Here is a 72,089-nt window from a genome sequence, read left to right on the forward strand (position 1 = left end):
GATGCAATATTTGTTCTGAATCGGTGAGTTCTCTAAACAATAGGACGGTTAAGATATTATAATATTATAAATATTATACAAAAAAAAAGAAGAAGAAGAAAAAGAAGAAGAAATTGGAAAGAAATTCATTGAAGTAAAACAAAACGTTTTTTTTTTCCCCGCCTTTCTTTCTTTTCAAAACTGTTTTATATAAAAGAAGCTGCAATAGATAACACAAGTCTAGATCAACTTTGATGTTGGAAGTAATTCTTCAGTCTTCTTAAAGTAAAATTTGTTCTTACGGAGTGGTAAACACAGCTCATCAGTATGACTACCAGCCTGTTTCTCGCCGCATTAGCTCTGGGAGTATTCCCTTCTGTGTTATCTGAATGTAAGTTTTACTTTTATTTTGGTTTCCTCAAAAATGTGTTCGTGTGTTAGGCAGATGATTTTGTTCAGTGGCGCAAGGCCGGGGTGGGGGTTCGGGGTGGGGGTTCGCGGTGGGGGTTTCGGGGTGGGCATCGGCCTCACCTAACGTCGTCAGTCGAGGGGAAATGGTACAGTCGGGGGATTATTTTGGCATTCAGACGGGGGGTGTGGGGGGGGGGGAATAGTCCATCTCTGCCGATGCATTACACACCCAACTCCTTAATCTTGGGGGAGGGGCGGACCCAGGGAGGGTGCCTAGTGCCCCCCTCCCCGATCTCTACCACTTCTGGACTTTTTTTTTTCATTTTGGGGGGCAAAGATAACCTACAAATATAATTTATTTGTCAAAACCAAGGTACGTGCGTGTGTGTCTGTGTATATGTTAATGGATATTTATATATATATATATATATATATATACATATATCATCCTCAAAACATGCCCGAACAAACTAGAATCTTCCGTAAGTTTGTAGGTCTTGTAAATGAAACGACAAGTGGTTCTGAGAAAACTGATTTCAGAAGTTCGGTGCTTTGAAGTAAATGAAAATTTCTTCTGAATGATATCGGCCAGTGGTGCAGGGAGACCAGTTTGGAATGCAGCAACCAATGGTGCCGTTTTGGAATTGGTTTTATACGTCAATGTTTTCAGTGCGGGGTTTGCTTTTTGGCCTTTTTTGATGGCATTTAAATAGAACCCCGAAAATACTGTCTGTTGAGGATTCAGGTGTTGTGACAGTTCTTTTGTGCGAGAATCAGAATCGACGCTATCGAGGAACATGCGTCGAATGCGCAACGCTTGACTGTATATGGAATGTTTCTGGTACAATATGAAGTGGGATGGCAGTTATGCTCGTTCGTGGGTTTATTTGAACTAGTCTCTTCTGAGTGAGCCATTTTGTATAGGATCACAGTGAACGTCAGTGTCTACAAATATCTGCAGTGAATTTGATTTTTTGATGAAACGAGTTGGTGGAGAGATATTTAGGCTATAAATAACGCCAGTATAGGTCCACCGTCACCGCAATGTTATTCTAATAACTACTTTTAGGTGTTTTCTATGGTTGACACGTAGGGGATGGGTAGTGTACACCCCCACCCCACCCCCAACACACATCCCATGAATCCGCCATTGTATAATAGCTCTTGTTTGTAACCTCATGATCAAATTCGGGTTATATATTTATTCATTTCTATTTAAACACAGCATCATCATCATCATCGTATTCTAGCTACAGCTTTGATGTCTTCCAAATGAGGCCATGTGCCTATAACGGCAAATTTTACATGCATGGCCAAACATGGGAACCGTTACCATGTGCGTCTTGTACCTGTAGGAACCTCATCAGCTACTGCACCATAGACACTTGTCCAGCTTGCGACGGATCACTGACGGAACCCGTAGGAGACCAGTGCTGTGGTACATGCGATGGCGAGACAGTTGGTAAGTTTATACTATACTTACACCCAGGGGCGGACTGGTTCTTAAAACCGGCCCGGGCATTTTTCCACCTAGACCGGCCCATTATTCATTGATATGCTACTTACATAGTGATCGCCGTCCTGTGGAAGGGGTCTAAGGGGAGGGGTGCCCCCCCCTTGAGATTTTTTTTTGGAAGTTAAGGACTGCCTAGATGCAAAATGGTGCTATATTTCTTCATTTTGTAGGTTACAATAATCCTTGAAAAATGACCCAAAAATAATTTTCCAGAAGCAACATTTGATTAATCTGAGGAAAGTTAAAAACGTAAACAAAAGTAGACAAAAATATATGTTTTACATTGGAGTTTATGTAGTTTTTCAAGCATTTTGTGACAACATGCTGTAAAAATGAATTCTGATTCCCACAGTTAAACATATATTTCTACACAGCCCGTCTGTATTCTATTAACTACTGTGAAAATGGGCTGTAATATTTACCAGGCTCCCCAGCCCACCGGGCCACCGGCCCACCGGGCATTGCCCAAATTCCCGTATGGCCAATCCGCCACTGCTTACACCGTAACGTTGTACGCGCGATCTGGAATTTATAACCTCTGTGTAATAGTAACACAAGTGACCTGGTTCATTTTGGCGGGGTTAATCACAAAATAAGCCAACCGGGGGGGGGGTGGATGGGAAGGGGGGGGGGTTCGGTACAGTAAGAGAAAACTAGAAGGGTTCGACGTGAAACTGGTATATATATATATATATATATATATTGCCGATTCTTTGGTAACAAAGTTTGTAGGATCGCAGAAATAAAAACCATGAATCCAGACTAACTATTGGGTATCCAACCATATGTTACTTAAGATCCATAGATAGCCATGCCTTTAACTTGTAACACACGGTACCTTTACCAACTGACACTGTACTACGTGAGTGTCACGGTTTACCGTGAGATTCGCGGTTCAGTTGCGCAAAAATCATTATAACCAGCAAAACAAAGTCAAGCAGATTAAAAACGATGCGTTTTATTTCATTATTTTTAGAACGTCTTGTGAAATTTTCCAGGTTTCGGACATCAATCTCCAGTTCTTCAGGGTGTGTGTGTGTGTGTGTGTGTGTGGAGGGGATGAGTGGGGGGGGGGGGTTGAAGCAGTTTGCGCCTGATGGTCTTTAATACATTATTTCAAATGGAGTCTGGATTTCTATATTGATCAATAATAAGATATTCAAAAACAAAGATTTTGTTCAGTGTTTCTCAAACAGTACCAACTTTGTTCAACGTTTATACTTCTCTCTCCTCCCCCCTCCCACCCCTCCCAATCCCCAGAGCCAAATGAGGAGGATTTCTGTGTCTGGAGAGGCGTAACGTACCAGAATGGAGACAGCTTTACACTAAACCCCTGCACTGATTGTACTTGTGAAGCTGGCAAAGGTAAATGCGAGGTGCGTTCTTGTGGACCTCCAGAGTGTGATGATCCTGTCGAAGTTGAGGGTGAATGCTGTCTAGTCTGCCCATAGTGTAAGTATATATACAATACAGTATTGCTTTCATGTACACCATTAACCCCACCTAACCCACCCACCCACCCCAACCACCCCTCCATGGCCTGCCTTCCACCAACTTGAAACTATCAACCAGATGATTCATTTACACCATTCACCCCACCCACCCCTGGCCTTCCTTCCACCAACTTGAAACTATCCACCCGAGGATTCATTTACACCATTCACCCCACCCCACCGACCCACCCCTGGCCTTCCTTCCACCAACTTGAAACTATCAACCAGATGATTCATTTACACCATTCACCCCACCCCACCCGACCCAACCCTGGCTTTCCTTCCACCAGCTTGAAACTATTCACCCGAGGTTTCATTTACACCATTAACCCCACCCAACCCACCCCACCCCTCCATTGCCTGCCTTCCACCAGCTTGAAACTATCCACCCCATGATTCATTTACACCATTCACCTCACCCCACCCGACCCACCCCTGGCCTTCCTTCCACCAACTTGAAGCTATCCACCAGTTGATTCATTTCTTCAAACATATCGTTTACGTGCAGTGGCGTGCACACGATTTCAAAGGTGGGGGTGGATGGGTGGTTGGTTGGGGCCGGGAGGATGAAATTCCAGGCCTATTATGGTCAGGGCATGATCGAGCCTTTATGAACGGGCTGTAGGCGAACCATAAATGTTTGCAGAGGGGTATGGCTGTGTGGTCGTTGAATGCGACTCCCACGTTGGGGGGGGGGTCTATGGGTCCACAGGGCAAACAAAAACAAGGACAAAAAACAACTTAGGTCTATAATTTAGGCCTAAAGGCAAGGTTCTACTTATTAATACTGTTGAGTTTGAATAAAAGAGAAACAACAGACGATGTATATGGGTGGCATGACCACCCCTCCCCCTCCCCTCCCATCCCCCCCAGTCTTTCATTGATGATATGTCGGTACTTCTACTTAAAAGCTTTCCAATCTTTATTTGGTACATAAAGTTAGACTGATACAGAGAAATGCAACTTGTGTATTATTGTGTGTTCGCTTTTCATTTCCACTTTTGCAGCAACTGTTGGTTTCGACGTGATATTGAAATAACCCGGACCAGACCCATGATGGATTCCTCGACGAAGGGATGTAGCATAATAAAAGTAAAATATGATATTCGTTAGTTTGCTGTTTAATCCAGAAATATTAATTATAATAAATACTAATAAAATACTACTACTAATAATAATGCCATTGTGTTTTTAGTGAATTAATTAATACATTAATACATTTATTAATACATTTGTTTTGTTTAAAACACAATTCGGCGGTTTCAATAGTATTAACAAGATTTAGTGGTTGAAAAAAAAAAGCAATCTTATTTTGGTATATCTCCAGAGCAGAGTTTGATATGTTCACTTAGTGAAAAGAAGGTTTGTTACAACACAGCAAGAACAAGGAGGTAAAATTGGAAGTAGCTTATAGGAGAGAGGAAACAACTCAAAATATCAGTCATTTGAAAGATATTTGTGATCGGAGTTATATCTTAATATTTTTGAGCGTTTATGATTATTGTGTTAAATCTGTTTGTTCAATTATGACTATCTTAAACTACAGTTTTCATTCTTGTATTTCGTTTTAAAATATATTTGGTTCAAGTACAAGCTGAGCAGGGGTGGGGGGGGGGTGGGGTGGTATGTGAGAGAGAGAGAGAGGTGGAGAGAGAGACAGACAGACATACATATACATAGAGAGAAACACGGATTCCGTTTGGAGTTTAAATGGCTGATCATATAATGTTTTGAATGTGCATAGCTAAAATGTTACGACTTTTTTTTGGATATAAACACCCAGATAGTGAGTTAGACGTTATTGTTCAGCCGTTTTCTCCGACAGCTCAATGGACTTCATCCCAAAGTCAAGATGATAACATTTTCTTTACTGTCTTAGTCTAGTTGATTGACTCTGCACAACAATGCATGAGGACAAGAAAATCCCAAGTCTTCCTTTATTAAGGGACGGGGGAGGGGATGGGTGGGTGGGTGGGTGGGTGGGGATAGAGTTTTTTAAGACTAGTTTTCCCAGGTACTTAATTAGAACGAAAAAACAAAAGATTAACGGATACAAAACCCAATTGTTTTCTAACTTTCGAGCAACATTTCCTTCTGAAAGTTTGATTCAAATCTTAGTAGTGTGTCGCTGATATTGTTTCACAATGTCTCGAGCTTATTGCACTTACACACCGCTATTGATTGCTACTTAAATAAATTAAAGTTGTCATTTTACTTACAATTTCAATGTGCATATACGTATCTTAAGTTAAAGAGTACGATTTACCAACTATATTAAAAGTTCAATGCAATCAGAAAATTGCTTGAGTTTGTTCTTTGCTAACACTGCAGTTCGCTGTTCGCTATACAGACTGAAAGATATATAGGGAACACATTCAATAGTCCAATCTGCTACTTAAAAAAAACTACCCCCCCCCCAATACCCTCTTCCCTCTCCAATCTTAATACCATGTTCCTTGGGCCTACTCTGCCTTTCGTATATGTCTGGTTATGGATGTCTTAAGAAAGGTGGATTATTTCTGCTAAGTGAATCTTTCGTTAATATCTGCAAATAGAAAAATGGAACAAAGTAGTTTGTGACGTCATCATGTATTTGGCTGATCTCTGTTTCAAAGATGTGACTTTTCTTATATTATCTTCTGTTTGTTGACTTCTCGTTGTTGAAAGCTCCTGTATAAGACAAACTGTTAAAGATGACGTAACCCCTCCCGCCCCACCCCCCCCTCGCGTTACGTCCTTACTGTAGACCGCCGTGCTCGAGATTCAGTGTTAGTAGCCTATAGGTTATCGGCCGCTGATTCCTTGTCGACGGTACTAACATTCTTAGCAACAGATTGTCTAGTTTCGCGGACTATAGACAGAAACCGATATTGATACTGTTCCAGGCAACGAATGTAAAATGACCAACCATGATGAAGGGTCATGTGACGTGCCCTCAAGTGCTACTAACATATTATTTAGCCCCTTGTCAGTTCAAAGAGATAAGCGTTCTGTAGATAACCGAACGCCACTTTAACGGGCATTATGGTAAATTTGAGAATAATTGCTATAGGTTTGGAGGTTAACGTTGTTTAGATATGCTTTGCGTCACGTAAAATGGTTGATCTGCATGTACCGTGGCTACTATTCGAACATCTACTGTCAGGGTCCTTTAGATTGCTACGGCGGTCACTTCTGTCATGTCATACGCACTTGTGTACGTGCAAACACGGCAAGGAATGCGATAGCCACGATATCATGACTTTAGTTGTTGTAGAATATACAGTACACGCGCGCAGAGAGGGAAAAAAAGTTACAGCGCGGTTTCATTTTCAGTAAGAAGTCAAGAATCAAGCGCCTATCTAAGGCGCTGTAACATAGCTCTACTTTCTACAAGAATTTAAGTAACCTTTTCTAGCGCCAAGGCGCTGTAACAGATCTCTGCATCAAATATCAATTGTGGTGATGAAATCGTGTTCGAAATGCACAGGGTGTATAGCCTCTTCAGGTATAGTTAGGCGATACATAGCAAGCCAATGAATATACGCAGTCGCTTTACCATGTTTACGCACAAGCGCGTTCATGAGATATTACACAAATAATGAATGGTTATGAGTCGCAATTTAAGGACATTAATATTAACAATTTCGAGGAAGCAATAAACCTTGCGCAAGATCGTGATACGTGGCGGAGGTTAATCACTGAGCATGTCGGATAGACGAGACTCAACTTACTACTACTACTACTACTATGAGTGCAATAGTGCAAATATTTCATGAGTTGAAAGATGGAATGTTCCATTCAACGAGGCGCAGCCGAGTTGAATAGAGCGGATTTTGCATGCAATCAACGAGCAATTGACCAATCAAATGACCAGAATACAATTAGGTGTTGTATAAATAGGGTTCATTCATACTTGTTAAAAATTGTCGAATCTGATTTTGGCCTATTGTCGTCAGGCTGATCGTGCATTAAACATGTTGATAATGCAATGTCAACTCACCGGCGGATGAACATAAGTTGAAAAAAACGACAATCTTGGCAGGCTTTAAACCCAATCCCAGAGCTATAGCTGGCTAAGTTAATTCAAAACAAAAGGATCAGATCAAGACGTATGGTATGGCAACGAGCTCTCGACTCATTGAGAACTACATAGCTAAGCACTGTGTATACTGTACTATATGACGTATTCATAGTACACGTAAATGACCGTTATGTCGACTAACGCTTTCGCTGTACGGCTCGGTCCATGTTGTTATGTTAACTGGACGCACGCGCAGTAGACCTATGCCCTTACATCAGATCGTTATGCTGCACATGTTTTTTTTTCAATGTATACATAAATACTGTCATTTTCTTGTCTTTTTATTTGCTGATTTTACATTGATCTGAGACTTTTAGCTATAATAAAAATGAAGAAAAACGGGTACCTTTTTGTGACAATCATTGGGGTTTTTTTTCTCTCAAGGTTTTTATTAAATTGTAACGTCCTGAGATTAAACTTAACGTGTATTTAGTGCCATGTGTGAATGAACAGTTCGTGCATTATCCCGAGATTAACAAACGGTAGACCGTTGATTAACCCCTAATTATTGTTATAGCGCCAAAAACCCTCTCTGCGTAATTTATGGCTCTGTACTCTAATAACGCGCCGACAAGTTTTACACGCATTGGTGCTTTGCGTCAAAGCCATTATATCTAATGCGCGCGTACAACAAACATAATCCACGGATCATTGTGACAAAACAGATATTATAGCAAGACTACATGAGTGAAATAAGCTTTTAACTTAATGTTTTATTGTGAAAGCAGTCGTAGCTGGAGTTTATATATAGTTTATATAGCGATATTTTCACTGTCGAATTGTGCATATAGTTAATATCATGGGTTCAGCAGCAATCGCATCCAAGCACCAATCTCAGTTAGCTGGAAACTCATTTGAGCATGTGTTCCCAGCAAAGACTATTCCTAAGAGAAGGAATAAACCATCCACGGAAAATGGAACAACTTCGAACCCGACAGGAAGTTTAGCAAAGAGTTCCGTCGATGGAGAAATGATCAATTTCGACAAACATCTGGAAGACATTTTTGGTCCGTTTACGAAAACCAAGCCGGATATCGATAGACAAACGGCGAGCAATTCGGATGACAGTAAGTCGGATGATTCAAAATTCGATCTGGTCGTTTTACTGTCGGCTGAGGATCTCCATAGCAACCATAAAGGGATGTCGACATCCATTCCGAGCTTTGATGATCAACTTGACAGTCTAGCCGATGACATCGACGATGCCTTAACCGGTCACGATGACGTCATGAAAGCAATACGAGGGCATTCTTTAACCAGGGTCGATTCGAGTGTAGGAATAATGGACCCTGGCGGTGAATTGAGGAAGAAAGGAAGCGCAATAGAACCCCTACCAGGTGTCATCCCTATCAGGGTGAACTGGTCCGATCCAGAAAAAATAATGAGGTAAAAGTTGGTTGGTTTGAAAAAAAGCAAGAGAAAATGTTACCATAAAGATATAAAAAATATAGTAACCGCCGATATAGGCCTATATAGCTGATTTTAATGGTAGTTTGTAGTAAATACGTTTTTGGGGTTAATTTTGCTTAAGTTTTATTTTATACCAGGATCCGATAAATAATGCATTTTTAAAAAGTTTGTGTTAATCGTTTTGTTTCAAAAAGTAACGGGGAATTAAGAACAGAAGAAATTGGGTTGTCGAATTCATTTCATATAAAGATAACGATATGACTGTGTTAGCCATTACTTTATGTTTGACAAAGAGGTGCATAAAATATCAATATATTGCTAATGTTCGTATGTTTATTATAAATTGTGCTGCAGCTGATCAAATTTATATTGAACAAGTTAATTTAAATAAAGCAAGAAGTTTGGTTTGTGATAGCACGTGTTTGCGTATCTGGTAAAATTAATAAAAGCTTAAAAAATAATAAAAATACAAGACCGTATCTAAACTTAAAGTTTACTAAAATTGTATGTCATTTCATTTTATCCAGTTTTCTATGTGTGTATGTGTGTGTTTGTTAGTGCATTTAATTTATCAGTTTAAAGCCTTCTTTAGTTTTTCTTTCATTTTATTGAACACAGACAAGAAAGGCTCCTTCACAAGACATTTGAAGCTAAGATCAAATCCCTTCAAGATGTCACAATCAACATAGTTCAAGAACCGCATGCGGAGGTAAAGTAAACACAATTTAAGTCCCAAGAAAGGAAACAATGGAAGCTATACAAACCTCTACCCCCCCCCCATACTGTCACCCTTTACCCACACTCAAACCACATTCTGGAGCAAGAAAGGGAAAGCTTCGATGAATATATATATATATCATATATATATATATATAAAAATATATAAATATATTTGATATATATATATATATATCATATATATTTATAAATATATATATATATAAATATATATATATATTTATATATATACATATATATATATATAAATAAATAAATATATATATATTTATATATATATATAAATATATATATATATATTTATATATAAATAAATATATATATATATATATTTATATATATATAAATATATATTAATATATATATATATAAATATATATATATATATACAAATATATAAATATATTTGATATATATATATATATATATATCATATATATTTATAAATATATATATATAAATATATATATATATATATAAATATATATATATTTATATATATATACATATATATATATATATATATATAAATATATATATATTTATATATATATAAATATATATATATATATATTTATATATAAATAAATAAATATATATATATATTTATATATATATATATATATATATATATATATATATATATATATATATATATATTTATATATCAGGCAACACCAGGCAACAGTTGATAGATAGACGCCAATCAACCAAACATATAGTTTTAGGATCAGTTCATCGTATTTGTCGTAATTAACCTCTTTTGGATTCTAAATGTTTTTCTCTTCTTTGTTCTAAGTTCCCTTCTTGCTAGTTTCTGAAATTTCAATTTTCTCACTTTTATATATTCGCTAACTTTTGTGATTTAAATTCAAATCGTTTCATATAATAAAAATAATTATAAGGAATACGGTACATAAAACGGTTTGTTCCCTTTGTTTTTATTGAGCAGGTAGATGTAAAGAACACGCAAACATCAACCGGGTCGGGTGACTCCCATGATTCCATTACGCCTAATGAACCAGTGTAAGTTTCAATTTTTAATTTCTATTATACCATATCTCCAATATACACCTGATGAAATGTATAATGTAAACACGGTCAGTACCTTTAAGTCACAGCGGATATATCCGTGAATAAGTACATGAAAATAACGTTCTTTTTTATCTTACATTTTTGGACAGATTATTCTGTAGAAAGTAAAAAATAAAAATAAAAAAATAAAAATTATGTTTCCGAAATATTTTGTTCATTTCAGGACAAAACCAAAACCAATTATCATTCAGTTTGAGTACTCGAACGAAGAGCTGGAGTTGATGCGGAGTATAGAAAAGGAGTATGGATGGCAGCACTAACAGCCTGACAGATATAAGACGAGAAATATTAAAAATAATAAAAACCTTCTTATTATGTTATTTTCATAATTATTCTGCGCAATCAAAAATGAAAAGTACAGCAAAGAATGAGATTTTTTTACTTGTTTCAATGTGTAGTTTTGTGCCCTATCTTTGTACGACGTATGTTGACTAACGGGACAAATTTCGTCACAGTATCGCAAATACATTCAGTATCACCGTGTAAAGGATACCTGGTTTTAATGTTACGCGTTATTTATTATATGTTACAATAAATCATTTAGGTGGAACTGATTTGGGCTTTTCTTGAACATTAAAAAAAAAACTAAAAAAACATCAAGGTGTCGAAATATGCAGTCAATTTCGACACGGTGATTTTTTTGTACAGTTTTTTAATGTATATGTTTTATCTCATTGCGAGGGCCAATGGAATCCAGTACCAGATCGGTCCCCGTGGGTGGGGAGGGGGTAGGGTTGGTCAATTCCTAGAAGCTAATTCATTCAATATTTTGAGTTTGATGCTACCATCGAGTTTTCCATTTTAATTGTATCTGATGCTGCGCAGATTCTTGATCCTGGGCGGCGATCTATTTTTTCTCATGCAAGTTTGTTGTTCACGCGAACAGCAGCGAGGAAGTTTTGTCCGTTTGGTGTTCTACACTTGTTAAGCTCGTTATATATATATATATATATATATATATATATATATATATATATATATATATATATATATATATATATATATATATATATATATATATATATATATAGGAATAACGGAAAAACTGTTAAACAACTATGCTGCATTTAGAGAAAGGCTGGATCTCGAGTGAGATACAATAATTGAATTAGGTAAGTGATTGGAAGTAAAACAGCCAATGTTTGGTTTTTGCAGAGCTTTCGAGCAAAACTAGCTCTTCTTCAGTGCATGATCACCGAAAGTGACAAGGAGTAGCAGGAATTGAAAAAGTTTCAATTCCTGCTACTCCTTGTCACTTTCGGTGATCATGCACTGAAGAAGAGCTAGTTTTGCTCGAAAGCTCTGCAAAAACCAAACATTGGCTGTTTTACTTCCAATCACTTATATATATATATATATATATATATATATATATATATATATATATATATATATATATATATATATGTATATAAGAATTGCACGGTACGTAGTAGTAATTAATCAACATTAGTATATATGTAGATAGACCTATATATATCCATATATCCAGAGAGAAGTACTAATCAAACAATTTGCATACTTTCGAATGTCAAAATTTGCGGGGACAGAAAATTAATGGTTGGTTGTAATAAATAGATAGACCTATATACTCATATATCAAGAGAGTAATACTAATCAAACAATATGCTACTTTCGAATGTCAAAATTTGCGGGGACAGAAAATTAATGGTTGGTTATAATAAATATATACATGAATGCACCACAGAGTACGGTAGTTTACCATCTGTCCGCGTTCCATGGTATTGTGACTCTACTTTTGTAAACGACGAACTGGTAACAAAGTGTTGCACGTCAAGCGTAAATTGCAAAACTATCACTGACTTCACGATCTGGTTGTTACTCATGGACTGAGTGCTAAAATCAGAGAGAGACATTACTGAATGGTTCCAGGCGATTCACAGGTCTGCAGGCAGATGCGGAGCTAGGGGTATTGGTCAGGGGGGGGGGCGAGAATGGTCTGTAGGGGCGCTTTCGACACTATCTAAGCGGAGCGCCACCACGGGTTGGCGCGTAGCGTACAGAATTTTTTTGATTAAAGATACTCCCTAGATCGCCGGAAATGACCCTTTTCGGGCCTGGCTAATTTGCAGATAAACGAAGAATAAATAGGTGTCATCGCCAAATTACACCAACAAAATGTGACAAATGTCAATAGGTAGATGAGAGCGCAATAAAAAGTCAATAATCGCGAATAAGTAAAAAGTGTTAAAGAGCTGAAAAGGGCGCCAGCAGTCCATTTGAGTCCGTCAGGGGGGCATCCGCCCCCTGACTGTATGGACGCTCCGCCACTGTCTGCAGGGTGTGCGAGGAACATGAACAAAAAGTTACTTTTTGAAGCAGAATGCAAACATTCATACTGGTTGTGATGATACTATACAATCACTATTTTGTAATGAGTCGGACATGCTGTACATTGAGAGGTTTGAATATATTTGATGTAGGAAGTACAGCAAGACGCATCTAAAGGTGACATGAATGTCATCACAGTGATAGATGTTGACCACCAACTTCCACTGATATGTTTCTTCAGTGGCGGAGCGTCCATACATTCAGGGAGCGGATGCCCCCCCCCCCCCCCTGACGGACTCAAATGGACTGCTGGCGCCCTTTTCAGCTCTTTACCACTTTTTACTTATTCGCGATTATTGACTTTTTTATTGCGCTCTAATCTACCTATTGACATTTGTCACATTTTGTTGGTGTAATTTGGCGATGACACCTATTTATTCTTCGTTTATCTGCAAATTAGCCAGGCCCGGAAAGGGTCATTTCCGGCGATCTAGGGAGTACCTTTACTCAAAAAATCTCTGTACGCTACGCGCCAACCTGTGGTGGCGCTCCGCTAGATAGTGTCGAAAGCGCCCCTAGAGACCATTTTCGCCCCTCCAGACCAATACCCTTAGCTCCGCCACTGTGTTTCTTGTACTCAATGTTTTACATGTGCATACTAAACAGCAGATCTGTCCAACTTCCACAACTTGAGATTTATTTACGATAATTGTCACTATTTGATCATTGTTGACTCTAACTGACTTCCAGTCAACAAAAAAACAATAGTGTTCTGACGCACTAATTTTGGTTCACCTATAGAAACCTAATCTGAGGTGAATTCAAGCTTTCCTTCTTGAGATATCATGTTTACATACTTTTGACATATGGACCGCAGCTGAATCCAAATTATATGTGACTTTCACATCGAATACAGATAAAAAAGAACTTTAGAAGCATCATCCCCTCTTGAGTTAATCATGTTTACAAGTTGTGTGGACTTTGCGTCTGCCAATCCATTATTACCTCTACTCAAAGCAATAGAGCACATCTACAAATCATATATGCATCAATATGTAACTATATGAAAGAAGTACAAGCTTCCCTCCAATTGAATTATTGTGTTTACAAAGTATAGGTGTCACCACCACACATACACATATGGGGCACATATACATAGCTATAACCACAACTGTCAGTTTCATGTGAACCATGTGGTTCGCCTTCCATCGTGAGATATCTTGCCAACAAAGTTTCCCTATTTGGCTACTATACTGACTATAGAAGTGTACTCAAAATGGTATTCCAGCAAACCTAATACAAGGATTGCGTATAAGGTTTCCTTGAGCTAACCTGTTTATCATTTTCCTTTTCTTCATTTGCACCCGAAATGATATTCAGATTTACCAGAATAGCCTTCTTGTATTCAACGTGCAATACCAATATACCAAGTATGAGACGTCACTTCTCAGTGTAACATATTTTCTTTCCACATACTGGTTTACATGTGAAACATAATATGCACACACCCTATAGCATGACTAGATAGGTAATGATTTCATAAAAAAAAAATGAAAGAAATAAATACTTTCTAGATAGATAGAAACAGTTTTTATTGAGCACAGTGACACTTTCAATACAGATATGGATTATTGCATTAATATTGCAGCCTTGCAGGCCCTAAACGAATTTTAATTTGCTGATTCGGCCTAGTGCTTATAGTACATACAGGTTACAACGTTAATGCTCATGTCGTTCTACTCTTCAGGGACTAGCCTAGGCCTAAGTTACTCTACCACGAACGTTAGACAATCGAACGCATTACTTTTTTTCCACACAAGCAAAACAAGCACAGACTTTACAACCCCATCAGCAGAAAAGAATGGATAGGGACTGAATACTTATTAATGGTACAGGAATACCTGGTCATTGCATGCTAAAAGTTCATGGTAACCAGGAATGAATCTCGGAATTTTATGAAAGAGGGGGCGTGGCTCTTGGCCCGTCGTCGAAGTTGATTCCCCGGTAGGGTTTCTATGGCATCCCCGCCCCCTCCTCCCCTAAAAAAAAAAAATAGGCGTCAATGTAATGGTGCATTCCGAAACAAAGAGAAAATTGATAGGTAAAATTAGATATTTAATAACGCCCAAACGCAAGGTTGTGCTAATGAGTACTTTTGAAGTTTGGTGTGATGTTGGCAAGAAAAGAAGGGGTGAGGGTTGTGCAAGGCAGCACATTGCACCGGTGAGGGTTGTATACCACTCTGCACCGGTGAGGGTTGTACACCACACTGCATCGGTGAGGCTTGTATACCACACTGCACCGGTGAGGGTTGTACACCACACTGCATCGGTGAGGCTTGTATACCACACTGCACCGGTGAGGGTTGTACACCGCACTGCACCAGTGAAGGTTGCACACCACACTTCACCAGTGAGGGTTGTACACCACACTGCACCGGCCAGGCTAGTTTACTACTCTGCACCGGTGAGGGTTGTACACCACACTGCACCGGTGAGGCTTGTACATCACACTGCACCGGTGAGGGTTGTACACCACGTTGCAACGGTGAGGGTTGTACAGCATTCTGCACCGATGAGGATGGTACACCACACTGCAACGGTTTGGGTCCATGCCTGGAATATACGACATCTATGATATGACAATGTTTCATTGCCGGTGTGTCTGAAATCATGCAACAATAAACAGATATGATCCACTTTATGGTTATTATATTACATATATGATGACGTCACAAAGCAGCAGAGATAAAGAATTGTTTGGAGGAGATTTATCGGAAAATGTTTTGTCTTATTTTTGATAACATTTTGCGAAACGTTTCTAAAACCCTTTCGTGTGTGTTTGTGTGTTATTGTTGTTGTTCAAGCGACTCAATATTTAATATTATTAACAGCTTTATCAGAAACTCAGAAAAGATTTGGTGAAATGATAAGAATGATTTTAGCAATGATTCAGAAAAGTTTCCCTGTTATCCTAGCAAGGAATTCAGCTTTAATACTTTCAAAATGTAGTAAACAACAATTTGATATGTGTAGCTTTACAACATAAAATAAATAAATTATGAATTAAATAATGGATTAAATAACTAAATAAGAAAAAAGAGACGTTTTCTTGGAGCTATTTATAGGCCTAATAAGATCTTGATAAACGTTGCATTACGACCTTTTTTCTTCATTTTTATCAAGTTTCTAACCAATATTATCATTACTGTATAGAGGAAACGATTTGGTGATATAAATTTACAGGTAATTCACTTTTGTCATTAAAACAATCTGATCCAAAATGAAATAAAAATTACAATAATGGAAGCGACACTGGTGTATAGACGGTTGCTTTATTCTATTATATTCCACTTACGTTTTCAGAGATAAAGATTCTTGTACGATTATATACATTGGAAACGTAATTCCCAGAAGGAAAAAAATATATTAGACTGCTGAATGGGGAACATAATTATTGTAAGCAATCCTATTGAAATTTCCATCCAATTCCTACATGGTGTTCTCGAGATATATATATGATAGTTGAAATTGTGACAGTTCGTACCACAAGTGAACTTAAAAGCAAACAATTTTAAATGCCATAGTTGCACACTCAAAATTATATATTTGTCTTTATATATTTGTTTTTATATTTTTTTCAAATATTTGATGTTCTTCACCTTGGACTGGGTATCAGGCTCTTGAACTATACCCTAGCCCCAACGAGATGTGAAGCTAACAATAAACCTATGACAGTAGCGCAATCATCATCCATACTGAGATGCATCCTGCAATTATGATATAGAAAATGGTCATTTTTTAACGTTTGAAGCAATGGTGGAGCTAGGGGTATTGGTCAGGGAGGGCTGGCGGCGAGAATGGTCTGTAGGGCGCTTTCGACACGGCGCGGAGCGTATATAATTTTTTTGAGTAAAGATACTCCTTAGATCGCCGGAAATGACCCATTCCGGGCCAAGTTGTTAATTTGCAGGTAAACGAAGAATAAATAGGTGTCATCGCCATTTGTCATCGCCATTTAATTAAAGACCGCCGTTAGAGCATTTTGTCAGAAAATTACACCAACAAAATGTGACAAAAGTCAATAGGTAGATGAGAGCGCAATAAAAAAGTCAATGATCGCGAATAAGTAAAAATTGGTAAAAAACTGAAAAGGGGGCCAGCAGTCAATTTGAGTCCGTCAAGGGGGGAGGGGCATCCGCCCCTGACTGTATGGACGCTCCGCCACTGGTTTGAAGGGATTATCAAACAAATTTGAGAGTGTGCTGTTATGACATCATACTTGTTTGCTTCAAAGTTCACTTCTGCCACAAAACGTGTCAACTTCATAATACGCACATGTTATCTCGAAAAACGGTACATATGTAAATTTCACCCAGGATATTTACTTAAGAGTCATATTCCTCTTCCTTCATTCAAATATAAGTTTTCCTCTGGATTTTACTTCTTATATACTATCCATCGTTGATGGGGGGAGGGGTGGGGGAGGGGGTGGAGGGGGGAGTCTTTACCGTCACTGACAAATCATTGTGAGCAGGTAATCCAACATCTGGATCAACGTGGTTTCCCGTGGGTGAACGTTATCAGGACACTCCTGTACAAGTGTCATGTCCCAAACATCTAGAAAAGAAATCCGCTCATCTTTACTAAATACATCTCTGAGGATCCTCTCGCCTTGAAGCGCCACCCAGTCACTAGAGACCAATAGAAATGCTCCGATCGAGTGCTCTCGAATATTCGCGCTTCTCACGATTATTCGAGTCTCGGGACGTCTCTCTAGTAAACGATCTATCGCACTTTTGACTGACAATAGCCGATCTCTGTAGAAGGTTTTGTCTGGGTACACCAAATGTGCCCACAGAGAAAGAATTATGTACACCCCTGGGCCCCCTTCTTGGTTATTATCTATTTCGTCGGCGATATAACCCAGTTCCCTGACTGACCCGGGCGTTCCCTTCCTCACAGGTGGGCCATGGAATTTAAAGAGCATAGTCGTATTTTGGCCGGTGCAATGTCTCATCCACTTGTTCCCATTATCGACGCAGTTAATTTTCTTTAGTATTATATACTCGTACATTTGTCTGGCCGTGGAATCACCGTAGAAATACATTGATTTGAAATTGAGACAAGACTGGACTTGTTCCGATTCGAAATGAGTGAGCCGACAGTCGAAAGGTTGCCAGATACCCTTGTGAAAGAAACCCCGAGTAGAAATTCCCGTTGGAACTGGTTGAAAATTACACAGAGGTAACTTAGAAGTCGTGAATGATGACGTAATGTTCGAGGCTTCCACTTGGAATGATGGCATTGGTAAGGTAGTAAATGGAACCTTTGTCCTGAAATGAAGAACGTTCGAAAAAGTCTTTTTGTATCATATTTTTTTACAATTTCATAGATACTCACATTCATACAGTATCCGTATAGCCATTACTCCACCCCCAACCCCAACCCCACCACCATACCCGACCCCTTTTTTGCTGTTGTAAAAGGGTACTTAAATGCGAAATTTTGCGACTTACAAAGGAAAAAAACTTACGTTGAAGAAAATATCTGTACGTATACCAGTAAACAAACCTACCATCTTTCCTTAATTTTGTCGAAAATGTTCAAGCTTCATGTAGAGGTCAAATTTTGTACATATACATTTCATTATTTAAACTACAAATATATTATAATCTACATCGTGCTAATAAGTAGGGGGGGGGTCAGGAGAGGTGCAATTAAAATTAGAGGTGCTATTAAAATATGACCAGATGCTAATCACGTGGTAGATTAGGAGTACATATGTTGAGTTAGAAGGTAAGAACGTTACTCTTAAAAACTTTTGTGAACTTTTGTATATAGCTGACTTTGTAATTCTAACTTCACCGGGTGTTTTTTTTATATCTTTATATAGGGGAGGAGGAGAGGTTGTCTTCGTTTGCAAGTCTGTAACATCTGCAACAATTTTTCAATGATGTATTAATGTATTTCAAATTCACCTTCAAATGTGAACAACAATTGGAACTTATTAAAGTGTGCCCTATATACGGCAAAGTAACTTGAGCGTTACTATATTGCAAACTTCTTAGCTTCAATGAAAACAACTTTCTGTATAACCGACAATCTGGCCACAGAATTGTGCTAGGAAGCATTTGAAGTTGTACCTCTCTTTAAAGAGCTTAAACTTCTTACTCTCTTTGACCTATATCATTATCAACTTGGGATTTTTTTTTATATAAATTTCACAAAGGTACACTCCCAGTAGCTTTCAATAATTTCTATTGTAGTAACATTCCTTTAACACTCGTTATAAACACTCTCTAAGTCAACCATATTCTAGAACTATCCGCAGTCAAACCCAAGTGTATACGAAGTACTGGTGTACATTTCTGGAACTCACTTGATCAAGATATCAAAAACTCAAATACTCTTAACTCATTTAAAAGAAAACTCAGTCATTACCTTTTAACTAATAGTACAAACCACCCACGCTGACTTGTTACATTGTCTCTTTGTATGGATTTGCTTTTACCTTTCTTCGCTTCCTCTTTATTTATTTTTTCTCTGTTTTTCCTTATCTCTTTACTCTCTCTGTACTTATATGTGATTTTTGAAATTCTCTTTTGTTTGTTAAGGGTCCAGACTCGAAAAGTCTCTACTTACTTCTGGTTCCTCCACTTCCATTGATTGTAGCATATTTTGTACTTTGTTATTGTTATTTCATCATAATGTGAGTAAATTACTCATTGACTCTGTTACTGTTTATATATATGGAAAGTGGAAAATAAACTTGAAACTTGAAGTTAAATAACCGGTAACCACAAAATAAGGTATACAGAAAGTGCTCCCCCCCCCCCAGCTCATCTATTGCTAAATACAGAATTTAATCGAAAGTAAGCTATTTAAAATGTTATGATAAATGAAAATCTATAAACATGGAAATTGGATGGTAAGTTTTCTTGGGGGGGGGGGGGGGGTTGGGGTCATCCGAACCCCAAGAACCCTCACCCCTAACCCACTTTGTGCAGTGTAGAGCCGAAGTATGATGACTGATAAAAATTCGACCTACCGTAGGAGAGCTTTGTATTCTTTTGGCGTGATTAACTTTTTTAACTTTTTGGTTGACTTTGATGCGTCGAAGTTGAAATGAGTCCAATCCCGACATGAGATATTGCTGTTTTCCGCTTTGTTGCAGAACCAAGGCCCATGAGTGTGATTAGCGCTGAGATTACAGAATGGAATCTATAATATAGAGAAATTAGTCCAAAACACAGACAAAATTGTAACATGAAAATAATTAATTTTTTTATGAAAATTTTGTGAAATTATTATAAACACACTGTGCAAGTGTTGGCAATGAATATATATATATATATATATATATTATGTTCTGCAATTATTTTTCATATACGAATAGAAGATAACTGTGGGGCACAACGAAGGATCTTGATCGCAAAATTGACACTTTTTCAATGGAGACTACTTCGTAATATTCTCAACATTAGATGGACCAATAACAATTGGTTATCAAACGATGAGCTCTACAATGAAACCAACCAAACACCTTGGTCATCCATAGTCGCACATAAAAGATTGAGGTGTTTTCGGTCATGTAGCAAGACTCCAGGAGGACGCTCCAGCAAAGGTTGCTATAAGAGAAGCACTGAGACATACTGCTAAACCAGTAGGAAGGCCCGTGACAACCTTGCTTGGAAAAATAAAGTCGCAATTTAAGGACGTTAACATTAACATAGCTCTACTTTCTACAAGAATTTAAGTAACCTTTTCTAGCGCCAAGGCGCTGCAACATATTTCTGCATCAAATATCAATTGTGGTGATGGAATCGTGTTCGAAATGCACAGGGTGTATAGCCTCTTCAGGTATAGTTAGACGATACATAGCAAGCCAATGAATATACGCAGTCGCTTTACCATGTTTACGCACAAGCGCGTTCATGAGATATTACACAAATAATGAATGGTTATGAGTCGCAATTTAAGGACATTAATATTAACAATTTCGAGGAAGCAATAAACCTTGCGCAAGATCGTGATACGTGGCGGAGGTTAGTCACTGCGCATGTCGGATAGACGAGACTCAACTACTACTACAATGGAAGATATTATGACATGTTGATGCCAAAAAGCCACTGGTTTATACGTGTCATATTATAATGATGGCTATACCTTGTGTATGGCTTTATATGCCTCAAAGTATTTGACTATCTAATTATATATTATTTGCTATACGTAATGATATAACATAGGTATTGTCTACATATGTCTCTATGTAGGCCTATCTATTTAAAGTATAGGTTTCGACTATAGTGATGCAGACATGCTAATGGACTGCTGCACTATTACGTGGATTGTAAAGTTTAGATGTTGTTGGGATTATATTTGAAAAAACAAGACCGCTCTACAGTGGCGGAGCGTCCATACAGTCAGGGATCGGATGCCCCCCCCCCCCCTGACGGACTCAAATGGACTGCTGGCGCCCTTTTCAGCTATTTACCACTTTTTATACTTATTGCGCTCTCATCTACCTATTGACATTTGTCACATTTTCTTGGCGATGACACCTATTTATTCTTCGTTTATCTGCAAATTAGCAAGGCCCGGAAAGGGTCATTTCCGGCGATCTAGGGAGTATCTTTACTCAAGAAATGTATGTACGCTCCGCGCCAACCTGTGGTGGCTCTCCGCTTAGATAAAGTCGAAAGCGCCCATACAGATCATTCTCGCCCCTCTGACCAATACCCCTAGCTCCGCCACTGCCGCTCTAAGTTAGCCTATATATAGGAAGTACCTATAGAGAGCTTATATGGGCCGCTTACTTAACCAGTCGGAGCCCCCATGCAACTGTCGCATCTGGATATGAAACAGCATAACGTGACTAAAACGTTAATACTATACCTGTCGTGGTTGGAGACCACATTGGACTTTTTCCACATAACTGGTGCCATTCTGGCGCTGTTTCTCAAATCTTCCAATGAACACGAAACTTTCCACAATACCTTCTTGTGTGATCCCCTTCAATGTGTCTATAACACAGCGAGGATGTACCAATTGTACGCTGACATTTACAATACCCTGCCATCGTAAAGTGAACGAAGCTAAATAAGTTCCGTTGTCGTAATCAATAAATGTATCGGGCCCAATCGCAGAGTAAGGCTTTTTGGAAAACAGTTTCATCCGTAAGAAGTCTCCCCCGAATGGCTGGATCGAACCATTTGCTGTTCTTGCTTCGATTCGTATTATAACTTGTTCAGATACACGGTATACCGTTCTTGGGTTCACTATTTCAACCAAGGATCTATTGAAAGTGCTGAAGGAGGTAACTTGGTTTCTGAAGACGGTGGTCTGCGGGTTTAACAAGGATAAAAATAGAGGAAACAATATGTTCTTGTTTATAATCAAATTTAATGATAGCAATCCGTAAACTTTTAACCCCACGAACCAGGATCTTCCATCAAGACTGACCCACGACCACTGACTGACCCATGGATTGACCCACGACCCACCAAACACCTGTATTCAATGATGCCAAGTAAAATGTATTTATACTCGCCTGCTTCGTAACATTATGAAGTGTGAGGGTGTTGTGTTCAAGTGGTTAATGCAGTGGACTTGGGATCTAAGGATTACAGGTTCGAGCCCTGACCAGATCATTACGTTGTGTCCTTGGGCAAGGCGCTTTATCTCCATTGCCTCTCTTCACCCAGGTGTACAAATGGGGACTTGCGAGGTAACTTGTAAATATAGTTGTTTGCGCCGGTTTGTGGCTGCACCCTATGAGAAGTCCCCCGGGGAACACGTGGTTGTGGTGCACTGTGGTGCCCCAGGAGAGATTGATTGAATTGTGCACACTTTGGTGTGTAGGTGTGACAAGTTACCAATGACCAGGGTTAAGTTGTAAAATCGTGTGAGAAGGCCTTGGCCCTGAACAAGACTGTAAACCTAAAAATTAAAATTAAAAATGAATTACTCATACACCAACTAAAATACAGTATACCTGTAGTATTTCTATCTAATCATGCATTTGCATTCCAGAACCACGTGAGAAGCGCTGGCTGACTAAATACCGCCATTGTGCTGATTGACTTCGAACCATCAACATCATTGACTGGTTTACGCTATTGTGTGTGTCTGCTGACCGTGGACGATTTTGTTCACAGCAGATAATAGCTCTTTTGTCTCGGAGTTGCTGCATGGCTATATTGGCAGTGCTCTAATTTTCATAACGGTGATAGCCAACGATATAGGTTAGGCATAATTGCCTGCACGGTAGACCTGTATTTATACTCTACTGAGTAAATTTAGTATCAATTTAGTATCAATGGAGTGTTAGCTCAGTGGTTAACGCCGGTGCCTTTCAATCATAAGGTCCCGCCCGGTTCGAGTCACTCCCAGATTTATGTATGTCGTCCAGTTTACAGAGTTGTTGACAGTTAACAATTCATAATCATGGACGTTAAATATGAACGTACGAGACTGACTTCGGTCAGCTTGCGGCTTTGATAAGCCAATGAGGCTTCTTCGCGAGTTCCTGCTTGCAGGAGGATCTAATATACATACTTACAATAGTATTTGGGTGCTCAAAGGATTAATCGTCGTTTTGTGAGCTAAAGTAATTAAAATCTCCAAGATTAACTAGGTTAACTAGGTATGTACAATATATGTGGATAGTGAAGTGGTCATTGTATTAATGAGAAATTTATTGACATTTTCTTTCAATTAACTCATCTCATGCATTTGAAATGAAGGGGCCACATGGTTAGAATAAAAAAGGCCCTGAAACTTATATGTAGGAGCTTATAGTGTTTGCTTTATAAAAAATATATAGAACAGTTTGAATTTTTAAGAAAGTTATGGTATATTTAAACATATCTTCTGCCCTTGCAATACATATATTCTACTAAGTTACCGGTTAATGTATTTAATTAACAGTCAATAATATGTCAGTATCAACAATGGTAGGGATGAAAATACTGTTCAAAATTGGCTGTTTTCTTGCATAAGAGTTATACAAGGCAGATACTTGCAAATGCTATATCATAAGCACTATTTAGGATGTACTCTCAGTGCCAAACCCGTCATGCTTAAAAAAGTAATTATATTTGAAAAGTATTTATGATATACTTCATGTACATGCCATATTCAGCAAAACAATTGAAGAATTTCATCTGGAATCGGGACCATTTGCCTGATTTGTGTATGGTTTAATATTAGTGAACACATAATATGCAGTCATGTCAATTTGGAGTATTATGATGTAGTTTGTCTCTAGGAATGGCATGATGTATGCCTGACTTTCTATAATCTCCGGTTACTTAACAGGTTTTACACTTTGAGCTTAAATAGAAAGACATAACCTCCAGTATATTGGAAGTTTGATTTTCCTGCTCTCAGTTGGATTTTGCAAGATATGAATAAGACAAAGAGAAATGAAAAAGAAACTTCAAACAACTGATGACGTTAACCTATCACCATCGAATAAAGACCACCATTGAAGGGAAAATAACTGTAACAGAAGTTAAGAATATACTCTTACCCAGTTTTGCTGGAAACAAGTGAGGTAATTTGCTGTATACCTTTCTCTTATAAACCTTAATATGGGTATGTTTATAAATTGGAGGTCATAGGTCATCTGAGGGATTTAGAGCTATCTTTTGAAAACGGTATAACTTATGCTTCTTTTTCATATACTGCTTGGGTGTTGATTAAGCTCTGGGACAATGGGTCAAACGAAAAATCTTTAAATTGCAATAACGCTGCAACCTCAAGTCGGATATGTAGCCAAACTTGGTATACAGTTGTTACTTAATATCTGGTACATGATGGCCTAAATTTTGTGAGACCAAGTGGGCCCCCTAAAATTGCGGGCCCATATTTGGGACGGGTGGGTGATTTCCACCTTAAATACATTTTGGGACTCATTCTTTGTGACAAAAATTGTGGAGACCAATATTTTGGGGACCAATTTGGCCCTCATATTTTGGGCTTCAATGGGGGGGGGGGGGAGACTTATTTATGACCCAGTTTGTTTGGGCCACATATTTTTGGGATCATTCAGACACAACATTTTATCTAGCCCAAGTTTTTGGGGAGTGACCAAATTTTAAAATTGCAATAACTCCACAACCCCTTAATCGGATTGTATCCAAATTTGGAATACAGTTGTTGTTTAACTTGATAAGCAGGGTAGGAATAAAGCAAAACATTTTTTTCATGGGGATAAAACGAAAGAAGTTGCAATTATCAAATTTCATGTTCAAAAGGAATGTTGTTGTATTAATTTAGTATTAGATACTCTGTCATTGCAGTTTTATGTATATGCAATGCTGGAATGTACATGTGTGCAACAGAAGTACCGCTTGTTGTCAGGGTTTCAGTTATTATACCTAAGTTTTTTTAAATTTTTCGTACTTCATGTTTTACGTACTTTCATGTTTTAGGTCTTACCACAGGGTAGTCCAAAACACATTGTTTGCCACACCCTTTAAACAAAGGAAAGAAAACAATTTGTCATTGCATAATAAATGTGTGGTTCACAGTATGACGTCACTGATACCATAATTTGTGAAGAGAGTGCGATTATAGTTCTTTTGAATTGATTGGCTTTATAAATATATGATTAATGAAGTATTAAGCAAATCCATTAATAATACTTTCCTGTTTCATGTTAACTCCAATCTAGTTAATACTCTATGCAGGTCAGGTGTCTTCGGTAATATTTGTGATGTGACCAATTCAGTTGATATGAGTTTTGGATCATTATTATTTTGCAAATAATTTGAAATTTGGCGATATCAGATATCAAGTGCATGCAGTATAGGCTTTTTATTTCTGTTCTCACTTGGAGGGGTGTAAGCTTGGGACTTGGTATTTTACTTCATACATGGTTTACAGTGCAAGAAAAGCTCTCTTGAAGAGAACGTTCTCTCGACCTGTCAAACATTTCGTATACATGTAGCTGGAATTGTGATTGGTGGATCTCAGTATTCATAGCAACAACTTAGCAGGCCATTTTAGCAGTATTCTGGCATATTCTGGGATGACAGTATACAGAGATTAAAAGACGCTATAAAGTGTATATATCTACTTCGGATCCCTATAGATTTTATTTATCTGCAGTATGTCCTTCATTCCCTTCTAATACAGTTCAATAATTTGTCCATTGGGGTTAAAATATACGTAAGTCATGGAAGTCATGAAATTAATAAATAAATAATAAAAAATAATAAATAAATAAATAAATCGCAAATCGCAAGAGACTCGTAGTTTGCGGTGCGTCAGTAATAAAAACAAATATCAAACTGAAAATAAGACAGTAAAAAAATTCATTTGATTTTTTCTTAATGAAAAAAAAAGGATAAACGAGATTATTGCGTATCATAATTTTCAGAGTAAATAAATTGCCAATTCTTATAGGGATGGATTCTGGGAGATCAAAGTGCCTGCATGTCAATTGATGTTGACATATTGAAACTCAAAGCATATATAGGAAGTTAAGTTAATCTAACCCCTCCCCGACCCACACACACGCACCTCCACGTATAGGTGTACATTTTCCTATTTTCATGTATTATGACAAGTTTATAACAGAATTTTTTAGTGTAATCAATTCCTACAGTACTTAACAGCAATATTGTCGGCGTGACTTACCGTTAGCCAGTTTCGAGAGTTTACCGGCACGTGAGAACCGTATTTAAACTTCAATTCGTTTCCATAAACTACCAGCCTATCGGGAGAGAAGCGGAAGATCAAAGAACTAATCACTAAAGCCGAAACTGTGAGTACGAAAGTAAACCAACGGTAAAATGTCATATTGACCGTTTACTATAGTACAGTACCTCTACTGAATAACATCGTTACCGGTGCACCGCAACAATAATATACGTATATTTATATGTGTATACAACCAACAAACGCGTTGAACGGTATACGGTCCACCTTTTGTATCCAATGTAAAAGCTGTAAACGAATAAGAAAGATCCAATGTTTACAGAATGTCTATACATTGACGTACGTATAAAGCATATATATATATACGTACAACATAAATCATATATACACTTACATATAACATATCACCGTACCGGACTTATTGACGTGGTATATCACAAGTGACAATAAAATAATTAATGGAAACATTTGGTTTTTGCTGTAATCTATACAAACGAGATATATATAGGCATATTCATAATTTAATTTATTACCAGCATAGAAGTGACTATATATATATATTTATATATATATATATATATATATATATATATATATATATATATATATATATATATATATATATATATATATATATATATATATATATATATATATAACAAGGAAGGATCAGGACTGCAAGAAGAGTGCTCTATGCTCTAAAAGCAGAGACTAAACATATAAGTAAATACCTTGGTAAGTACAGCTGTTACTCGGAGTTTCACGCCCTTAGGGTGGCGATCGTCGGACGTATTTGTTCAGTTGTCTGACGATCGCCACCGTAAGGGCGTGAAACTCCGAGTAACAGCTGTACTTATACCAAGGCATTTACTTATATATATATATATATATATATATATATATATATATATATATATATATATATATATATATATATATATATATATATGTATATATATATGTATATATATATATGTATATATATGTGTGTATATTCGATTAACTACAATATCTTATCTCCCTATAAATTCATTACATTATGTATTGAATCAGTACACATTGCTCAAAATTCCTACGTGGTGATATGAAATTTGGGTGGCTTGACTGGGTCAAGAAGTTCATTGCTTCAACTTTTACCCTGCATGATATGGCTCTATAATTGAGGTAAATGATTAATGGATAACTTATCTGCCTATTGCACAAATCTGCTGATTATTTTTGTTTGAAGATTGTGAGATAAAACTATGTAATCATGTTGCTTGTTCTTCAATATATTCCCTCTGTTTGCACTCCACACACATACAAACATATGATTATAGTTACACAGCCGTTCATATATAGGCCTTTTTCCATAAGTATGTTTACGCACATTAAATATTGTTTCCAGGTGTTAATCAAAAACTTGACGTGTACTGTTTTTTAACTTCTTCTTTTCACACTGCAATATAATTACTGTCTAGTTAAATTTTACAAACCAAATAATATTGCATAATTTGAATAATATTTAACTCATAGGTCATTATAGGCTATATTTATAGACTAAACAATACACCTTCGACCAAATGAATGCAAGCATTTTACAAACTGAATAGGATATTCCGGTGTCTGAAGTTGACTTCCCTGCATGGTAAAGTGTTGAAAATATAATTCCGCAACTTTAAAGGTTGACATCCAGACTCACAGCATTTTGTACGACAAAGGCAACGACTATTTCAAAATTGGTGATATTGTTTTTAATTCATGCATCTGGCAACATTATAAAGTAAATGATCTTATCATTGCAATTCAACTTAGAATGTATCGTTATTATACGTACTTATGTTATTATTATAAATATTTTCATATTTCGAGGAAAATTCATCGAGACTGAATATTATATAACAGAATCTGCGAAGCATTTGCAGGGTATTTACCGTGACGTCATTAACAGACCACCTAATGTGATTCACTACCCTGGAAGAACGGAAGAACCAAGGGTTTAGCCATGTCACAATAGGTTACATTGAAGCAACCTTGTCTCGAGTTAGGGACAAAATATTGAAAAGGGGTTTCAAGTAACAGTGGGGAATCTTTTCCCCTACATTGTATGTCACCTGAATATCGCGTTTAGAACAACAACAAAATACGAGTAGGTTATACTTAAGCTATGACGAACAGAGTTCTTTATAGACAATTGACGTAAGTTAACCTGCGTGGTATAACTATTAACTATTTACATTGACGCACGTATACTGCACACACACACACACACGCATGTTTGTAATACATTCAGACCGAGGACCCCATTGTATTTTCCATTGTTCAAATCCACGTACCCTAACCTTAACAATACCCCATACAATAGAATTCTTCCGAGGACGTGGTGATTCTTTAGAAATCATAACCGAGGACGTGGAATTCTTTTGTTCAAGTCCTCGGTCAGATAGAAAAACAAACGCACACTCACACACACACACACATACACACGCACACATATATATATATATATATATATATATATATAAACCTTAACAACTACTAGTTTTACAAGCATATGTAATCCGTTCTTTTGCTCCTTAATCCGCTTCCTTTATAGTCATGGTTTATTTGGTTTTAACTCCATCAATTCAACTTACACTTATCTAGCGTCATACTTTCATTGTATTACATGTTGTACTTTTCATTCGACTGCCAAGTATTGCTGACGAAGGTCCCCGGGGGACCGAAAATTCCAATATATTTTCTAAAACTTATTCCTTATTTGTCAATTATGAGTCATATCTTATTTCTCTGGTTTTCTCTAATAATAGTAATAATAATATATATATATATATATATATATGCATATATATATTTATATATATATATATATATATATATATATATATAAATATATATATACATACACACACACCCATATATATATATATATATGCATATATATATATTTATATATATAAACATATATATATATATAAATATATATACATATATATATACACACACACACACATATATATATATATGCATATATATATATACACACACACACATATATATACATGCATATATATATATTTATATATATATATATATATATATATTTATATATATACATTTTTATATAGTTATATAGTTTTTTATACAGTTTATAAAATGACGCTTTTATCGAACCTTTTATGAGAGAGTCGGCAATGTAAAAAGCAAGATATATCCAATTTATTAAACAATATATATATATATATATATATATATATATATATATACTTCGAATCGATCTTCTGTTTGTTTAATAAATTGGATATATCTTGCTTTTTACATTGCCGACTCTCTCATAAAAGGTTCGATAAAAGCGTCATTTTATAAACTCTGCCTGTTTGTTCATGTATATATTTCCAATCCTAACTTATACATATATTTTCACACATATGCCGATGCATATCAAATATAAGGTATTTCTGTAGACATATTTATTTAAAGAGATGATAGAGCACTGACATGGAAATTTAGTCTGATTGGTATATGTAGAGATTTGTGCAGTAAAAAGATGTGACTTTGTGGGGATGTGTCTCAGGTATAGTCAGTAATAGCCTATAGTAAACGTTATTCTACGATAGAGCCTTTGTAATTGTGCATTTATCTCTGTTTACTTTCTGGTCTATACGTGAGTGTTTACTTGATGTTGCGTTCATCAAGTTTTATATCCCAACTCTTCCCCTCGCCTGCAAATTACATCCAAAAGAAAATGATATGCACCCTATCTGAACTTCGATGACAGTAATCGAACCACCCCCGGGCTTCGTCACTTTCCAAGGCCGATAGAGCAAAGATAGAAGTTTTCAACTGACATGTCCTTATAGACTTAAAGATATGATAGCTAATGGCTTTGGATCATAAAACATTCAACTTTTGCCACCATGACTATTTAGATTTTGAGCTAGAAGAGCTCAAAGTTTATCACGGTGCTCCCCCTTCCCATCTGCCAGTTGTCGCTGCGGAATCTTCTTGTTTCATCCAAGATTTTTTTAAATATCTTTAATCACCTTCAATCCTCCAAATTTTTAGACCAGTAGTAGTTTATTACATCCTCATCAACGTCCGAGCATCAAAGAACATGGTGATGACTAAAAAAATGCCAACAAAATCAACACAGTAGGGCACTTTAGGGCTATTTTCCGACAATGGTTAACCTCTCAGGCGGACGTGCACCCCTCTAATTGTGGTGCGATACTTTTATATTCTTCATCACCAGGTATTGGGTCTGACGTCGCTGTCCTGGTTTAAAGAGGGCGCCATTTGCGAAAGAATACCAGAGCTGTACATGGATCTGAAGAGAAGATGCATAGATCGACCAGAACAACTCCCTGGATAGACAATCCGTAAAGTATGAGAGCGACCGTATGGCAAGCCGTTTTACTTTTTATTCGATATTTGATGATATCATCAAATATTTGGTGATATCAGCAAATAATTGTTGATATCATCAAATCATTTGATGATATCATCAAATAATTGCTGATATCAACAATTATTTGCTGATATCACCAAATAATTGTTGATATCAGCAATTCATTTGCTGATATCACCAATTCATTTGCTGATATCACCAATTCATTTGCTGATATCACCAATTCATTTGTTGATATCATCAAATAATTGCTGATATCAACAAATAATTGCTAATATCAACAAATATTTGCAGATATCAGCAATTATTTGGTGATATCAGCAAATTATTTGGTGATATCAGCAAATTATTTGATGATATCAGCAAATCATTTGATGATATCAACAATTATTTGCTGATATCACCAAATATTTGATGATATCATCAAATATCGAATAAAAAGTAAAACGGCTTGCCATACGACCGCGAAGTGTGGTTCACGCGAAAATGTTTCGGTGGGTCCATGGTAGTGTCCACGTGACCCATTGGAAAATGATTCTACAGATTTCATGCACTCAGAGGACATATTTCTGAGGGGTGTGGATATATTGAGGATCGAGCCTCAGCCTTTTGATGGAACTCAGTCCTGGGTCTTGGCCCTAAATGCTTGCGAACCGTTGGCATAGAGCACACTAGTGTCTATAAAGAAATCAAGAACGACAGCTAGGGCACATTCGTTTAAAATGATGGGAAAGGGTTCCTTACATTCCTAGTCCTTGATGGGGACTGCAAGTGTCCCTCCTGATCCTTTTTTCTACTACACTAAACTAAGAAAAAAAGCCACACCAAAAACAAGTAGAACAAACAATAAACAGAGCTACTCTCAGGTTTTTAGTTGGCAGGGCGCGTGGCACATCGAACCACCCCTTGCGCGCTCCCAACCCCACAGCTGAAATGAACACTTTTTTGGTTGAAAAATACACACCGCGGGAACAAGCTTATACACGAGGAAACCTTGTACGGCAGTTTAAGTGAAACGACTATAAGTAGTAATGCTATATTGACATTTTTCAAGTGTGCTGTATCATATCCTTCATAAAAATGTCGAAAGTTTTATTTGTTTTCTTTTGTCAATTCAGCAAATTTTCTGTAATTGTACTTAATGGTCATCTTGTGCGATCCGTATGAATTTAGCCTATAGTAAGTTGAATTGCTTTAAAATAATGATATTGTTGTTTGATGAAATTGTTGTTGTTTCACATACCTTGTATGCATAGGCGTAGGAGCCTAATTTGATTTGGGGGGGGGGGGGGGGCTGTAACGACTTGCCCGAAAATATAACCAAAATTTTTCGCGCGTTCAGCGCGCGCTCAACATCTTAATGTGCATATCATATAGGCATTCATCGGTTATTACATCACATGCAAATAACGGATAAATGCCTGTATGATATACACATCGAGATGTTGAATTTTCACCCCCAAAAAATTGAAAAACACATTGCAAATTATTTTGCTTTCAGTAGGTGCCCGAAAAAATCTCAGCATATTGCTCGAATTTTCACCCAAAAAAAATTGAAAAACACATTGCATATAATTCTTCTCTCAGTAGGTGCCCGAAAAATTCCCAGCATATTGCCCGAATTTTCGCTTTACGCTTTGGACCACCAAACCGATGGTTAACATGAACTCTAAGGACATTGTAGAAGAGTACCATAATGCGTCTTGCCCGGTCCAAAGCGTGCTTGACCAATTAAACTGACCATTAAATCATTACTTCATCATCGAGTGTAACCGGACCACGAAAAAGCTTTGGGCCCTAATCCATGCAGCACGCCTTGGACCACCTAACCAATGGGTAACATGTACTCTAAGGACATTGTAGAAGAGTACCGTAATGCGTCTTGCCCGGTCCAAAGAGTGCTTGACCAATTTAAATGACCACTAAATCATTACTTCTTTAATGAGTGTAATTGGACCACGAAAAAGCTTTGGGCCCTAATCCATGCAGCACGCTTTGGACCACCTAACCAATGGGTAACATGTACTCTAAGGACTTTGTAAAAGAGTACCATATTGCGTCTTGCCCGGTCCAAAGCGTGCTTGACCAATTAAACTGACCATTAAATCATTACTTCATCATCGAGTGTAACCGGACCACGAAAAAGCTTTGGGCTCTAATCCATGCAGCACGCCTTGGACCACCTAACCAATGGGTAACATGTACTCTAAGGACATTGTAGAAGAGTACCGTAATGCGTCTTGCCCGGTCCAAAGAGTGCTTGACCAATTTAAATGACCACTAAATCATTACTTCTTTAATGAGTGTAATTGGACCACGAAAAAGCTTTGGGCCCTAATCCATGCAGCACGCTTTGGACCACCTAACCAATGGGTAACATGTACTCTAAGGACTTTGTAAAAGAGTACCATATTGCGTCTTGCCCGGTCCAAAGCGTGCTTGACCAATTAAACTGACCATTAAATCATTACTTCATCATCGAGTGTAACCGGACCACGAAAAAGCTTTGGGCCCTAATCCATGCAGCACGCCTTGGACCACCTAACCAATGGGTAACATGTACTCTAAGGACATTGTAGAAGAGTACCGTAATGCGTCTTGCCCGGTCCAAAGAGTGCTTGACCAATTTAAATGACCACTAAATCATTACTTCTTTAATGAGTGTAATTGGACCACGAAAAAGCTTTGGGCCCTAATCCATGCAGCACGCTTTGGACCACCTAACCAATGGGTAACATGTACTCTAAGGACTTTGTAAAAGAGTACCATATTGCGTCTTGCCCGGTCCAAAGCGTGCTTGACCAATTAAACTGACCATTAAATCATTACTTCATCATCGAGTGTAACGGGACCACGAAAAAGCTTTGGGCCCTAATCCATGCAGCACGCTTTGGACCACCTAACCAATGGGTAACATGTACTCTAAGGACATTGTAGAAGAGTACCGTAATGCGTCTTGCCCGGTCCAAAGAGTGCTTGACCAATTTAAATGACCACTAAATCATTACTTCTTTAATGAGTGTAATTGGACCACGAAAAAGCTTTGGGCCCTAATCCATGCAGCACGCTTTGGACCACCTAACCAATGGGTAACATGTACTCTAAGGACTTTGTAAAAGAGTACCATATTGCGTCTTGCCCGGTCCAAAGCGTGCTTGACCAATTAAACTGACCATTAAATCATTACTTCATCATCGAGTGTAACGGGACCACGAAAAAGCTTTGGGCCCTAATCCATGCAGCACGCTTTGGACAACCAAACCGATGGTTAACATGAACTCTAAGGACGTTGTAGAAGAGTACCATAATGCGTCTTGCCCGGTCCAAAGCGTGCTTGACCAATTAAACTGACCATTAAATCATTACTTCATCATCGAGTGTAACGTGACCACGAAAAAGCTTTGGGCCCTAATCCATGCAGCACGCTTTGGACCACCAAACCGATGGTTAACATGAACTCTAAGGACATTGTAGAAGAGTACCATAATGCGTCTTGCCCGGTCCAAAGCGTGCTTGACCAATTTAACTGACCATTAAATCATTACTTCATCATCGAGTGTAACCGGACCACGAAAAAGCTTTGGGCCCTAATCCATGCAGCATGCTTTGGACCACCAAACCGATGGTTAACATGAACTCTAAGGACATTGTAGAAGAGTACCATAATGCGTCTTGCCCGGTCCAAAGCGTGCTTGACCAATTAAACTGACCATTAAATCATTACTTCATCATCGAGTGTAACCGGACCACGAAAAAGCTTTGGGCCCTAATCCATGCAGCACGCTTTGGACCACCAAACCGATGGTTAACATGAACTCTAAGGACATTGTAGAAGGGTACCACAATGCGTCTTGCCCGGTCCAAAGCGTGCTTGAACAATTTAAATGACCACTAAATCATTGCTTCTTTAATGAGTGAAAAGGGACCACGAAAAAGCTTTGGGCCCTAATCCAGACCAGAACGCTTTGGACCACCAAACCGATGGTTAACATGAACTCTAAGGACATTGTAGAAGAGTACCATAATGCGTCTTGCCCGGTCCAAAGCGTGCTTGACCAATTAAACTGACCATTAAATCATTACTTCATCATCGAGTGTAACCGGACCACGAAAAAGCTTTGGGCCCTAATCCATGCAGCACGCCTTGGACCACCTAACCAATGGGTAACATGTACTCTAAGGACATTGTAGAAGAGTACCGTAATGCGTCTTGCCCGGTCCAAAGAGTGCTTGACCAATTTAAATGACCACTAAATCATTACTTCTTTAATGAGTGTAATTGGACCACGAAAAAGCTTTGGGCCCTAATCCATGCAGCACGCTTTGGACCACCTAACCAATGGGTAACATGTACTCTAAGGACTTTGTAAAAGAGTACCATATTGCGTCTTGCCCGGTCCAAAGCGTGCTTGACCAATTAAACTGACCATTAAATCATTACTTCATCATCGAGTGTAACCGGACCACGAAAAAGCTTTGGGCCCTAATCCATGCAGCACGCCTTGGACCACCTAACCAATGGGTAACATGTACTCTAAGGACATTGTAGAAGAGTACCGTAATGCGTCTTGCCCGGTCCAAAGAGTGCTTGACCAATTTAAATGACCACTAAATCATTACTTCTTTAATGAGTGTAATTGGACCACGAAAAAGCTTTGGGCCCTAATCCATGCAGCACGCTTTGGACCACCAAACCAATGGGTAGCATGTACTCTAAGGACTTTGTAAAAGAGTACCATATTGCGTCTTGCCCGGTCCAAAGCGTGCTTGACCAATTAAACTGACCATTAAATCATTACTTCATCATCGAGTGTAACGGGACCACGAAAAAGCTTTGGGCCCTAATCCATGGAGCACGCTTTGGACCACCAAACCGATGGTTAACATGAACTCTAAGGACGTTGTAGAAGAGTACCATAATGCGTCTTGCCCGGTCCAAAGCGTGCTTGACCAATTAAACTGACCATTAAATCATTACTTCATCATCGAGTGTAACGTGACCACGAAAAAGCTTTGGGCCCTAATCTATGCAGCACGCTTTGGACCACCAAACCGATGGTTAACATGAACTCTAAGGACATTGTAGAACAGTACCATAATGCGTCTTGCCCGGTCCAAAGCGTGCTTGACCAATTAAACTGACCATTAAATCATTACTTCATCATCGAGTGTAACCGGACCACGAAAAAGCTTTGGGCCCTAATCCATGCAGCACGCTTTGGACCACCGAACCGATGGTTAACATGAACTCTAAGGACATTGTAGAAGAGTACCATAATGCGTCTTGCCCGGTCCAAAGCGTGCTTGACCAATTTAACTGACCATTAAATCATTACTTCATCATCGAGTGTAACGGGACCACGAAAAAGCTTTGGGCCCTAATCCATGCAGCATGCTTTGGACCACCAAACCGATGGTTAACATGAACTCTAAGGACATTGTAGAAGAGTACCATAATGCGTCTTGCCCGGTCCAAAGCGTGCTTGACCAATTAAACTGACCATTAAATCATTACTTCATCATCGAGTGTAACCGGACCACGAAAAAGCTTTGGGCCCTAATCCATGCAGCACGCTTTGGACCACCAAACCGATGGTTAACATGAACTCTAAGGACATTGTAGAAGGGTACCACAATGCGTCTTGCCCGGTCCAAAGCGTGCTTGAACAATTTAAATGACCACTAAATCATTGCTTCTTTAATGAGTGAAAAGGGACCACGAAAAAGCTTTGGGCCCTAATCCAGACCAGAACGCCTTGGACCACCTAACCGATGGGTCATATGATTTTTTAAGACAGTGTAGAAGAGTACCATAATACGTCTTGCCAGGTCCAAAGTGTGCTTGACCAATTTAAATGACCACTACATCATCACTTCTTAAATGAGTGTCCATCTCATATGTTATGTATCGTGCGTTTAGTGTCAACCGGTAGCATTACAAATTGCACTTTGGACCCTCAAGGAATGAAAAAGAGAGAACTCGTTTTAAGTGCATTCCAATTAATGGCAGAATGTCTATATACATGGCCAAATTCTGTCGGAAAGTTTTTACAATTTAAAAAAGCCTCTAAATAACTTCCGAATTCATCGATATGTTAGCATATAACACTTTAACTTATTCAAATCACTTACGAAATTTCAGCCTAATCAAAAGGGAAAAATTGCAATGTGGCAGATATTTGAACACGATGGCATAAAGCGACAGCATCTTTCTATGGCTGTAGCAAGGCCGTAGCAAGGCTGTAGCAGGCTTGTAGCAGGCTTGCACTGTCATGATAGCCCAATGAAGCTTATGAAGCTTACAGCCGGAGAAACAATCAAAGAAATAAACCATCCCCTATATAGGCCTACCAAGTACCATGAATTAATGGTACATGCAGTAACGTTCAAACATTGAACAATATCACTTTAACTCTCCTAACGTGGGTCAGAGACATTCGTAGAAGGAAAGATATTCCGATATTTCATTCATTTGGGAATACAAATGCAAAAAAGCAGTTAAACTGTCAACATGCTGCAGATTATTTCAGTTATCTATCAATTTTAATGGTTCGACGCAAGGGAGCAATCACGCTATGATAAATATGAACTCTCAGCCTAAAGGTATTCCATGGACGTTAAATGACGGTAGGCAGTCAGCTCGTACATCGGTATCAATTTGTTCGAGCCTAATGTTCAAGCGCTCTTTTACGAGAGAAAACTTCTAGGAAACATCCTGAATGAGTCATTCAATTACAATCAGAACGCATGGTCCTTTATTCCGCTCCTTCAAATTTATCTTATGAAGTACTGAGTAATAGTGTATGGAACATCTTTGCACATAGATTGGTAAAAGTGTATCAATTCTACCAGATTAAAGTAATTTGGCGTGAAAATTTTTCTTCTGCAAGTACATTTCAATCCAATCAGAGAATAAATGGGGAGGGGTGGGGGGGGGTGGATATTAAGCATGTAATATTTCTCTTGACTTCTATACTTCCATAATTGACTCAGCATATAGCCTAATTGATATTTACCGAAGAATTAATACATTAAATACAATTGTAAGTGATTAGAAAGTGTATTTTTGACTTAAATTAACAAACGCGAAATTGACCTTAAATCTAGCACTTTTGCTAATGGATTGAATGTGTTTTGTGTATTGTGTAAAATGTGTATAGCTAGATACAGGGACGTAGCTAATGCATGATGATTGGGGGTTTAGTGGCTGAAATTCCAACTGGATGGGTTTTGGAGCCAGAAAATTCCGACTGCTGCCTTGTACCCCCCCCCCCCCCCCCCCCGCACTATACTCGTCAACGATACGGTCAGTGTCAGTCAGACACCCTATCTTTCGCGACTGCACTTTTGTTCCAAACTTTTCTCGGTACATTTGTACCACTGGCCCTCACTTTACAAACTTATCAATCACTCTGGTTAAGCGAGTAAGCAACTGAGTACAAGTTATCTGCTTGATAAGCTACATAGACTACTGACTAAAAAAGCTATGTTAATGTAACAAAGGGGAAACTTTTTTTCGAAAATTATATTCGACGACATAGTGAATTACCCAAAAATACAGTGCTTTTTCCTAGCGGGCTTAATATTATTTTCTTGGGGGTGGGGGTGGGGCTATTTATCACTCACATGAATAAAAAAACATTGTTCACTTCATTCCAACTGAGCATTTGGAATGATGTGAACAATTAAACATTTTGCAGAAAAATGTTGAGTTGACGTTATACGATAAGTTGTCAATTAAACATTTTGCAGAAATTTTTTCAATTGCTCAATTGGAATGAAGTGAACAATTGAACATTTTGCCAAAAATGTCCAATTGACGAGATAAGATAAGTTGTCAATTAAACATTTCTCAGAAAAGTTTTTCAATTGTTCTTATGGAATGAAGTAAACAAATGAACATTTTGCAGCAAAAAATGACTAATTGACGAGATTTGATTAGTTTTCAATTAAACATTTTTCACAAAATTGTTCAATTACTCATTTAAAGCAAGTAAGCAATGCAACATTTTTCTGTTTTTTGATAACATTTTATCTTGTTATCTAAACAATTTACAGAAAAATTTCATCTTATGGGGCAAAGTTTTTCTTATGTTGATGGCATTTTTAAGCTTCCGTAGATTAGCATTGAGCGTTTTAATAGTACATGTTGTGCAGAAGTTCTATTAGGCATTTTTTTTAGAGTATTCAAAATCATACGAAGTTTTGTATGGTGGAGTATAAAGATCGCGACATACAATTTCTCATTGTGACAAGGAAATCGTAGCAAATATGACTGATTCAAGGTCAATTTTGACCGAAAATTTTAGGTCACGACAAGAATATTTGAAAATTCGAGTGCGACAGTCGGAAATTCCGACTGTCGCACAAATTTTTTCCAACTTTCGTCAGTTTTACCAAGATTGGGGGGGGGGTGAGACACCCCACACCCCCTCTAGCGACGTCCCTGGCTAGATTATGGACGTTATAATTAATAATTAGGTAGAACTGAATGAAAGGAAATCAACTAAAAAATCACACTAACTCTGGTCTATGTTTAGTTGGAATAAACCCAGTGAGACTTCTTATGGTGGATCTGCCTTCTACACTCCAAGAGAAACTTTCTATTGAAAAATCGCTAAGAGAAAGAACAAGCACATGCATGGGAACACGATAAAATCAAAATGCATAGAATGGCACTATAGGGTAACTTGGATGGTTCATTACCAACTATGGCTAATGGAGATCATAAATAAATCAGAAAGGGATGACGGCATAAAATATATGTCTGGGTAGACCTATTTCACTTGAAGACTATTTTGCTAAATAAACTATTAAAGTCAGTTTATCTCCGCTTGACCCGAGATGACTGATTGTCTGTTTATAGCTCCATGGTCAGCTCTAGAATGTAGCAGTGGAATCTTTCAGAATCTACGAAGGGGGTTAAAGCGTTCAAAACCACTTTCAAGAAGAGAGGCCAGAACACTTCTCTGTTCTTTAAATCTGTAAATATGTGAAGGGTTGACGGGTGAAATGAATAAAAGAAATAAAATTAAGTTCTATAAACGAATAATTAAAACAAAAACGTTTTCAGTTCGTTGCCAGTCTACAGAAATCACTTCATTCTGAAAATGTAGTTGCGCTAAGGCCCTCCCCCCCCCCCCCCAAAAAAAAGAAGAGTGCGCGTGTGTTTCTCCGGAATGGGAAGGAAACTTTGTATGCTGATGATTGTAAAGCACCAATAAGCATTAAACTTGCGAGCCAAAGGTGTTGCTTTTGTTTTGTATCACCACACTGGTACAGACGTAGAGTTGAAATTCAAAAAAGAAGATATTGATGAATCTACTGGATAATGATTGTGCATTAGTCGTTTGTATTTGTCAAATACTCTTTGGACCGGGTAAGACGCATTATGGAACTCTTCAACAATGTCCTTAGAATTCATAAGACCAATTGGTTGGGTGGTCCGAGGCGTGCTGGTCTTCACAAGGGCCTAAACATATTTGCAAGTCCATTAACATTCATTAACGAAGTAATGATTTAGTGGTCATTTAAATTGGTCAAGCACTCTTTGGACCGGGCAAGACGCATCATGGTACCGTTCTACAATGTTCTTGGACTTCCTGTGACCTATTGGTTAGGTGGTCCAAGGCGTGCTGGTCTTGATTGGGGCCCAAAGCTTTTTCGTGGTCCCTTTACACTCATTGAAGAAGTAATGATTTAGTGGTCATTTAAATTGGTCAAGTACTCTTTGGACCGGGCAAGACGCATTATGGTACTCTTCTACAATGTCCTTAGATTACATGTTACCGATTGGTTAGGTGGTCCAAACCGTGCTGCATGGATTAGGGCCCAAAGTTTGTTCGCGGTCCCTTTGCACTCATTTAATAAGTAATGATTTAAAGGTCAGTTTAATTGGTCAAGCACGCTTTGGACCGGGCAAGACGCATTATGGTACTATTCTACAATGTCTTTAGAGTACATGTTACCGATTGGTTAGGTGGTCCAAGGCGTGTTGCATGGATGACGGCCCAAAGCTTTTTCGTGGTCCCGTTACACTCGATGATGTAGTAATGATTTAGTGGTCATTTAAATTGGTCAAGCACGCTTTGGACCGGGCAAGACGCATTATGGTACTCTTCTACAATGTCCTTAGAGTTAATGTTACCCATTGGTTGGGTGGTCCAAGGCGTGCTGCATGGATGAGGGCCCAAAGCTTTTTCGTGGTCCCGTTACACTCGATGATGTAGTAATGATTTAGTGGTCTTTTAAGTTGGTCAAGCACGCTTTGGACCGGGCAAGACGCATTATGGTACTCTTATGCAATGTCCTTAGAGTTCATGTTAACCATCGGTTTGGTGATCCAAAGCGTGCTGCATGGATTAGGGCCCAAAGCTTTTTTGTGGTCCCGTTACACTCATTAAAAAAGTAATGATTTAGTGGTCATTTAAATTGGTCAAGCACTCTTTGGACCGGGCAAGACGCATGATGTTACCCTTCTACAAGATCCTTAGACTTCCTACGACCCATTGGTTGGGCGGTCCAAGGCGTGCTGGTCTTGATTAGGGCCCTCATGTTTTTATTTCAGTTCCCGTTACATTTATTTAAAAAAAATGTTGATATAATGGTCATTTTAATTGGTCAAGCACTCTTTGGACCGGGCAAGACGCATTATGGTATCCTTCTACAATGTGTCAAGAATTCATATGACCCATTGGTAAGGTGGTCCAAGGCGTGCTAGTCTTGATTAGGGCCTAAAGTAATTGTTTACATTAATTTAAGAACTGATGAAGTACTGGTCATTTTAGTTGGCCAAGAACTATTTGGACCGGGCAAGATGCATTATGGTACCCTTCTACATAGTCATCGGAGTTCATATGACCCATGGGCCATAGATAAACCTCTTTCCACGACCAAATGTTGAACATCTTGTAAGAAAGCTTTTGTCCAGAGGTGTTACGTCGATACAATTGTCGAATACGTAACCGAATAGGCAGCTCAGTTACTCATTCGCGAATATCGAACGAGGAACGGGGAATAAGTATCTAACTTCACACCGGTATGACTTAATGATCATTAGGGTGCCATTATTATCGTAATGAACAATCTCTGAAGATAAAAGAGACTAGGACTTTAACGCCATGTTCAAATGTTGGCTCTGTGACTCATAATGGTAAGATTAATTTCGCATAGGCACCTGTTCAGGAAGCAATGGGCATACATTAAGTCACCATATTGGTCTCGGTAATTATTCGCTGGCCTAAGTTAGGCATACAATAACGTTACTTAGTGCCTAGGCTAGGCCTAGACATTATTATACCTAGCCTAGGCCTAGCCAAAGCTACTGTAACTACTGTAAGCTACTTGTAACTGTTGGTGAGGCCAGCTTATGAAAATTGTTACCAACAAACTGGAAACAGTGTCAGGCCTAGGCTGTATCACTAGCAGTGAACAGTAGGCAAGACAAGAAAGCCCTTCACAGTGTACCTCATTTCCCTAAAGAAAGCAGTTTAAACAATTAAAAGTTGCTGTAGGCCTACAGTACTGAAGCCAGGCTGTTGCATCATTAAACAGAAGTAAGACCATCATTAAAACATTGTGTAACCTTCTTTTGCAGAGTACCTTCCAATATATTTGGGAGACTTGTGTGACCTTAGATGAATATTTCCCTGAATTCCATGGTAAATGAGAAAAGATCATTTCAAAATGATACAGAATAGAGTATACACAATCAGCCTCCACACGAACAGTGCCTTCAAAGTTATGAATGATCTGCGATGGAATAAGGAGCTCTGCGATATTGTGCTGTGCATCGAAAACCAGAAGTTCCTGGCCCACAAGGTGGTCCTTGCTGGATGCTCTCCATACCTCTTGGCCATGTTCACAAATGGTATGCTGGAGACAGCTAAAGACCATGTGGAGATCCAGGGTATAGACCCGGTTGCAATGGAGATTATTTTGGCCTTTATGTACACAGGAACGATAGAAATTACGGTGGAAAATGTACAGATTGTCCTGGGTGGAGCAAGCATGTTGAATATGACCAGTCTACGCAATGTTTGCTGCACATTCCTACAGTCTCAACTGGCTGCTACAAATTGCCTTGGTAAGCACATTTATTTTGCTGTCTGGATGTGAAACAAAATGAGAGCATTGTGGTCAAGTACAGTAGTTACGGCAATGGACTATATTAACGATTGCAGGTTCTGGTCTGAATGTCCAGATCATTACGGTGTGTGTTTGGGCAAGATATTTATATCTATTGCCTCTCTTTTTCCAAGTGTATAAATGGAGGTCTGGGTGGTAACTTGTGAAAATATTTGCAATCTGTGGCTGCACCCTGTGGGACGTCCTGCAGGGAACACGCAGATGTAGCGCATGCACTGTAGTGCCTTAGAACCCAGTGTTTGAATTGTGCACACTTAAGAGTGTGGGTGTGAAAAGTTACCCATGATGACTGTGGGTAAACTGACATTGTAAAAGTTGTGTGAAAAGGCCTTGACCTTATACCAGACTGTAAACCTTCAACTTTGAAACTTTAAGTTCAGTGTAAGTCACAGAAGGTAGGATTGGGAACATCTTAGAGAGAAAGGTTAAAGGAATAACAAAGGCAGGGATAAAAGACTGTTGGACTGAATATGCTCGCTTTGAAAATTGGCTCCAAAGGCCTCACCACAATACACAGTAAGCCGCTATTGATTACGTAATACGCTTGAAATTTCATATAGGTTACTGAATAATCTAATTCGTCTTTGATCCCTGCCTTTGTTGTTCCTTAAAAGGTAAAATCACTGGAACCTGGCAGACAAAAAGTCAATTTTCAAAGCGATTGTATTCAGTCAAACAGGAAGCAGTTAACTTAAAAATTGAATATTAGAGAGTTTTGAGGTTACTGAAAAATATAAATCGTCTTTGATCCCTGCCTTCGTTGTTCCTTTAACGGTAAAATCACTGGAAACCTGGCAGACAAAAAGCATTGTGAGTGTTGTACCATTTGAGCCCACATCTGGTGATATCATTTATAGTTATCTTGACAGTTTAATATTACTGTATTATAAATCTCTTAAATTATGATAGATATTTATAAATATGATTTTCACTTGCATATTTCTTGTGTATATTATACAGGTATTCATTCCTTCGCTGATATGTATTCTTGTGAAGACCTGAAGAATGTCGCACAGAGATTTATCTATCAGCATTTCCCAGAAGTTATTCAAACGGAGGAGTTCTTCTTAACCCCCGAGCAGGACGTTGTGAGGCTCCTCAGGAGCGATCAGTTGCAGGTCGACAACGAGGTGGAAGTCTACGAAGCAGCGATCTCTTGGTTGACCTATGACCTAAAGAACAGAGGTCACTGTTGTTGTTCAATTCTCCAGCAAATTCGATTTGCTCTCCTTGATAAGGATTATCTCATCGAAAGAGTCTACAAATCGGATTTTATCAATAGGTAAAAGAGAAGTGTTAACAAACTACTTATCTGTAAAGCAGTGTAGGTAAATGTTTAGTAAGAGGGCCTGACGTTTCGATCCTAAACAGGGGTTTCTTCAAAAACAAACTGACCTATGGATTTGCCTTGGAAGAGAAGATCCTGCTAGAATCGAAACGTCAGTCCCTCTACCTTAAAATTCACTCATGGATGGGTAAGTATGTATTTCCTGGTTTTTTGTCTCCTTACTGATTTCCCACCTTTGCCTAACCAATCCTAAATTTGTCTAAATGTCACTCTGTAAACCAAATGTGGGGAGATTGTTGTGAAATGTTACCCAGTTTTAAGACAAATTTCTAACTACTGTACTTTCAATTTTTTTTGCTTTGAAGCATTTGTAATGCCAGTTTGAGCAGTATGAATATCCTGTGTCAATTAAAATGAAGATCTGGGACAGTTCGTACTTTTACGGTTCAGATGCCTTGAAAAACAGGATGGGACAGAGTTGTATCAGAATTTAGGGAAATTATCCCAACTGGTTTTGCTAATTTTTTGTTTGCTAATTTTGCTAATTTTTATCAAGAATCATTATATAAAGTTTTCCAACTTGTGACAAGTAGGTGGCAATCCGCTTGAAACCTGTGAATCAAGGAACGTCATGTTCGGTGTGAGTGTGGAGTTTCTCCTCACTACTGCAAAGCAAACATGTTTGACCACAAACAAGTATTTCACTATAAAGACATCGATCCGGATTATAAATTTGTTCTGTTATAATTCAAAGCATCAATTCTACCAATTCTGTCTTTCATGGGGACACCTGCTTAGTGATGCATCTCGCATAAAAACTAGCATCTTTTCTGATCAAGAGGAAGTTGTCACCTTCTCCACCTCAGACCCAAGAGCAAAGCAAATCCCTTAACTGAACCACAGATAATTATTGAGTGTTGTCTGTTGCAAATAAAACAATTAAAGAAATTTATACCTGGGGGGTAGATTGTAGGGTTTGGTTGCAGTCAAAAACCGGATATGACCAGCCACTTAACCTGCCACAAAGTCCTTTATGCTCAATCCAGCAACCTGAATTTAACATCGGTAGTCTTTTTTTTTAATGTTTCGCAGGTGCCTCAAGTGTCAAGAGAGAGTCGCAGTAGCCTTGAAGATTAGAAACGACAACCAAGCATTGGCACTGATCGGCTGTCGATCACAACCTCAGAGTATTTACGTCGTCGGAGGCCGAAACGACGCAGAATGTCAACTCAGCAGCTGCGAGAGATATGACGTGGTGCGAGATAGATGGGTTCCCCAGGTAGGTAACAGAAGCACACTTTGGTTTTAAACAATTAGTACAGTTAGTGGTGCGGGATAGATGGGTTCCCCAGGTAGGTAACAGAAGCATACTTTGGTTTTAAACAATTAGTACAGTTAGTGGTGCGGGATAGATGGGTTCCCCAGGTAGGTAACAGAAGCATACTTTGGTTTTAAACAGTTAGTACAGTTAGTGGTGCGGGATAGATGGGTTCCCCAAGTAGGTAACAGAAGCATACTTTGGTTTTAAACAATTAGTACAGTTAGTGGTGCAGGATAGATTGGGTTCCCCAGGTAGGTAACAGAAGCATACTTTGGTTTTAAACAGTCGGTACAAGAAGTATGAAACCCTGGTAAAAGCGACGTTATTTCATGCTTTGTATGTAGCTCAATCCTCATCACGATGTACCCCAGTGGCTAGCCCGGTCAATGAACCGTTACAACTTTCTAGGGAACAGATTATCAAGTATCGAATCTTGTAATGATACGGAAAATTGTCAAATTGCTTTACAGGTACAAAAGATGTATAGAATTTTTTTCTCTTTTCGAAAGGAACCAGCGCTTATTTTAAGCCATGAAAGTCTGAACGTTCAAAATTTCTAGTGAATTATTAACTGCTCTTTCACCCTGTTTTGAAAACCATACATTTCCCCCGTTGGGGAGTTAAACATGCCAATCGTCTACTAAAACGTGTCGATATTTCTCCATCCTATCAGTCGACCATCATTGAATGGTTAACCCTTCTGGGGTGGAAGCTGCAAGCTATCAATATCTTTTAAAGTTACCTTCAGAGATTTCAAGCAGCGTGATTGCGGACCAAAAGTTTCCCCCTTCAATGGTATTTTTCACCCTACAATGGTTCAAGTAACATTATTGTGCTCATTACCCTTCAAGCTTACCCTTCAAGGGCCTCAGAGTGATATGTCGTACACCATGATTTCACCCTTAAGGGGTTCAGGCATCCTAATTGTGCACCATCATTACACCCTGTAATAGGGTTCAAGACAGGTGATTGCACATCATGATCAGTTAACCCTTCGAGTGTTCTAGCTCAATGCGTTGCTATCCATCATGTTGATCCTTCACAGGCTCAAGCACCTTGATAACACCATTTTTAAATTTTATTTAAGCGCTACTGAGGCTCCTTCTCGTCAATCAGTCACATGTCCACACGTGAGAGCGTGGTGGCCAATTGGCTAAGGCGTCGGACTCGTGATCCAAGGATTTGTTGGTTCGATTCCTGCCTAGTTAATTACGTTGTGTCCTTGGGCAAGATGCTTTATCTCAATAGCCTGTCTCCACCCAGGGGTTAAATGGGTACCTGTGAGGTAACTTGTCATTGGGGGCAGAATATAACTACTGCCGACTGGAGGGATTGTCTCTGGGACAGGTTATCATTGACCAGGGGTAATATGAGATCTATGACCTATGAGACCTATCGCTGGTATAAAGCGCTATATAAAAACTATTATTATTATCATGTCTAGCTCAGTTCACTCTAACCGTTGCTTTGAATTTTGCATGTTATGTTCCTAATCAGTGAACTCACAACAAAACCCCAATTTTGCTCCCACGTTTCACAATATTATTTTTTAGGAATGTATGCAAATTTCCCGGACCGCCTTGGGTTCTGCAACGCTCGATGGGCTGCTTTATGCCGTAGGCGGGGAATGTGCGTTCACTTCCAATATACACACCATAGATACTAGGTACCTAGGACACGTGGAATGCTACGATCCTCTCCGGAAGAAGTGGAGTCAAAGGTCAAGCTTAAAAGAGGCCAGGTCATTCATCGCTGTGGTTTCTCTTCGGGGCAATTTGTTCGCCTTGGGTAAGTTTTTCATATTTATGAAAATTTTAAATCGGCTGGTCTTCAGAAGGGGTGTAAGCGGGGCTTTCACACAAAAGTGAGATGATTGATAACAATATTATAACTCAACAAAGGCTATTAAGAAAGAGACCCCCTCCCCCCTCCCCACCCCTTTGTTTTTGTCTTCCAAGAGATGCTCTGTTTGCAGGAGACTGGAAGAGGAGGGTGGAAAAGGGACTATCAACAATGGTGAGATGATTGAAAGCAGTATTAAAAATCAACAAAGGGTATTAAGTAAGAGACCCCCTCCCCCCCTTTTTTTTGTCTTCCAAGAGATGCTCTTTTCAATATTAAAAATCAGCAAGGTTATTTAGTAAGAGACTCCCCCCTCCCCCTTTATTGTCCCAGTTGTTGAGTATCTAGCAAACATAAAAAATGTAATTTGTGATTTTAATCATTAAAAGCTTGTGTGTGTATTTTATTCATTTCCATCAGTATGCAGTAATTTCTGTCAATTTTCAACATCTCTCATAAATGTGTGCTATTCTTGACCCCTTTGACCTTCCCATTGTTTTTATTATGATTAATATTTTTTTAATTATTGTCTTGATTGCTAAAAATTTTCCCTCCCCTTCTCATCAATCCTTTTTTGCTTGTTATCTCTTCCTCCTCCCCCCCCCGCCCCATTTTCAACAGGTGGTGCCGATAATGAAAGCAGTTATAATACTGTAGAGTGTTACAGCCCTGCAGAGGATAAATGGAGATATGCCCCCAGCATGAAGCAGAGAAGAGGAGGGTGTGGTGTCGCTGTCTGTGATGGCAAGATATATGTAGCAGGTTTGTTCAAGATAGTAATAGAAGCATATTTATTGATTGATTGAACCAGAACATGTTATTTTGATGCTGGAATCTCTTAACAACATAATTGCAGTTTCACCACAATTGAGAACGTTAGACAAGCTTATCTAATTTATGTTTGTCCTTGATTTCTTTGAAAGATGTTTTCTGTGACTGGACATGAGTTAAAATGACCCGCCACTTTTAAAACTTGAGTGCAAATTATATGTGACTAAATTGAGACACTTGAGACCAGATGAATTTTAATGCAAAATTGAAACCAAATTTAATTTACTCATCTGAGACCAAATAATTTTTGTGACTTATTTGCGACCAAATGCCTGTTGACGTAAATGGGGACCAATGCCCTGTAACTTGGGTTGAGAGCAAATGACTTCTTCGCTTACTTTAATAATCGGAGACCAAAATCATATGTTACTTGACTTGGTAAAACAGTTGACTTTGCAACTTAACTTGTTAAGGTATATGACTGGGGGTGTCATGTTTGATGACTTAATAAATTAGTCCAATTTATTTCTATTCTCCTCCTCCTCCTCCTCCTCCTCCTCCTCCTCCTCCTCCTCCTCCTCCTCCTCCTCCTCCTCCTCCTCCTCCTCCTCCTCCTCCTCCTCCTCCTCCTCCTCCTCCTCCTCCTCCTCCTCCTCCTCCTCCTCCCCCCCTCCTCCTCCTCCTCCTCCTCCTCCTCCTCCTCCTCCTCCTCCTCCTCTCAGGTGGCTATGATAAAGCTTACAGAACAGAGAGAGCCAGTGTGGAATGTTTTGACCCGGAGACGAGAGCGTGGACGTTCGTGGCTGAAATGGAGAAGGCCAGATCGGGACTGGCGTTGGTGGCGATGGATCATTACATTTATGCCATAGGTGGGAGGTTACGGCACACAGATCAGTTCTTTAGCATAGCTGAGAGGTGAGTGAAAGAAAAGAAAAACAAACCAAAGTCGAAAAAGATTAAAAAAGAATAATAAAGAAAAAAAAGAGTCTAGTCTAGAAGTCTAGAATATATTATCATAGCAATAGTTATTAAATTAAGAATGCAGCATTTAAATAGAACTCAATGTTCAGGGTCATTTCCGGCCTCCTAACATGTTGGTGCTCTGTTCCGTATTAGGTTTAACACACAGACGCAACAGTGGACGTCCATCACTTCCATGAACAGAACACGGGCCTGGCCGGCCGTAGCAGTCTTTGACAACAAGATTTATGTGATGGGGGGCTACGATGGCCACACACGGCTGCGATCCGTGGAGGTGTACGACGCGGAGAACAACCAGTGGTCCTACGTGAGTAGCATGAACGCCGGGAGGGCCGGATGCGGCTCGTCAGTGGTTTGATGAAGGAAGAAAGATGTTACATTCCATCATCCATTTATTTTTATGATACAACTTGTAAAAAATTGTTTCCATAAACACTCTCTCTAAGCCGACATATTGTCACGGCGTCTGCCATGTTGGGGGTTTCGAAAGGTGGTCGATGAACCAAATACGAAATATTTTTTGTGTAAAATGAGGTCAAGAAGGAATGACTGTTTTGAAAGGTAGTGTAATACTTGGGTTTCTTCATTCTGAATATCTGCTGCAACTCATTTTCAGTCGATTGTATCTCTCAGTAGTAAGTACTATTGTCGAGAGGAAAGTACAAAATTGAAGCACCCCCCATTAAAGAGAAGACAATATGATGACCTTTGAACTTAGTTCTCCTGAAATTTCAACTTGGGCCTACTGCTATAGAGAATATCTATACATGTATAAGAAGACCTGAATTTGGGGAGGGGGTGGGGGAGGGCATGTCAGAGGATATGTATATGTCTTCATTCAATGACCTTGTATGACTTTTGACCTTTCTCATTGATGTATACCTCCAAAGGGGCCCATCACAGGTGGCTTGTTTTGTCCAAGTCCCACATAGACATATGGAACCAAAGATTGGTATGTTGTGGTTTACATACACTATAAAGTGCAATGCATGGATGCAGCTGGTTAAATCTGCAGTTCATGTTGATTTTCTTTGGCATAAGCTAAATGTTTGGAAAGAAACTATTTTTTTTCTTCATTGTTTCTTGTATTATTGTCGCAAGAGACGTTTAAACATATTCTTAAGACAGACTGTTGCTTTTCAAAATGAGCATTATCAGTACAGGAACTCTAGGCTAAGCTACCACATTCTCATGGCATAGGTAACTAGCCAACTATCCTTGTTTCTGTTAAATAAAGGTTAGAAACTGTCCATACTTAAAGTAGGTCTTACGATTGCTTTGAAGAATGAGATGAAAGCACCGTATAGAATGGTAGCAGAGCCTACTTTGCATATAAGGATTGGGACTGAAGCGCTCATGTGAAGGTCACTACCAGTTTATCCAGCCAGTAGCCATGTTAGGGGAGGTCCAACAATTTTAAGTGGGACACGATACTTGTGTCCTGGACGTTTGGAAGGTTTTGAACACACACATGTTGGCACCAATGCAGGAGCAGGGAGAGGGAGGGGGGCGGTTGGGAGGAGGGGAATGGCCCCTTGTGACCCAGCCTGAATGTATGCTTTTCGGATGCAAATGAGGAGTAACAAACCAGTTTGCATCTAAGCCACCTAACATAAAAAAATATTCTCAAAGGGGATGGGGTGTCACCCTTAGACCCCTCCCCACGACGTCATGCCCTGCAAGTGGTGACAAAGGAAGGATCCGTGCCAGTTGCCAACTGTTCTAGGTACACCACTGGTGCTTGGACATTCACTCTATTCAAGGGTTTGTGTCATAGTTTGCTGAAAATGTGTGTGAATATCATTCTGTATTTAAGACTTTATGCAAAAGTCCATTGCACTATGAGACAATACCAATGGTTGGAATTTGAATAAATAGAGGTCTGTGTAAAGCCAAGTTTTACATGATATACTTTTCGACAACATTTTCACTGTATCACAAAAATACTAACACACTGTTAACAATGTGGCTGATACTCTACAATTTTAATTCAATTGCTGTTGGAAAAAGTAAATGTTACTAAATATGCGTTGATGTTCTTGTTTTGAGGGTTGAAAATGGATTCATTCTTTTTTGCTACATTTTAACATTTTATTTTAAAGACATTTTATCTGTCTGCTTTTCTTTGTAGCCCGTCATCAGAATGTTGGTTTTGGTACTACTTATTTCATATACAAAGAATAATTCAATGAATTTTATGATTTTATTCTATTATATTTTATTGCGAGGTGCTTGCAGATGTTTTCTGAAAAGTGTGATTTGAAGAAGACCACAAAAAAAAAAAAAAAACACACTCAACCGAGAGATGGTTTTACTCCAGTAATAGTTTGTTAAAGAGAATTGTGAAATGGATATTCATTGACTTTGACTTACAAGCATTGTGTTATTATTCTCAAAGGCTGCAGTGTAGAAGAGGGGTTTCAAATAATTTCTACAATGGCTTGAGAAAAGGTTCAGAAAAGAACCAACATCTCACTGCACCTAGATTAAGTAATATGGACAAGGTAGGGTGACGTAAAGGCACTCAAGCTTCATAAACTGTTAGAATTGAAGGCCAATTTGGTTTTGCTGACTAGATTTAAACCTACGGGGAGTGCCATACTGAGACCCTGATTACATACAATTAGCAAATGTTTTAATTTTATGAGATATCACAGGAAGCACTCTTAGATTGTAAAATTTCTCTTGTGCTACAAGTGGCTGATAAAAGAACTTTCCATAAGTAAAGTACAAGTACATAACGAAACATCGTCATCATCATCAAATTACATTGCCATTTCTTTTATTTTTAATGCTCTTTTATTTTCTCCCCTTCTCCTGTTTTTGTACAGATAATATATTTGCTATGTATATACACAAAATAGAATGGAATGGTGGTTAAAGTTTTACCCAAATCTTTCATTTTCTAGTAGGCTAACAGATTTTTTTTTTTTTGCTGCTTTATAATAAATATTTTCAAATAAGTTATGATAAGTACTTTGAATTGTAAACAAGTTTGCAGCGATATTGTGTTCAATGTTCATATGATCATCAGAGATCCCACTGTCATGGAATATAACAGAAATATTTTATGTTAAGGGGACACAAAACCCAAACCATCATCTTTAGCTAATACCTGACAAAAATCTTTGTAAAAGCAATGCTGCCAAACAGCTAGAAAATCATCTTGCTTAATTTTGGGACATGTCCTAGTTGAGTGTGGGGGCTGTCATTTTGTAAACCTGTGATGTCATTTGTCATGCTTTTTTATATTTTCAATGTAGAATGCTAACAGAGTAGACACTTAAAGGCATTGAAGACTCGCCCCAAATTACGTGCAGCGCTCTGAAAAAGTTAACTTTCCGTTGCTTGCATATGACGTTTTCTTCTTGTCGCTACAAAATGCAGACAGTAATGAAACGTGATACCTTGATATCTTTTATCTAGACCTAAGATGTCCATCGCTGCTATGTACACTGTGTTGTGGGTATTGACCGTAGCTGTATGTATTGACTGTACACTATAGTGTCTAATTACCGACGGTAGCAAGCTGTGTGTGTATTTTCTGGGATCGATGGTGGTGTCTAACACTTCTGTTACACCTCATTCGAAACTAGGTCAGATTACCGGCATGAGACGTTTCTTTGTGCGCGAGTCTTCACACCCTTTAAACCATTGTCGTCGTTAGGTCATGTTAAGAGCTTCAATATTTTAAGATTCAGCATTTGCATAACCCAGGCCATCACCATTACAGAAAGTTAACATTGCATAATGTAAGGAAAAAGATCAAAACATTTAAGCACAGTGGGCTTGATGATGTCATATTTAAACTTGATCAAGTCTTCAGCACTGTATGTCAGGGGCGTTGGAAGCTTTTTGGGATTGGTACGGCAGATCAGAGTGTGGCCATCTATCATAATTATCGGGGGGATGTTTGGTAGGTCAAACTACGCTACGCGCCACCATGGTTGGCGCGTAGCGTAATGGATAAAATATGGAAAAAATGCCTCCCAGATTGCAGGAAATGGCACTTCCCGAGCTTCAAAACAAGACCCCTGCCATGCCAGAGTAGTCTGTTTCTGTACCCGATTAATCTTCTGAAACACATTTTTGAAGTAGGTTTCATTTTGGTTCTTTATTTTTTGCCATTTTTTTATTCTTAGTCCTACATTTTTTTTTTTTTTTTGCGCCGTGATTTAATATTGGTCCGGCGTTCGCTGGACCTGCCGTACCGGCTCCGACGCCCCTGTATGTATAGGATCATGAAATAGGTGATCTCTGCCTATTAATGGAATTATATTTCTTTGATAAAAGTTTTTCTTGACAGTTATCTCTATCACAATAATGATGGTTTGGTTGTATTCTGTGGGATGAGGTGGGGGGGGGGAGGGGGTTGTCATTACAGGTACTACTACCACATAAACCATTGATAGAAGATCCTGATTTTCATACCTAAGAATAATTTTCATAGAATTTTCACACATCTTCTTGAAGTAGTTGGCACTATATATAGAGGATAAAGAGCTAGAAGTGAATATATGAGAAAGATTATAGTCTTCACCGCACATGTATTAAATGACATGAATTGATAATGATTCTTGGTATCGACACAGATCAGACACACAAACTTGTACCGTGAGTTATCAATTTGTCACCAATTCGAGCTGTACTGTATGTGGGTGCTATCAATATATATATATACACTGAAATACCAATAAAAAACCCTGTATGTATTTTTTTCTTTGTACTATGATATCGTAATGAAAATCCCACCAACATGATTTTATCTAACCCTGCATAAAGTATTTGGTTGAAAGGCATAATTAAAGCTGTTAGTAGTTATCGTTTTCCCCATTTATTTGCTTCTTCAGCTCAAAAGTTCTGAAGAACTTGTTGGTTGAAATTGAGGTGGCTTTAAGATTTAATCATATAGCATTTAGAAAGTTTGAAGTGCAGCCTTAGCCTTTACCAATAGAACATTACATGTTCCTACAGCTAAACCCAATCAGATTATTATCAGCTATTACTTATATTGTTAGTTATTATTATATTGTTATTGTTTGTAGAAAGAATAATGTATTCATCAGACCACCCTGACACTCTTCGCTCCAGATAACGTTGTCCGAGATCTAGTCGTGGTTGGTCTGTACTTGTGGGTACATGCGCTCTTGTTTTCACATTTCATATAAACCGCCTAAGTCCATTACACATGTACACGTAACGAAATACTGAGGTGGGAAGCATGACTATTGTTTACTTCGTCAAGCAGCCGACACTGAACTGAGAAATGTACCAGCAACTCTGGTAATTATATGCGACGTACTGTACAGTACTGAGCCAACAAGCCCAACTTCTGAGTTTCATGCACGGCTTCTTAAACCTCTGACGTACCCATTGTCGTTCGTAAGAGCTGTTGACAATTGAAACGAAAATGGCAGACAATAATGGTAAGCTTTTGAAACTAAAATGGTCCATGGCAAAAGCAAGTAGGCTATAGTATGCCTACTGTAGTGTAGGCTTAGGCCTAAGTCAGCTTAACTTTAATGTAGGTGACTGACGTACTGTAACTAGTTGTAATGAAACTTTGTCTGTAGCCTAGGCGTAACGTTACCTTCACTGCGTAGGCTATATTTGTGTACTGAAAAGTATTGATTCTTGTGTCCTACCCCGAAGTTAGGCCTAATAATATTATGCCCAGCAGTAACAGTATAGAATACCCCACTAAGCAAATGCTACAACTCGAAGCTCACCTTCATGATTGACTTGCATGAACGCCGCCCCTACACCACACCGCTAGCATCAGTGGGCCTATGGACTTCAAATGGCCTACTATACAATCAGGAATACTGAGAGATACAGCCTGGGCTGCCTCCTCCTTTAGCTGCTCAAATATATTTTGGCACACCGACCAATCCCATCTTATATTTTTCCTTCGCAATTTGTTAAGAGGTTTCACGAGCCTTGCATAACTTGAATTTAGTACACCACCCACTCAAGCCCAAAAACCGGTCAAGGGCTGTTTTGTTTGTCGGTGAAGGGAAATGCTGAAACTGCTTCACATCTTGAAGGATCCAAATAAATGCCGTCTTCATTAATAACATACCCCAACAAATTTTACTTCCTTATACACAAGATGACGTTTAGCTGGATTGACCGTGAGGCCTGCATTCCTAAGACACTCCAAACTTTATTCAGATCTCCAAAATGTTCATGGACGGTGGATGAATGCACTACAATATCATCCATATATGGATAGTAATTACGTACTCCAGAGGCTGAAAAACAACATCAAGGCAGTTTTAAAAGTACTTACTTAATTGCATTCTTTAAACCAAATGGTAATTGCTTAAACTGATAAACACCCTCGTCACAAAATCCTGACCTCAAGTCTTAAGTTGAAAACACACTAGAATTACACATAGAATACAAACTAGAATCAGTAATGGGTAAAGGATAGTTGGAAGACTTAGTAAATTTCTGCATTAAGAGCCCTATAATCGAAAGCCATCAAGTAAGTACCGTCAGGCTTATCAAACATCACCACAGGAGGACCACCACTCCAGAGACTGAAGCGGTAATGATATCTTGTTCTAGCATATCATGTATCTGCTTCTTGAGATTGGCTCATTTGCTCGGTTTCTTTACAGGCACCACCTCCCCTGTTTCTATTTTATGTTGCAGCCAGCCACAGTAGCAAGGTCTGTCCACAAAAACCTCTTTATAGTTTTCTACCAGCCCCTTTACCTGCTTCTCATACCCCAATTTATCCAAGGCTGCCCTCTATTTTGGGCCAAATTTGGGCCCTCCTGTATTCTGCTAGGTTTACAAATTCCCTCAACCAAACTGTTTTCGTATTCAAACTAAAGCCTAAGGGAACTTAACACAAGGGCTCTGTTTCCCGGACCAATAAGCACTCCTAGATATATCGCAAACAAGAGAAAAGGCCCATGATAACAAGTCTCTGCCCAAAAGTACTTGACAAAGAATGTCAGCCACATAAAGCTCAACCTGTTCAGTCTCCCCCCCCCCCTCCCCAATAGTCATAGAGGTAGATACCTTAACTGTAACCACAAGAGGTGTGTCATCCAAAAGCTTAAAACACAGGGGTTCACTCAAAGGCATAACCTCACAATTTTCAACCATTAAAGTACGGATAAGCCACTTTACTGCTCCACTATCAGCATTCATAAGCAAGAACTTTCCCACTATATATCATTGCCTCAAAGTACGCTCCACCCAACTAACTTGCATAAATTTGTCACCTCAGTCAGAGCTATGCTCCAATGAAACCTTAACTCTGAATGACCTTTCCTCTGCCTCCTTGTCAGAAATTCTCGCCAAATTAATGCCAACACAATATCATTTTGATCATGTGATACGTTTGAACAGTTATTACTGGAATGTGCCCAGTCACCACAAGTTTAACATCTAATGAACATTATTAAGATCTGGAGTTGGTGTATGTATTCTACTTGCTTGGCTAGAAGCTGGCCTTTGTGAATGCCCTGTTGTTTCACCTGCGGTTTGGAAATACGGTCCGACTAGTTGTAGGCATCTTTCTGGAACCTAGACTCTGTCGATTCCTGCTAGTTACCCTGGCGACCAAGATATCAGCAAAATCTGAAATTTCCACAATTGGAAGTCCATAAATTTCTGCTCCAGTAGCTTTAAATGCAAAGATTCAACTCTCAAGGAGGATATCATTTAATCAACAACAATCAACTCCATTATTCTAGTGAATTCAGAGTAAAGATGTCAATCTATCTACAAGTGGGATTTGACCAGCGCCTCAAATATAAACTAAGCCGACTACCCTTCTGTCTGAAAGATTCTGATAGGCTCTTTACAGCGGCATGAAACTTCTCCCTGTCACGTATCTGGAGTAAGCTGACATGCTGCCAACAATGCACCCTTAAACTACCACATTATAACTTTGTTTCTGAATTTCACTTAAAATGTGGAAAGCGTTCTGTTCCTTGCCTGTCAAGTATGGTTCCAGCAAACTAGGCCATCTCTCAGAAGGAATTTCTTGGCTAAACAAAGTCTCTCAAAAAAGATAAATAACATTCCCAATCATCTTCAGCATCAAGGGGATGCAAACCTTCCATCCTGAACTTGACAATAGGTGGATTAACACTTGCTTTAGATGAAAATTTTGAAGTCTCATCGGACAAATTTGGTATAGTCTGAAGAGCCTTAAACCCTCTCTTCCTTGGTCGTTCACAACTTTCAGATCTAAGCATTAGTTCTCACACAGCTCCTTGATATACTCTGTATATACTTAAGATGGGGAATTGGGGATACCTCTCAGTCTCACCGTTCTGTTTAGTCTTGTCCTCTTTGGTGACAGCTCCTTGGCAGTAAAACAGGTAGACTAGTATGTATATATACGCCAATGTCCCCAAACGGGCAACATACCAAAGAATGAAGATGAGAACAGTTTACAATAAACAAAAAACACAATTACAACAAAAATTAGCTTAGGTTTGGCTGGTGACGTCTCTGTCTCTTCTTGATGTTTTCCTCTCTCCTGCACTGATCCATCTTGACAGCTGTGCCAAAGGTCGTCCGACGCCAGCTTGACCTGTCATTGACCACTTCGCTCCATTTTTGAAGGACATCACCTTTTTTCAATAAATCCTTCAATGTGTCTTTATATCGGAGCAGTGGTCCATAAAGAAGTTCTTTGACAGGACGGTCGTCTTGCATGCGAGCGACGTGTATATCTAGTGTAACAGCAAAATAAACCACAGTGCTTCCAGGATAACACATAAACTGCAAACCATTTAAGCCTTAACAAACTAAAGTGTCAATGGAGACACAAATTAGGAACGAAATCCAAAAAGGGCAAGAGAAGTGAATTGGCTTGATTTTTCCTAGGTTAGGTTAGGCTATGAGTGGTTAACCTAGATGGATACTGACCTTGAACTTTTATTCTCATTAGCCATAAAAAAAAGTTGTCTTTGATTCATTGCATGAACCCAGCCATTCCTATCAAGTTAATTTGATTAAAGCTAATTTTAAAAGAAAATATGTACCCAATCACATACATAAATAATGCTTATAGTGTTTAATTATTCTCCTGTGACAGACAAGACTCAGCTGGTGACTGACGAGAAGGAACCCATCCAAGAAACCACTTACGTTCGTGAGCAAATCTGTGGCTATGATGGACTCAAGTTTATCATTGTTTCATCCATACTGTTTGCTATTGCTATCACAGTGGGAATGGTATTCAGCATAATCTTTGGACCACCACAGGTAATATTTTTATACTATTAAGATCCTATAAGTAGCATGTTGAAAAATCTGCTGTTATGTTTGCTATCGTCAAGCTGGAAAAGCAAAGAGAGTAATCTCAAAGCTGTTGACGGCCCACTAACGTTTGTGCACAGGTCTGTAGGTAAATTATGCATTAGAAATTTACATGGGCCTGATATTTGATCTTGAAGTAAGGACACATTCAAAGGAGATTAATGGACAAACAGCTATTTTCAATTCATTTATTTGTTTTTTTCACAATTTAAATACAGAGAAATTAAATAAGTTGCAAAATATAGGAAAATTGTAAAAGGAAGCATTCCACAAAAATTCAAGGGGCTAATATCTACAGTAGTAGAGCGCCCCCATAAATAAACAAAGAGGACAAGACAAGAAAAAGTAACACTTTGGTAATTGGTCCAATGAACTTTGAAAAGAGTACAAAAAGAGAGAGAGAGGGGGGTGGGTGGGTGGGGGGGGGGTGGATGGGGGATGGCGGAGGTGGGAGAGAGAGAGAGATCAAAGTGTGGTGAGATGGAAGGGATAGTCGATGATGGGATTAAAGTGTTTTTGTTGGAGATGAGCTATGCAGAGAGAGTTGTAAAAACGGGGGCTGATTAGAAATCGAGGTGAAGAGGGAGATGTAAAGAAAGGGGATTACCTAGGAAGGAAAACCATGTGAGAGTGGATGTTGGAAATATGGGGATTGACTATTTTGTCCACCTTTTTTCGCTTTTGTTTTGACTCATGTTTTGGGCCTTAAAACCCTCAGATACCACAAATCCCATTAAACAATGCTTTTTCATTCATTCATTCATTCATGAGATTCTAGACTATATCAATGTGTCAGTCAAGCCATTGCAAGATTATTCCCGGAATTATCTTTCACAGATTCAGCCGTACGGTGCGGTGTCGTCGGATGCCAGCATCTGTTCCCAGCAAGGAGCGGATATTCTTCAGGGCGGTGGGTCAGCGGTAGATGCCGGCATAGCGACCATGCTCTGCCTGGGAGTCGTTCATTTCCATGCATCCGGTCTCGGAGGGTGAGCCATTTTTCATAACGCCCTTCATCTTAAGAGAATTTGATAATGGTTGACGTCAAATTACTCACGTAGTAAATGTGGTGTTTCTTCATACTAATTAGTCAATTGTCATCTTTGAAAATGAAAGATAAACAAACTCAACAATTCATCTGATCTACAGTAGGTGCACTTGTTCGTTCAGTGAGGAAACCCTTCATTTTGCCCCACATCACTGTCACTTATTTTGCGACCACACGACGAGTGGTTGCATGCATGTACATCAATCACCACTGAGTACTTGAAACAACATCTTTCTTGGAGCCTCTCATGCAGGGCTCGAAATTTCGGTACAATTATCATCAGCCCGTCGGGCGTTTGCCAATCTTAATCCACTATCTCGAAGGATATTTGTACTAGCCCGAACTCTTCAAACTAACGTTAGGCTATGCCTTGCACATGTACTGTACTAAGCACACTCGTAACCTGCAATAAATGTTAGGCCATCGAAACTACAGTGGCATACACAAAAGACACCTCATGTGCAAGCAATCAACTCCTCAATGTTTGTATTTGGAAGGAACTTGCAAAACTGTAATATTAATCGTCATTCTTAATTACTTTTTAGAATAATGTCACAACAATGCAACTGCGATATAGACATGTGCATTACATTGAAAATGCTGAGAGTTGCACGGCCGATGCGTACATATACGTGTACGTATGTCTGTCCGTATGCAATGCTCTAATACCTCCATCAGATTTTGTTATTAATTCGGTATACTATTAATTCGGAACAACAGTGCAAGCGGAAGCCAGTTTTTCAACAACCCGATCACTACTAGTTTTCGTGCCAACTATTTTATGAACAAAAACTTTTTACTACGAAGTAGTGTATTCGTGCAAAATTACTCACCATACGCATACTGTACAGCGATATTCAGGATAGGCCATTCTGTGCATGCAGCTGTACAGTATCTACCTGGGCCGTGCATGTCGTGCAATAGGTATGCATAACGTTAGGGTACGTGTGTTTGCGGATTGATTGCAACTATCATTAAAGAACAGCCAAAGATATTTACCTAATTTAGTATCATGAAGCTGATTTGACTTGCAATGTTTTGAGAGGAATAAGAGATTTGTGCAGAGCTGATTGTGAGGATAATGTTGTTAGAGTTTTGTACATCACCTTAGTGAAAAAATTGTACTAGAACCCATTGGGCTTTGAATTGTAAACTGGCACTAGCCCGAGTGTGTTTGGACCTAGTCCCGTACTAGCGGGCTTACGTATTTGTCGAGACCTGCCCTCATGTTACAGGTCATAAATATACAAAACATGCATAGTGGTGGCCATGCTTCTCCAGGGGCAATCTAAACCGAAAACAGGCTGAGACGATGACCTCTTTGACACGCAGTCGACTTTCTCAAAGCCTCGGATGCCACAATAATATAGCTCTTTTTGCTTGAAACCATCAATGCTGGAGTCAAGGTGTTCTTCACATTGACGTTCCGTTGGGGGGCCTGGGAGGTGGAGGCTGTCAATAACCTGGTGGTGGGGGGGTATACATTTTAATGTTCACTTTATACTTTTATTCAGTATGTTTCACAATTTCCTTCTCAAGTTGAACACAACCAGCACTACAAAGTTTTCTCATCGCTTCCAAATTTGCCCAGACTACCATGGTTTCTGCTTTTGTTGACAAAGCCTTCTGGTGGGACACTCACTCAGCCCCACACAGCACCCCAAGAAACTCTCACAGTGGAAGGGAGGGTGGGGGTGGGGGAATGTTAGCTTATTTTGCCATATAGAAGCTCAGACTTGTGCGCATGTTGATCTTGATGTCTTCAAAGTGCTATGATTGTTAAGCACCCTATTACATTTATCGTGGATGGCCTTAGGACACCACAAGTTTCTTTCTTATGAGCATACATTGTAACATTTTGAGTGTGATTTTTTCCTCCATAATGAATATTCATTTTCAGAGGCGGATTCATGATTATTGGCAACCCGAAGGAACAGAAGAAAGAGGCCATCAATTTCAGAGAAATGTCACCGGATTTGAGCAGTCCAGAAATGTTTACCGGGTCGTTTGTCGAGGTACAGTATGTTATCGTATCACTTGTGTCGCTCAACTTCTACCAATTGTGAAGAATTTCTCTACCACTGGTAAAGTTTCAAACGTTTAGGCCCCACAACCCAGGACCTTCCATGATGTCTGAAACACAACTTACCGTACCCCCTCTCACCCTCTCCCCACTCCCCTCTCATCCCCCCTTCAGAATCAATGCTAAGAATGCATGATAGCTAGCTATAATTTTGGACTAGGTGTTAAGAAAAATATGAATCAAAACCTCAAAAGCTGTAGAAAACGTTGTGTTTTTTTTTTTCGTGACTCACTTTGGCTCTGGCCTCTTCAGGTGGGTTCAGTCAAACAAGATTTCACATGTTTGTATTTCGTGTGGAATATTTCTCACTTATGCAAGTTATTATTTTTTTTTTTTTTTTTTTACAGGGTGGAATGTCTGTAGGCGTGCCTGGTGAAATTGCTGGAATGAGAGCTGCTTGGAAAAAATACGGCAGGTAAATGCGTTTGTCTTTAGATTTCAGGTTTTATGTTATTCTCAGATTCCAGGCTGATCGTAAAGTATTCTTTGAGAGGCCATATAGTGTCTGATCCATCCTGATGTGTGTGTTTTTAGGATATATTTGTATATATACTGTACCATGACTCAAGAAGAGTCTTGCGAGGTGACGACGAGTGGTCGAGAACATATACAGCGCCATTCGTCAGGCAGGGTACACCATTCGTCACGGTATATCACTCATTGCTAAGTACAGATGTACATACACTGCAATGTCCCATTGGGATGAACCATCAGTCACATTTGCACCATGCATCCATCAGTGGTGCTGTGGCCGAGTGGGTAAAGGCTTAGGTTTTTGAAGCAATGAGGCTTAGCAATCGGGAGGTTCCGGGTTCGATACCTGGCTGGGTCATTCCTTGGGTTTTTCATCCAAGAGCAATCTACGGTTTTCCCAATCTGAAATGACTTTCTAAATTAAAAAGGATTCCAAATTTGAGTTATGATGTTATGAATATGGAATTAGAAGCCACCAGATGTGTAAGTTGTTATCCATAAGCCCTCGCGGGTTTCTCCCACATTTACAGTCAGTTCTGCGTCGTAAAAATAACTGCTGATAATTATTATTATTATGATTATAATTATTATTAGAGCTGTCTATAACTTTCCTCTTCATCTGTTTTAAGAACACCCTGGCAGGACCTCTTCACTGAGTCTATCAACTTGGCAAAATACGGCTTCCTAGTTACTGAAGCACTCGGTAAGTTCTTTTAATCACACGTTTCGAGGTTCTGTAGGATGGGCATTCAAAACGGGGCCCACGTTACGTTTAATGCGTTTCTGACTTTTTGGCGGTGTTACCCAAGATGTTAGCCGAGGGACGTTTACCTTTTTTTCGTGGCACGGTTGGATCTAGCTGTTTGAGCCCTCTGTTAAAGTATATTTCCCCATAGTTATTAAAATGATTCAAGTGATTTCTTTAATTCCTTTGTTACTCTGCATTTCAGGTCACATCACCTTTTGGGCAGTCATTAAACCACCAGCATATCCACCTCATTTTTTGAGGGATGACTTAAAGCGGGGGGGGGGTGGGGGTCATTATTAACTAACTTCACCAATGACACTCTATGAGCTTATAAATTTTAATAATGATACAAATCAATCAATTTCAGATCATTTGAAAAAATTAAAAAAGCAACCCCAAAACAATCATGTCATTGAATGCTTTCTTCATATTTTTCATTCTAAAAAAGCCAATCCGTAATTTACCGACCCAGTGCCTAGTATTCCAAACTAACCAAGCTGTTTTGATTGAGAATTATAATAATTTTAATTGCCTTGTTTGAAACATGTAGTCATTTACAGGTGTTTTGCAGAGTCAACGCTGGCAAACTGCTTTAAAGGGGGGGGGGGGAGTTGTAATCCTTACATTTTTACCTCTTGTTTCTGCATCATCAGCGGAAGCCATTCAGAAAGTGGATCTCTCCAAGCTGTCCCGTAATCTGAGAGAACTCATATCCAGAGATGTTGGGAGAGTCAACGCTACGCAACTTTTATATCGACCCGATTACGCCAACCTTTTAATAAAGCTCTCCAAAATGGAAGAACCTTCGTTATCTGTCGTCGGTGATGAAATCGTAGAACTCGTAAGTTTTGAAGAGAAAAAATGAAAAAGAAAAAACAAATCCTGTGAAATTAAAATAAATAAATAAATCCATGAAAAAAAATTGCACTAATAAATTTGAAATAGAAGAAGTTTTAATCATAAACAGCTTCTTTTCATTAAAGACGGCTGTGTGAGTGATAGGTTACTGTGTTAGGCTGTGTTAATACATATATGGTAGTACTACTCCACAAGTGTGTATATAGAATTGCAATTAGTTTTGTGGATAAAGTAATTTTGTAAACAAGAAGAGAAAATTTATAAGCAAGGTATGGTATGATGTCGGTACAATCATGGGTCAGAATGTAGAATTGTTGCTTAACTTTAGAAGGATAGTACGTAACAATGAGGCAGATTTCTGGTCTGTAGCTTAAAACTCACAACTGCATATATACCTATTACCTGTTAGGCTAGAAACTAGGTCTTTGTTTTGTGATAGTAAATTCATAACACCTACTTGCCAGGCCCTAGCCCAATTAAGACATACACCTACCCACAAACACACAAACAAACCGACTCATGCCAGTAGCGTTGAAGAATTTCAACATCTTTCAACTGGGGAATAAGTTCAACGAGTTCCAGTTTAGGTCAAAAGGATCTTATATAGAGACCGTGATTTGCGTATTACTCAAAATTTAGTGATTGGTATATATATATCGGATTCTGAGGAGAAAGCAACGGTCACCAACTATAAACAGATTCGTGCAGAAAGACAGGTCAGATGTTAATAGTTTGTGAGGCAAGGATAAAAAATTGATAAGTTTGGCATGCATTGATTTGCAGTGCTGTGGTCAAACACTAATGAATATGATTGGATATTTTATGTGACTATCCTGATAAATTAGCTTCAATTTAACAAGTTTTCTGTATCTGTAATTTTGCTGATAGATCACCGATGATTCCGGGATAATGACCTTAGCAGATCTAGTCAACTATACCACAGACGACTTGGAAGTTTACTCTATGACCTACCAAGGTAAGAGATGCATTCGATTCAGTCATGTGTCTGTCTGTCTATCAGTCTGTCTGTCTGTCTGTTTGTTTGTTTGAGGAGAGGTACCCTCATCGACCTTAACGTTTCCACTTAGAGACACAAACCTAACCGTCATCATCGGACCATGTGATATCACAGAGTTAACGATCCTTCACTCACAAGGCTAAAGACTTGATTGAGTCTAAAATATGACATCGTACGAGTCACAGCACTTCAATTTTGTTTTCATGTTTGTTCTTCTTTATTTTATTACAATGTTTATGTTCTGTAAATGGGGGAGACGGCTTTCCAATATGCCAAATCTAAAACTCTGAAGTTGTTTACAAGACCTAGTGAAAGAACTTTGCTGATCAATTTAATCAACAATGAAGAAAGCTTGGGATTATAATCTCAATTGGCAAGGAATCACAAGAAGAACCCTAGTTTACCCTAGTTAATCAAAATTACTGGTATGAATATTCAACTATGTTCCTGCTGATTATCTCTTGCTAATCGGTCTATCTAATGATAGGGATTGAGTTTAATATTCTTTGTGTGCTAATTGTATGTTTAAGTACTATACTTTCTCTGTGTGTTTTGCCTTCATTGGACGTAAGAAACAAATTGCCCTTTGCGCATTCACTCGGACCTCGCAATATCCTAAATATCTTTTGACAATAGGATGATTATATCTCCGATGGTTTACTTCCTTGCAGATCAGGAAGTCTATTCTACGGGTGCACCCAGTAATGGTCCAATGGCGCTAGCGATATTGAATATAATGGAAGGTTACAACTATACCACAGTCAACGCCTCTGATCCTTTATTCTACCATAGATTTGTAGAGGTAAGAAGGGTTCACCTCAGATAATAGTTTCACCTAGAATTATCTGTTAAAAAGACACCATAGATCTGTAGAGGTAAGGAGGTTTCACCTCAGAGCTATCCAAGGTTGGTAGAGGTAACCAGTTCACCTTGAATTATCTGTTTAAAAGACACCATTGATGTGTAGAGGTAAGGAGGTTTCACCTCAGAGCTATCCAAGGTTTGTAGAGATAATAGTTAACCTTGAATTATCTGTTAAAAAGACACCATTGATTTGTAGAGGAAAGTAGGTTTCACCTCAGAGCTATCCAAGGTTTGTAGAGATAACCAGTTCACCTTGAATTACCTGTTTAAAAGACACCATTGATCTGTAGAGGTAAGGAGGGTTCACCTCAGAGCTATCCAAGGTTTGTAGAGATAACCAGTTCACCTAGAATTATCTGTTAAAAAGACACCATTGATCTGTAGAGGTAAGGAGGTTTCACCTCAGAGCTATCCAAGGTTGGTAAAGATAACACCTAGAATTATGAATTATGTTCACCTAGAATTATGAGGGCTCACACCTCCCAAGGTAGATTTGCCTCAAATCTATCTACTTTGTAAAATTGTATGGATTACCTCAGAGGGTACCTAAGATTTGAATAGGTAATGAGGTTTCTCTTTAAATTGCCACCATAGTCTAGATTTGTAGAGGTAATAAGGTTTTTACCTCAAATCTACCTCGTTCTTTGTGAGGTTTAAGTCAGAGTCTACCTAAGGGTTTATAGAGGTAAGGAGGGTTTGCCTCACACCCCCTCCCCTCAAGATAGATTTGTAGGGGTCATGAGGGTTTACCTCAAATCTAACCTCTAATAAATAATAAAAAAAATCTGTAGAGGTAATAATGTTCCCTCTGAAGAGTTAATACAGACATGTTTACCACTGAGCCACAATAAAAAGATTTGAAGACGTACGAAGCTGTTACCTGAAAAAGCTGTTGCATAATGAAAAGAGGTAACAATCGTTTCAACAGATTTTTTGCAATAAGAAGGCGTTAAGGCTGGAAAAAAGTAAATTGTACACGTAAGGAAATAGACTTGAAACAGGTACAATGGATTTGGAAACTTCCGATGGTTTGTGTACCTCCAGTGATGCTACAAATGTTTAGAGTAAGGGTTTTATTTTCACATATCCTTGGTATCTCACAAACCTACCATGGAACCTCTATAGACATGGTTTTTGCATCACCTGTGCTAGGCGCCGATGTCTATATCTTTAAAAAAAAACAAAAAATCTAATACTTATTTTTATGACGTATTTTTCTTTTTCATAGGCTTTAAAGCTCTCAGAAGCCTATGCTACTGGCCTGGGTGATCCCACTTTTACTCCAGGTATTGGCAACTTCACAATCAAAATGCTAAGGTAAGTATAAAATCCATCCGTTTTTCGGAGGTTAATTTTTCAGAAGCTTGAATGGAAACGTATCTAGGCTAAAATTAAACAGTTGTAGAGTAGGGTTAGACATTCTCCAGGGTTGAATGACTTTATTAACTTTGTTTCATGTTTGTTAGGGTGTTTGTTTGCGTGTGAATGTTTGCAAGTATGCATGGGAGAATCCATGCATATGTCTGTTACACATGTATGTTTGTTTTATATTTTACCCAAAATTGATGTCATAGTGAACTGATTTACAAAATTGACCTGAGCAGAAAAATACACTTATTGATAATGTTTAACCAATGGTCAAACAATCATGGATGGCCACCGAAAAAGCCTTAGACAAGGGCAAGCAACGTCAGTCAATAACCGGTTAATCATCAAATCATCCAAATAATTAATCCCTTTCAAATCAGTGAAGAATTATCTTGTTAACAGTTTAACCGTCAAAATTGAACCGCTTAACCCAATTTTTTTATTCGTTTTGGTTGGTTTCACAGAGATGATTTGCTACAGTAGCTCAGAACTGGTAAAAGAAAAATGTCCATTTGATCTTACGTAGAACATCGATGTGTCTATATTTCACAGAGGAAGAATGTTCTTTCTGGATATTGAAACATTTTGTGGTTCTCATTTTATTCTTGTCCAAATGTAAAATCATTGCTCTTCATCGGTTAGATAGTTATATTTGGAATTTATTATAAATGGCAAGGAATCACAAAGCCTTTCATTTGCTTTCTGGTTAACAAGAGTACAAATGTTGGTTCTTTTTTGAGTTGTAAACATAATTTTTTAAGAGTCATTAAATGTCATTTTGATACTCCATTTTTGATAGAAAAATCTCTTTGTTTTGATAGAGCTGAGTATCCCTCTGAAGTTTGATTCAAGGTTTATACACGAATTGGTCACTAGCTGAGATAACAGCCTTGCTGTTTATGTAGTGTCCTTCATGTGTTAACATTATACTGTAATGTTATGATGTATTTGCATCTTGTACAAACAAATGAGAAATAAATTTGAAATTGAATGATTGGTACACATTCCAACTTATGAGTGATAAGGCTGTTTGTGGATTCAGTGATTTCAGTACGTCTCACACTGACTTAGGAAAACTGGATTTGGTGGAGATCATTGGTGCTTTTGTTTTGCTAATAACAGGCCCATCTTTGCATTTGGTTATCAGTTTTACCCGAACTGATCGAGTATTGTTCAGTCGTTAAGACCAAGTCACAGTTCAAAGTTTTCCACCAAAATGAAGATATTTCTGGATGAATAAATTCAAAAGATTTGACCCTCTTCTCAACTTTTCATCACCCGTACACCCTTAAGATGCCAGTATTAATCTCATGTCAAATGCAAACATTTCTAAATGTTTGACTTGTTTTGCTTTGTTGTTTTTTAACGTGAAAACTTGATCCCGAAGTCAAGATTTTGGCGTACAATCAGTACAAGATTTCCATGTTGAATCCGGAGAAACTTCAAGAAATTTCTCAAACCCAATGCCAGACAGACTTTCTATTCACATGCATTTTTTTTGTTGCACATTTCTCAGTAACGATACCACAAAGAAATTGCGCAAGAAAATTAACGACACTTCGACCCTTGACCTGAAGCAGTATTACCCGGGACAGATTCACATGCCGACTTCAACATACGGGGGATCGCAGGTGGTTGCTATAGGTCCGGATGGAACCATGGTATCCATTTCCAGGTATGTATAAATGTGTTTTTTTTTTTTTTTTTTTGTGGTATGGGCAAACTTTGAAGTTTTTGTCTGATGTCATGGTTTAGTGGTTCGGCTCTAAAGGACGGAGGAAAACAGTTTAATATTTTTGGGGTACGGTTTCCTTCCATTTACCGCAAGACCCGGCAAATTGCGACACAGATTTAAAACCGTAAACACCACATAGATCGGTAGAATCGTGAAATTGATCCCCGGACTTGATTTCATTTCCTCGCAGCACTTTAAATTCTCCGTTCGGTGCCAAGCTGATGACGACCAGCGGAATCATTCTGAACGATGCGATGAACAGCTTCGATTGGGAAGGCAAGTCAGATTACAAGCCCTCCGCGGTGAGTATATTTAAAACGAGCCATTCCGGTATATATTATTTCCCACAATTCCTTTCAATGTTTACCAGAGTCTTTTAATGAAGAGGACTGAAAATAAAAGGAATAACCAAGCCTTAAATTTTAAACAAACTTCAATAAAGGGAGCTTGTGAAACGAAGCACGTTGATCCAACTCCCTGTTTTATTAGCCTGGCCTGTTGTTGAGATAAAATGAAAATGGAATGTTAAAATTATATTGAATTCATTTGTATGAGGCCATTACACACTAATCAGTGACGTTGTACGTGGGACTACACTATAACATCTCCTTTTTGTTTAAAATTATTACTCTTGTAAATATTGAAAAAGTGTTAATTAAGCCTTGAAAATCATGCAATTGTTTGACGGGATGTTACAATGAAGGTTCTTAAGCATTTAGCAGTGATCTCAGCCATAAGGGGAGGGGGGGTGTCTCAGTTGTGTAACTGGAAACAGAGTAAGATAGCTCGGAAGAAATTTCATACAGTAGTTAACGGAACAAAGCTGTCAAGATTTGAATTTGCAGCAATGCGTTTCAATTTAACTTTGTTCTAAATCCCATGTAAAAGTGCACAAAATTTTATTTTGTCATGTGTCGTGTGGCCAGACTGTAAATCTGTCCCGATCGTTTTCTTGTCAAAATTTGAAAATCTTATATTGCCGCATTTTAACCCGTACGTAGGTTGTGCTTTGCTTTGCTTTAAAGCTTTGTGTTCACATTGTGAAAGGATGATAGCCGTCAGATTCGCTTAGCAAAACGAGGTAAAATTATCGGTCTGGGAATAATTCCCCGACCTGTTTTTCCGCCGATCTGTTTTTCGTTCCGCAGGCTAATCTTCTCGGACCATCAAAGCGCCCCCAGGCGGATCTCGCGCCGCTTCTTTCGTGGAACGTCTCAAATTTTTGCACCCGTCGGTTCGGCATCGGTGGGGTGAGCGGCATCAGCAATCGAAAGGAGGGCGGCCGGAGCGCTGCAGGGGTAGCCCAGGTAGCCTTGAGGTTACTGATGGGGTACAACATTACATCGGCTATCAAACCCAAAGTGAGAGTCTTTGATGCGCTTGTTCCAGATGTGTTAGAGATTGAAGGTAGGTCAAACATTTTTAGCAGAGAAAATCCATTAAAGTAAAGTAATAGTGCCAAACTAAAGGTTTTTTTCTGTGACTTTTACAAATTTTAAATATTTGAAGGTAAAATTGAAATAAAGTTGAAAACGTTGTGAACACGATAACTCGAAAAGTACATCTTTGTTGAACTTCATACATGGTATGTAGAAGCAGCTTGTTGAGTGCCAGAACCCTATCGGAATTGGTGGAGGTCAAAATGAGGCCAACAGGTTCTGAAAAAAAAGTCTAAAAGGCTTTTCAGACATGATATTCCACTATTAAAGCTACAATTATTCTGTGATGCCTTGATTTTCTTTTGGTGAATATAGTTTGGTCAAATTTAGTTTAATATTGTGAAGGGAATCAAACAAACATTCATTAGTAAAATTTAATGAATAGGATTTTTGGTAGTAGAGCTGATTTGTTAGCTCAACATTGGTTAAGAGAAAAATGTCCTTATTCATATGTCTATGTTGCAATATCCTTACCGGTGGAATAAATGGTTGGGGTCCTCAAGGCAGTGCATGCTACAAATAAGAGCTGAAAATCTCTGATCGTTTGTGGTTCTCGCTTAATTCTTGGATGAAGTTAACTCACTTGCTCTACCATAGTCAGATATTTATTGGTTGTGGAAATTTGGATCTTTTTTTTAGGGGGGGGGGGGGGAATTTGGAATCACAAAGCCCAACTGGTTTTTTATTTACTTTTTTCGTTTAGATGGCATTACCAATGAAACGATTGCAGCGTTTGAAAAGATGTACGATTCTATCGATACAGAGAAGAGAGGTATCAGTGTCGTTCACGGAGTGATGAAAGAAAAAGACCAACTATCGGCGAGAGCCGATACCAGGCAGCTTGGAGCTAAAGCTGTCAAGTTTGGTAGACCATGAGGCTTATGTATGCTATCTGAGTAGTTAAATACTTTGGGAACCCAAGGTTGGTGTTTAAAAGGGATGTTTAAAGTATTGAAAAGAGCTGGCTGGACAGCATTGTCTCTTGGTACCCAAAATTTTAAGGAATTAAGACTGCCTCAAGTTAGTAATATTTCGTCATGAAAACTTGTGCGCACACAAAAAGTTAATGCAAAAAGGTAACTCTCATAAAAAAAGGAATATTTATAGAATTGTCTTAGAAATGCTGAAATGTGTGTTATAAGTTTTTGTTTGTTAAACTATGTGACCATTTTTAGCAAATCTAGCAGGTTTTGTGAAAAACGTCTAGTGCCTTTAAAGAACGTTTGCAGGTCATCAATTTTGACCATTAACCTTTACTTGCTTTTTAAGGTCTCTTCGGAAACCACATGGTTGGTTGTCTGATAAGATATCGGTATGCGAATGGTAGGTGTGACAGGGTCCTTTAACTGTAGCTCTGTAAGCAGGCCATCCCCAGAAGGACCTATTTGTTCTTGTGAGGACGACCCACGGTCCCCAGGAGGACATGTTTGTTCTTGTGAGGAGGACCCACAGTCCCCAGGAGGACTTATTTGTTCTTGTGAGGAGGACCCACCGTCCCTAGGAGGACCTATTTGTTCTTGTGATGACGACTCACTGTCCCTAGGAGGACCTATTTGTTCTTGTGAGGACGACCCACCGTCCCTAGGAAGACCTGTTTGTTCTTGTGAGGACAGCCCACCACCGCCTGACAACAAATATGTTAGCGTCAGGATGTCTTTAAAAGTTGGCATTGTGTGACAGGACATTGCAAGTCAACAACTTAAACAGTATGAAGATAGCATTATACAATAAATGGATAATAAATTATTGACCATAA

At 38.7% G+C, this 72,089-nt stretch overlaps 4 protein-coding genes across 6 annotated transcripts in view; 3 read left to right on the top strand and 1 right to left on the bottom strand.

Moving 5' to 3' along the window:
* Window positions 1-202: 202 nt before the first annotated feature.
* On the top strand, window positions 203-11,197 carry LOC139984198 (uncharacterized). Its single transcript, XM_071997991.1, has 7 exons — window positions 203-370; window positions 1,616-1,852; window positions 3,167-3,358; window positions 4,407-8,848; window positions 9,491-9,581; window positions 10,563-10,636; window positions 10,869-11,197. Exons 4-7 carry the CDS (start codon window positions 8,262-8,264, stop codon window positions 10,963-10,965), a joined length of 849 nt encoding a protein of 282 aa, XP_071854092.1. The 5' UTR covers window positions 203-370; window positions 1,616-1,852; window positions 3,167-3,358; window positions 4,407-8,261; the 3' UTR covers window positions 10,966-11,197.
* A 3,367-nt stretch (window positions 11,198-14,564) lies between these two features.
* Window positions 14,565-26,959, bottom strand: LOC139984191 (NXPE family member 3-like). The gene is made up of 4 exons (XM_071997980.1): window positions 26,647-26,959; window positions 21,895-22,341; window positions 20,048-20,220; window positions 14,565-18,332 (listed from the first exon to the last, which is right to left on the bottom strand). Exons 1-4 carry the CDS (start codon window positions 26,806-26,808, stop codon window positions 17,510-17,512), a joined length of 1,605 nt encoding a protein of 534 aa, XP_071854081.1. The 5' UTR covers window positions 26,809-26,959; the 3' UTR covers window positions 14,565-17,509.
* Window positions 26,960-42,088: 15,129 nt separating this feature from the next.
* On the top strand, window positions 42,089-50,991 carry LOC139984189 (kelch-like protein 18). Of its 2 annotated transcripts, none has more exons than XM_071997973.1 (8): window positions 42,089-42,206; window positions 42,651-43,139; window positions 44,162-44,483; window positions 45,582-45,768; window positions 47,364-47,598; window positions 48,274-48,414; window positions 49,146-49,338; window positions 49,540-50,991. In XM_071997973.1, the coding sequence occupies exons 2-8, from the start codon at window positions 42,719-42,721 to the stop codon at window positions 49,760-49,762; spliced, it is 1,722 nt and encodes a 573-aa protein (XP_071854074.1). In that variant the 5' UTR covers window positions 42,089-42,206; window positions 42,651-42,718; the 3' UTR covers window positions 49,763-50,991. The 2 variants fall into 2 exon arrangements, with proteins under 2 accessions (XP_071854074.1, XP_071854075.1); XM_071997974.1 differs by having other exon boundaries at window positions 42,166-42,277.
* A 3,644-nt stretch (window positions 50,992-54,635) lies between these two features.
* Window positions 54,636-72,089, top strand: part of LOC139984188 (glutathione hydrolase 1 proenzyme-like) — a 48,300-nt gene continuing 30,846 nt past the window's right edge. For both annotated transcript variants that reach the window (XR_011798968.1, XM_071997972.1), the window contains exons 1-14: window positions 54,636-54,830; window positions 58,475-58,644; window positions 59,536-59,687; window positions 61,647-61,761; window positions 62,177-62,244; window positions 62,933-63,006; window positions 63,705-63,892; window positions 64,798-64,885; window positions 65,599-65,729; window positions 67,020-67,108; window positions 68,676-68,834; window positions 69,085-69,196; window positions 70,043-70,301; window positions 71,037-72,089. The exon at window positions 71,037-72,089 is cut by the window's right edge. Coding sequence is in view for 1 of the 2 variants with exons in the window: in XM_071997972.1 (XP_071854073.1) it covers window positions 54,815-54,830; window positions 58,475-58,644; window positions 59,536-59,687; window positions 61,647-61,761; window positions 62,177-62,244; window positions 62,933-63,006; window positions 63,705-63,892; window positions 64,798-64,885; window positions 65,599-65,729; window positions 67,020-67,108; window positions 68,676-68,834; window positions 69,085-69,196; window positions 70,043-70,301; window positions 71,037-71,209 (1,794 nt within the window). In the remaining variant the exon portion in view is untranslated. The remainder of the gene's footprint in view (window positions 54,831-58,474; window positions 58,645-59,535; window positions 59,688-61,646; window positions 61,762-62,176; window positions 62,245-62,932; window positions 63,007-63,704; window positions 63,893-64,797; window positions 64,886-65,598; window positions 65,730-67,019; window positions 67,109-68,675; window positions 68,835-69,084; window positions 69,197-70,042; window positions 70,302-71,036) is intronic.

The sequence above is a fragment of the Apostichopus japonicus genome, chromosome 17 (genome assembly GCF_037975245.1).
Source record: "Apostichopus japonicus isolate 1M-3 chromosome 17, ASM3797524v1, whole genome shotgun sequence".
NCBI classification, from domain to species: domain Eukaryota; kingdom Metazoa; phylum Echinodermata; class Holothuroidea; order Aspidochirotida; family Stichopodidae; genus Apostichopus; species Apostichopus japonicus.

Bases quoted from the DNA above. Each gene is read 5' to 3' on its own strand.
- LOC139984198 (XM_071997991.1), top strand. From the start codon at position 8,262: ATGGGTTCAGCAGCAATCGCATCCAAGCACCAATCTCAGTTAGCTGGA. The intron at 9,582-10,562 runs GTAAAGTAAACA...TTTATTGAGCAG, and splicing joins TTCAAGAACCGCATGCGGAG to GTAGATGTAAAGAACACGCA. The intron at 10,637-10,868 runs GTAAGTTTCAAT...TGTTCATTTCAG, and splicing joins ATTACGCCTAATGAACCAGT to GACAAAACCAAAACCAATTA.
- LOC139984191 (XM_071997980.1), bottom strand. From the start codon at position 26,808: ATGACATTTTACCGTTGGTTTACTTTCGTACTCACAGTTTCGGCTTTA. The intron at 20,221-21,894 runs GTATAGTATTAA...TCTATATTATAG, and splicing joins GTGGTCTCCAACCACGACAG to ATTCCATTCTGTAATCTCAG. The intron at 18,333-20,047 runs GTAGGTCGAATT...TCTTCATTTCAG, and splicing joins GAATACAAAGCTCTCCTACG to GACAAAGGTTCCATTTACTA.
- LOC139984189 (XM_071997973.1), top strand. From the start codon at position 42,719: ATGAGAAAAGATCATTTCAAAATGATACAGAATAGAGTATACACAATC. The intron at 47,599-48,273 runs GTAAGTTTTTCA...CATTTTCAACAG, and splicing joins GGGCAATTTGTTCGCCTTGG to GTGGTGCCGATAATGAAAGC. The intron at 49,339-49,539 runs GTGAGTGAAAGA...GTTCCGTATTAG, and splicing joins TTCTTTAGCATAGCTGAGAG to GTTTAACACACAGACGCAAC.